Source organism: Mya arenaria, chromosome 6, assembly GCF_026914265.1.
Source record: "Mya arenaria isolate MELC-2E11 chromosome 6, ASM2691426v1".
Lineage (NCBI taxonomy): Eukaryota > Metazoa > Mollusca > Bivalvia > Myida > Myidae > Mya > Mya arenaria.
Genome location: NC_069127.1, coordinates 40,396,970 through 40,469,058, shown reverse-complemented (window position 1 = coordinate 40,469,058; position 72,089 = coordinate 40,396,970). Strand labels below are relative to the sequence as shown.

General features: G+C 36.7%; 2 protein-coding genes across 5 annotated transcripts; one reads left to right on the top strand and one right to left on the bottom strand.

Annotated features, from left to right (window-relative positions):
- Positions 1 to 22,911: 22,911 nt before the first annotated feature.
- On the top strand, positions 22,912 to 33,914 carry LOC128238335 (mucin-4-like). The gene is made up of 7 exons (XM_052954161.1): positions 22,912 to 23,215; positions 23,729 to 23,856; positions 25,907 to 26,266; positions 26,464 to 26,646; positions 27,763 to 28,533; positions 29,353 to 29,428; positions 30,897 to 33,914. Exons 2-7 carry the CDS (start codon positions 23,817 to 23,819, stop codon positions 32,140 to 32,142), a joined length of 2,676 nt encoding a protein of 891 aa, XP_052810121.1. The 5' UTR covers positions 22,912 to 23,215; positions 23,729 to 23,816; the 3' UTR covers positions 32,143 to 33,914.
- Positions 33,915 to 36,477: 2,563 nt separating this feature from the next.
- LOC128238338 (synaptic vesicle glycoprotein 2A-like) lies at positions 36,478 to 65,834 on the bottom strand. Of its 4 annotated transcripts, XM_052954172.1 has the most exons (13): positions 65,745 to 65,834; positions 65,346 to 65,456; positions 51,153 to 51,215; positions 49,640 to 49,801; positions 48,801 to 48,963; positions 47,874 to 47,995; positions 46,825 to 46,985; positions 46,339 to 46,413; positions 43,263 to 43,349; positions 42,689 to 42,777; positions 40,577 to 40,812; positions 39,455 to 39,614; positions 36,478 to 39,131 (listed from the first exon to the last, which is right to left on the bottom strand). In XM_052954172.1, exons 2-13 carry the CDS (start codon positions 65,425 to 65,427, stop codon positions 38,948 to 38,950), a joined length of 1,584 nt encoding a protein of 527 aa, XP_052810132.1. In that variant the 5' UTR covers positions 65,428 to 65,456; positions 65,745 to 65,834; the 3' UTR covers positions 36,478 to 38,947. The 4 variants fall into 4 exon arrangements, with proteins under 4 accessions (XP_052810132.1, XP_052810134.1, XP_052810131.1 ...); XM_052954174.1 differs by lacking the exon at positions 65,346 to 65,456 and having other exon boundaries at positions 65,745 to 65,828; XM_052954171.1 differs by having other exon boundaries at positions 65,346 to 65,826.
- Positions 65,835 to 72,089: the final 6,255 nt, after the last annotated feature.

Below are 72,089 nucleotides of genomic sequence, written 5' to 3'. Positions count from 1 at the left end.
CTGCAGTCAGTTCGTCACGTGATCGCGAATTCGGACTTCTTTTCTATTCTGAAATGTCAGAGAAAATGCAAAAATATTGCTCTAGAATCTTATCCATACTCCGCCAGCCACTCTTATGACTCAATGTCTGTATCTATGTAACTTTTTTCCACGTTACATCATTGTGTGATGTTTTTCTATGAATTGTGTGTTTATTCTGTCGTTGCTGCTTTTTGTAGCCATTGGATAATTATGTTCATGTTTTGCCAGAACGGTTTTTAACCTTCTTTGAAATAAAGGTTCTGTTCTGTTACGATAATTGAAAACAATGAATATTGTAAATAAAAGCCAATAGTTTGCGTAAAAAAATGTAAACATCATATTGATATAGTTATTATAAATATTCCCGAAGGTAAATTTCGCCATATAAACGTGACATAAAACGATTGTGTTGATACTGGCGACGATTGTGTTGATACTGGCAACATACTGGCGACGATTGTGTTGATACTGGCGACACACTGGTACTGGCGACGATTGTGTTGATACTGGCGACGGTTGTGTTGATACTGGCGACGATTGTGTTGATACTGGCGACGTTTAAGTTGATACTGGCGACGTTTAAGTTGATACTGGCGACGATTGTGTTGATACTAGAAACGATGATAAAGACATTGATGATATAACAAAACTCGGGCTCATTACAATGTGCTTAAATTCGGCAATAATATTAATTGACAAGGGTTATTTTTTCTAAAGGTAACACTAAAGAAGGAAATAGTTCATGTGGCCTATGTCTTTCGGGCTTATGTGTAAACATGATACAAGGTTATTATTAACTTCCTGATTAGGAACTAAAGCGTATGTTTATCTTTTTTCGTGTTTGTTTATCTCTACTTGTTTCTGAAATAACATAACTTGATGTGCTTGTGTAAATATATAATTAGTTCCGCTTGAATTATCCAAGACAGAATTAGCAAAAGTATATTCAAATTCAAATACTTATTACATTTTGATATAATCCGTATTAGTTTCAAAATTACTTATTTTACAATTATGGTAAAAAAAACAGTTAACATTTTATGAATCACGTTTGTAAGCATGATATACACGTACATGTAAAAGTGGTTGGGGGTGGGGTGTGACCGAATTACCCTGAGGGAAACCCGCTTGTCCGGTTTGGTGACCTCTGACTAACCAAACAATGTCCGCCGTGACCAGCGATTGGTCTATCTTCAGAAAAAGCATGACTCCGACGCACTCACAATCTAATGTGAAACCAACCTGGTAGTTTTACATATAAAATAATAACTTATATAGATCCTATTACTGCATGTTTGCGTGTTTCTCACGCCTCTGACAATGTATGAAAGAAAAAGTCATGCAACAGGTACCCAACGTACAAGTCATTCAACGCGACCTAACCTCAAGTTAAGGTACCCAACGTACAAGTCATGCAACACGACCTAACCTCAAGTTAAGGTACCCAACGTACAAGTCATGCAACACGACCTAACCTCAAGTTAAGATACCAAACGTACAAGTCATGCAACACGACCTAACCTCAAGTTAAGGCACCCAACGTACAAGTCATGTAACACGACCTAACCTCAAGTTAAGGTACCCAACGTACAAGTCATGCAACACGACCTAACCTCAAGTTGAGGTACCCAACGTACAAGTCATGCAACACGACCTAACCTCAAGTTCAGGTACCCAACGTACAAGTCATGCAACACGACCTAACCTCAAGTTGAGGTACCCAACGTACAAGTCATGCAACACGACCTAACCTCAAGTTGAGGTACCCAACGTACAAGTCATGCCACCCGACCTAACCTCAAGTTAAGGTACCCAACGTACAAGTCATGCCACCCGACCTAACCTCAAGTTAAGGTACCCAACGTACAAGTCATGCAACACGACCTAACCTCAAGTTAAGGTACCCAACGTACAAGTCATGCAACACGACCTAACCTCAAGTTAAGGTACCCAACGTACAAGTCATGCAACACGACCTAACCTCAAGTTGAGGTACCCAACATACAAGTCATACATCCCGACCTAACCTCAAGTTGAGGTACCCAACGTACAAGTCATGCCACCCGACCTAACCTCAAGTTCAGGTATCCAATATACAAGTCATGCATCCCGACCTAACCTCAAGTTGAGGTACCCAACGTCCAAGTCATGCAACACGACCTAACCTCAAGTTAAGGTATCTAATTTACAAGTCATGCAACGCAACCTTACCTCAAGTTAAGGTATCCAATATACAAGTCATGCAACCCGACCATACCTCAAGCTAAGGTATCCAATTTGCAAGTCATGCAACGCGACCTTATTCAGGTTAACGTATACAATGTAAAAGTCATGCAACCCGACCTTACCTCAAGTTTAGGTACCAAACGTCCAAGTCATGTAACGCGACCTTACCTCAAGTTGAGGTATACAATGAACAAGTCTTGCAACCAGACCTTACTTCAAGTTAAGGTTTCCAATGTACAAGTCTTGCAATCCGACCTTACCTCAAGTTAAGGTGTCCAATGAACAAGTCTTGCAACCCGACCTTACCTCAAGTTCAGGTATCCAATGTACAAGTCATGCAACCCGACCTTACCTCAAGTTAATGTATCTAATGAACAAGTCATGCAACCCGACCTTACCTCAAGTTAAGGTCTCCAATGTACAAGTCTTGCAACCAGACCTTACCTCAAGTTCAGGTATCCAATGTACAAGTCATGCAACCCGACCTTACCTCAAGTTAATGTGTCCAATGTACAAGTCTTGCAACCCGACCTTACCTCAAGTTAATGTGTCTAATGTACAAGTCATGCAACCCGACCTTACCTCAAGTTAATGTGTCTAATGTACAAGTCTTGCAACCCGACCTTACCTCAAGTTAATGTGTCTAATGTACAAGTCATGCAACCTGACCTTACCTCAAGTTAAGGTATCCAATGTACAAGTCATGCAACCTGACCTTACCTCAAGTTCAGGTATCCAATGTACAAGTCATGCAACCCGACCTTACCTCAAGTTAATGTGTCTAATGTACAAGTCATGCAACCTGACCTTACCTCAAGTTAATGTGTCTAATGTACAAGTCTTGCAACCTGACCTTACCTCAAGTTAAAGTATAAAATGTACAAGTCTTGCAGCCCGACCTTTCCTCGAGTTAAGGTGTCAAATGTACAAGTCATGCAACACGACCTTACCTCAAGTTAAGGTCTCCAATGTACAAGTCTTGCAACCAGACCTTACCTCAAGTTAAGGTTTCCAATGTACAAGTCATGCAACCCGACCTTACCTCAAGTTCAGGTATCCAATGTACAAGTCATGCAACCCGACCTTACCTCAAGTTCAGGTATCCAATGTACAAGTCATGCAACCCGACCTTACCTCAAGTTAATGTGTCTAATGAACAAGTCATGCAACCTGACCTTACCTTAAGTCAATGTGTCTAATGAACAAGTCATGCAACCCGACCTTACCTCAAGTTAAGGTCTCCAATGTACAAGTCTTGCAACCAGACCTTACCTCAAGTTAAGGTTTCCAATGTACAAGTCATGCAACCCGACCTTACCTCAAGTTAATGTGTCTAATGAACAAGTCATGCAACCTGACCTTACCTCAAGTCAATGTGTCTAATGAACAAGTCATGCAGCCCGACCTTACCTCAAGTCAATGTGTCTAATGAACAAGTCATGCAACCCGACCTTACCTCAAGTTAATGTGTCTAATGAACAAGTCATGCAACCTGACCTTACCTCAAGTTAATGTGTCTAATGAACAAGTCATGCAACCCGACCTTACCTCAAGTTAATGTGTCTAATGAACAAGTCATGCAACCCGACCTTACCTCAAGTTAATGTGTCTAATGAACAAGTCATGCAACCTGACCTTACCTCAAGTTAATGTGTCTAATGTACAAGTCATGCAACCTGACCTTACCTCAAGTTAATGTGTCTAATGAACAAGTCATGCAACCCGACCTTACCTCAAGTTAATGTGTCTAATGAACAAGTCATGCAACCCGACCTTACCTCAAGTTTAGGTATCCAATGTACAAGTCATGCAACCCGACCTTACCTCAAGTTCAGGTATCCAATGTACAAGTCATGCAACCCGACCTTACCTCAAGTTAAGGTATCCAATGTACAAGTCATGCAACCAGACCTTACCTCAAGTTCAGGTATCCAATGTACAAATCATGCAACCAGACCTTACCTCAAGTTCAGGTATCCAATGTACAAGTCATGCAACCAGACCTTACCTCAAGTTAAGGTATCAAATGTACAAGTCATGCAACCCGACCTTACCTCAAGTTAAGGTATCCAATGTACAAGTCATGCAACCAGACCTTACCTCAAGTTAAGGTATCCAATGTACAAGTCATGCAACCAGACCTTACCTCAAGTTAATGTATCCAATGTACAAGTCATGCAACCCGACCTTACCTCAAGTTAATGTATCCAATGTACAAGTCATGCAACCCGACCTTACCTCAAGTTCAGGTATCCAATGTACAAGTCATGCAACCCGACCTTACCTCAAGTTAAGGTATCCAATGTACAAGTCATGCAACCCGACCTTACCTCAAGTTCAGGTATCCAATGTACAAGTCATGCAACCTGACCTTACCTCAAGTTCAGGTATCCAATGTACAAGTCATGCAACCAGACCTTACCTCAAGTTCAGGTATCCAATGTACAAGTCATGCAGCCCGACCTTACCTCAAGTTCAGGTATCCAATGTACAAGTCATGCAGCCTGAACTTGAGGTGCAACCCGACCTTACCTCAAGTTCAGGTATCCAATGTACAAGTCATGCAGCCCGACCTTACCTCAAGTTCAGGTATCCAATGTACAAGTCATGCAGCCCGACCTTACCTCAAGTTCAGGTATCCAATGTACAAGTCATGCAACCTGACCTTACCTCAAGTTAAGGTATCCAATGTACAAGTCATGCAACCTGACCTTACCTCAAGTTAAGGTATCCAATGTACAAGTCATGCAACCCGACCTTACCTCAAGTTAATGTATCAAATGTACAAGTCATGCAACCCGACCTTACCTCAAGTTAAGGTATCCAATGTACAAGTCATGCAGCCCGACCTTACCTCAAGTTAAGGTATCCAAAGTACAAGTCATGCAACCAGACCTTACCTCAAGTTAAGGTATCCAATGTACAAGTCATGCAACCTGACCTTACCTCAAGTTAAGGTATCCAATGTACAAGTCATGCAGCCTGACCTTACCTCAAGTTCAGGTATCCAATGTACAAGTCATGCAACCTGACCTTACCTCAAGTTGAGGTACCCAATGTACAAGTCATGCAACCTGACCTTACCTCAAGTTAAGGTATCCAATGTACAAGTCATGCAACCTGACCTTACCTCAAGTTCAGGTATCCAATGTACAAGTCATGCAGCCTGACCTTACCTCAAGTTCAGGTATCCAATGTACAAGTCATGCAACCTGACCTAACCTCAAGTTGAGGTATCCAATGTACAAGTCATGCAACCTGACCTTACCTCAAGTTCAGGTATCCAAAGTACAAGTCATGCAGCCCGACCTTACCTCAAGTTCAGGTATCCAATGTACAAGTCATGCAACCCGACCTTACCTCAAGTTGAGGTATCCAATGTACAAGTCATGCAACCCGACCTTACCTCAAGTTCAGGTATCCAATGTACAAGTCATGCAGCCCGACCTTACCTCAAGTTCAGGTATCCAATGTACAAGTCATGCAGCCCGACCTTACCTCAAGTTCAGGTATCCAATGTACAAGTCATGCAGCCCGACCTTACCTCAAGTTCAGGTATCCAATGTACAAGTCATGCAGCCCGACCTTACCTCAAGTTCAGGTATCCAATGTACAAGTCATGCAACCCGACCTTACCTCAAGTTCAGGTATCCAATGTACAAGTCATGCAGCCCGACCTTACCTCAAGTTCAGGTATCCAATGTACAAGTCATGCAGCCCGACCTTACCTCAAGTTCTGGTATCCAATGTACAAGTCATGCAACCCGACCTTACCTCAAGTTCAGGTATCAAATGTACAAGTCATGCAGCCCGACCTTACCTCACGTTCAGGTATCCAATGTACAAGTCATGCAACCCGACCTTACCTCAAGTTCAGGTATCCAATGTACAAGTCATGCAACCTGACCTTACCTCAAGTTCAGGTATCCAATGTACAAGTCATGCAACCTGACCTTACCTCAAGTTCAGGTATCCAATGTACAAGTCATGCAACCCGACCTTACCTCAAGTTCAGGTATCCAATGTACAAGTCATGCAACCCGACCTTACCTCAAGTTCAGGTATCCAATGTACAAGTCATGCAACCCGACCTTACCTCAAGTTCAGGTATCCAATGTACAAGTCATGCAACCTGACCTAACCTCAAGTTCAGGTATCCAATGTACAAGTCATGCAACCTGACCTTACCTCAAGTTCAGGTATCCAAAGTACAAGTCATGCAACCCGACCTTACCTCAAGTTCAGGTATCCAATGTACAAGTCATGCAACCCGACCTTACCTCAAGTTCAGGTATCCAATGTACAAGTCATGCAACCCGACCTTACCTCAAGTTCAGGTATCCAATGTACAAGTCATGCAACCAGACCTTACCTCAAGTTCAGGTATCCAATGTACAAGTCATGCAACCAGACCTTACCTCAAGTTCAGGTATCAAATGTACAAGTCATGCAACCCGACCTTACCTCAAGTTCAGGTATCAAATGTACAAGTCATGCAACCCGACCTTACCTCAAGTTCAGGTATCCAATGTACAAGTCATGCAACCCGACCTTACCTCAAGTTCAGGTATCCAATGTACAAGTCATGCAACCTGACCTTACCTCAAGTTCAGGTATCAAATGTACAAGTCATGCAACCCGACCTTACCTCAAGTTCAGGTATCAAATGTACAAGTCATGCAACCAGACCTTACCTCAAGTTCAGGTATCAAATGTACAAGTCATGCAACCAGACCTTACCTCAAGTTAAGGTATCCAATGTACAAGTCATGCAACCAGACCTTACCTCAAGTTAAGGTATCCAATGTACAAGTCATGCAACCCGACCTTACCTCAAGTTCAGGTATCCAATGTACAAGTCATGCAACCTGACCTTACCTCAAGTTAATGTATCCAATGTACAAGTCATGCAACCCGACCTTACCTCAAGTTAAGGTATCCAATGTACAAGTCATGCAACCCGACCTTACCTCAAGTTAAGGTATCCAATGTACAAGTCTTGCAACCTGACCTTACCTCAAGTTAATGTATCCAATGTACAAGTCTTGCAACCTGACCTTACCTCAAGTTAATGTATCCAATGTACAAGTCTTGCAACCTGACCTTACCTCAAGTTAAGGTATCCAATGTACAAGTCATGCAACCCGACCTTACCTCAAGTTAAGGTATCCAATGTACAAGTCATGCAACCCGACCTTACCTCAAGTTAAGGTATCCAAAGTACAAGTCATGCAACCAGACCTTACCTCAAGTTAAGGTATCCAAAGTACAAGTCATGCAACCAGACCTTACCTCAAGTTAAGGTATCCAAAGTACAAGTCATGCAACCAGACCTTACCTCAAGTTAAGGTATCCAATGTACAAGTCATGCAACCAGACCTTACCTCAAGTTAAGGTATCCAATGTACAAGTCATGCAACCCGACCTTACCTCAAGTTAATGTATCCAAAGTACAAGTCATGCAACCAGACCTTACCTCAAGTTAAGGTATCAAATGTACAAGTCATGCAGCCCGACCTTACCTCAAGTTAAGGTATCCAATGTACAAGTCATGCAACCCGACCTTACCTCAAGTTAAGGTATCCAATGTACAAGTCATGCAACCAGACCTTACCTCAAGTTAAGGTATCCAATGTACAAGTCATGCAACCAGACCTTACCTCAAGTTAAGGTATCCAAAGTACAAGTCATGCAACCAGACCTTACCTCAAGTTAAGGTATCCAATGTACAAGTCATGCAACCCGACCTTACCTCAAGTTAATGTATCCAAAGTACAAGTCATGCAGCCAGACCTTACCTCAAGTTAAGGTATCAAATGTACAAGTCATGCAGCCCGACCTTACCTCAAGTTAATGTATCCAATGTACAAGTCATGCAACCCGACCTTACCTCAAGTTAAGGTATCCAATGTACAAGTCATGCAACCCGACCTTACCTCAAGTTAAGGTATCCAATGTACAAGTCATGCAACCCGACCTTACCTCAAGTTAATGTGTCTAATGTACAAGTCATGCAACCTGACCTTACCTCAAGTTAAGGAATCCAATGTACAAGTCATGCAACCCGACCTTACCTCAAGTTAATGTGTCTAATGAACAAGTCATGCAACCCGACCTTACCTCAAGTTAAGGTATCAAATGTACAAGTCATGCAGCCCGACCTTACCTCAAGTTAATGTATCAAATGTACAAGTCATGCAACCCGACCTTACCTCAAGTTAAGGTATCCAATGTACAAGTCATGCAACCCGACCTTACCTCAAGTTAATGTGTCTAATGTACAAGTCATGCAACCCGACCTTACCTCAAGTTAAGGTCTCCAATGTACAAGTCATGCAACCTGACCTTACCTCAAGTTCAGGTATCCAATGTACAAGTCATGCAACCTGACCTTACCTCAAGTTCAGGTATCCAAAGTACAAGTCATGCAACCTGACCTTACCTCAAGTTCAGGTATCCAATGTACAAGTCATGCAGCCCGACCTTACCTCAAGTTCAGGTATCCAATGTACAAGTCATGCAACCTGACCTTACCTCAAGTTAATGTGTCTAATGTACAAGTCATGCAACCTGACCTTACCTCAAGTTCAGGTATCCAATGTACAAGTCATGCAACCCGACCTTACCTCAAGTTAAGGTATCCAATGTACAAGTCATGCAACCCGACCTAACCTCAAGTTAATGTGTCTAATGTACAAGTCTTGCAACCCGACCTTACCTCAAGTTAAGGTATCAAATGTACAAGTCTTGCAACCCGACCTTACCTCAAGTTAATGTATCCAATGTACAAGTCATGCAACCCGACCTTACCTCAAGTTAAGGTATCCAATGTACAAGTCATGCAACCTGACCTTACCTCAAGTTAAGGTATCCAATGTACAAGTCATGCAACCTGACCTTACCTCAAGTTAAGGTATCCAATGTACAAGTCATGCAACCTGACCTTACCTCAAGTTAATGTGTCTAATGAACAAGTCATGCAACCTGACCTTACCTCAAGTTAAGGTATCCAATGTACAAGTCATGCAACCCGACCTTACCTCAAGTTAATGTGTCTAATGTACAAGTCATGCAACCTGACCTTACCTCAAGTTAAGGTCTCCAATGTACAAGTCATGCAACCCGACCTTACCTCAAGTTAATGTGTCTAATGTACAAGTCTTGCAACCCGACCTTACCTCAAGTTAAGGTATCCAATGTACAAGTCATGCAACCTGACCTTACCTCAAGTTCAGGTATCCAATGTACAAGTCATGCAACCAGACATTACCTCAAGTTAATGTGTCTAATGTACAAGTCATGCAACCCGACCTTACCTCAAGTTAAGGTAACCAATGTACAAGTCATGCAACCTGACCTTACCTCAAGTTAATGTGTCTAATGAACAAGTCATGCAACCTGACCTTACCTCAAGTTAAGGTATCCAATGTACAAGTCATGCAACCCGACCTTACCTCAAGTTAATGTGTCTAAAGTACAAGTCATGCAACCCGACCTTACCTCAAGTTAAGGTATCCAATGTACAAGTCATGCAACCTGACCTTACCTCAAGTTAATGTGTCTAATGTACAAGTCATGCAACCCGACCTTACCTCAAGTTAATGTGTCTAAAGTACAAGTCATGCAACCCGACCTTACCTCAAGTTAAGGTATCCAATGTACAAGTCATGCAGCCCGACCTTACCTCAAGTTAATGTGTCTAATGTACAAGTCATGCAACCCGACCTTACCTCAAGTTAATGTGTCTAAAGTACAAGTCATGCAACCCGACCTTACCTCAAGTTAAGGTATCCAATGTACAAGTCATGCAACCTGACCTTACCTCAAGTTAATGTGTCTAAAGTACAAGTCATGCAACCCGACCTTACCTCAAGTTAAGGTATCCAATGTACAAGTCATGCAACCTGACCTTACCTCAAGTTCAGGTATCCAATGTACAAGTCATGCAACCTGACCTTACCTCAAGTTAAGGTATCCAATGTACAAGTCATGCAACCTGACCTTACCTCAAGTTAATGTGTCTAATGTACAAGTCATGCAACCCGACCTTACCTCAAGTTAATGTATCTAATGTACAAGTCATGCAACCCGACCTTACCTCAAGTTAATGTATCCAATGTACAAGTCATGCAACCCGACCTTACCTCAAGTTAATGTGTCTAATGTACAAGTCATGCAACCCGACCTTACCTCAAGTTAAGGTATCCAATGTACAAGTCATGCAACCAGACCTTACCTCAAGTTAATGTGTCTAATGTACAAGTCATGCAACCCGACCTTACCTCAAGTTAATGTGTCTAATGTACAAGTCATGCAACCCGACCTTACCTCAAGTTAAGGTATCCAATGTACAAGTCATGCAACCCGACCTTACCTCAAGTTAATGTATCCAATGTACAAGTCATGCAACCAGACCTTACCTCAAGTTAAGGTATCCAATGTACAAGTCATGCAACCTGACCTTACCTCAAGTTAATGTGTCTAAAGTACAAGTCATGCAACCCGACCTTACCTCAAGTTAAGGTATCCAATGTACAAGTCATGCACCCTGACCTTACCTCAAGTTAATGTGTCTAATGTACAAGTCATGCAACCTGACCTTACCTCAAGTTAAGGTATCCAATGTACAAGTCATGCAACCTGACCTTACCTCAAGTTAATGTGTCTAATGTACAAGTCATGCAACCCGACCTTACCTCAAGTTAATGTGTCTAATGTACAAGTCATGCAACCTGACCTTACCTCAAGTTAATGTGTCTAATGTACAAGTCATGCAACCCGACCTTACCTCAAGTTAATGTGTCTAATGTACAAGTCATGCAACCTGACCTTACCTCAAGTTAATGTGTCTAATGTACAAGTCATGCAACCTGACCTTACCTCAAGTTAAGGTATCAAATGTACAAGTCATGCAACCCGACCTTACCTCAAGTTAATGTGTCTAATGTACAAGTCATGCAACCTGACCTTACCTCAAGTTAAGGTATCAAATGTACAAGTCATGCAACCCGACCTTACCTCAAGTTAATGTGTCTAATGTACAAGTCATGCAACCTGACCTTACCTCAAGTTAAGGTATCCAATGTACAAGTCATGCAACCCGACCTTACCTCAAGTTAATGTGTCTAATGTACAAGTCATGCAACCTGACCTTACCTCAAGTTAAGGTATCAAATGTACAAGTCATGCAACCCGACCTTACCTCAAGTTAATGTGTCTAATGTACAAGTCATGCAACCCGACCTTACCTCAAGTTAAGGTATCCAATGTACAAGTCTTGCAACCTGACCTTACCTCAAGTTAAGGTCTCCAATGTACAAGTCATGCAACCTGACCTTACCTCAAGTTAATGTGTCTAATGTACAAGTCATGCAACCCGACCTTACCTCAAGTTAAGGTATCCAATGTACAAGTCATGCAACCCGACCTTACCTCAAGTTAATGTGTCTAATGTACAAGTCATGCAACCTGACCTTACCTCAAGTTAAGGTATCCAATGTACAAGTCATGCAACCTGACCTTACCTCAAGTTAATGTGTCTAATGTACAAGTCTTGCAACCTGACCTTACCTCAAGTTAAGGTATCCAATGTACAAGTCATGCAGCCTGACCTTACCTCAAGTTAATGTGTCTAATGTACAAGTCTTGCAACCTGACCTTACCTCAAGTTCAGGTATCCAATGTACAAGTCATGCAACCAGACCTTACCTCAAGTTAATGTGTCTAATGTACAAGTCATGCAACCCGACCTTACCTCAAGTTAAGGTATCCAATGTACAAGTCATGCAACCTGACCTTACCTCAAGTTAATGTGTCTAATGTACAAGTCATGCAACCTGACCTTACCTCAAGTTCAGGTATCCAATGTACAAGTCATGCAACCCGACCTTACCTCAAGTTAATGTGTCTAATGTACAAGTCATGCAACCCGACCTTACCTCAAGTTAAGGTATCCAATGTACAAGTCATGCAACCTGACCTTACCTCAAGTTCAGGTATCCAATGTACAAGTCATGCAACCAGACCTTACCTCAAGTTAATGTGTCTAATGAACAAGTCATGCAACCTGACCTTACCTCAAGTTAAGGTATCAAATGTACAAGTCATGCAACCAGACCTTACCTCAAGTTAATGTGTCTAATGAACAAGTCATGCAACCAGACCTTACCTCAAGTTCATGTATCCAATGTACAAGTCATGCAACCAGACCTTACCTCAAGTTAAGGTATCCAATGTACAAGTCATGCAACCTGACCTTACCTCAAGTTCAGGTATCCAATGTACAAGTCATGCAACCTGACCTTACCTCAAGTTCAGGTATCCAATGTACAAGTCATGCAACCAGACCTTACCTCAAGTTAAGGTATCCAATGTACAAGTCATGCAACCTGACCTTACCTCAAGTTAAGGTATCCAATGTACAAGTCATGCAACCTGACCTTACCTCAAGTTCAGGTATCCAATGTACAAGTCATGCAACCTGACCTTACCTCAAGTTAAGGTATCCAATGTACAAGTCATGCAGCCCGACCTTACCTCAAGTTAAGGTATCAAATGTACAAGTCATGCAACCCGACCTTACCTCAAGTTAATGTATCAAATGTACAAGTCATGCAACCCGACCTTACCTCAAGTTAAGGTATCCAATGTACAAGTCATGCAACCTGACCTTACCTCAAGTTAAGGTATCCAATGTACAAGTCATGCAACCCGACCTTACCTCAAGTTAAGGTATCCAATGTACAAGTCATGCAACCCGACCTTACCTCAAGTTAATGTGTCTAATGAACAAGTCATGCAACCCGACCTTACCTCAAGTTAAGGTATCAAATGTACAAGTCATGCAACCCGACCTTACCTCAAGTTAAGGTATCCAATGTACAAGTCATGCAACCTGACCTTACCTCAAGTTAAGGTATCCAATGTACAAGTCATGCAACCTGACCTTACCTCAAGTTAAGGTATCCAATGTACAAGTCATGCAACCTGACCTTACCTCAAGTTAAGGTATCCAATGTACAAGTCATGCAACCCGACCTTACCTCAAGTTAATGTATCAAATGTACAAGTCATGCAACCCGACCTTACCTCAAGTTAATGTATCAAATGTACAAGTCATGCAACCCGACCTTACCTCAAGTTAAGGTATCCAATGTACAAGTCATGCAACCCGACCTTACCTCAAGTTAAGGTATCAAATGTACAAGTCATGCAACCTGACCTTACCTCAAGTTAAGGTATCCAATGTACAAGTCATGCAACCTGACCTTACCTCAAGTTAATGTGTCTAATGTACAAGTCATGCAACCCGACCTTACCTCAAGTTAATGTGTCTAATGAACAAGTCATGCAACCCGACCTTACCTCAAGTTAAGGTATCAAATGTACAAGTCATGCAACCCGACCTTACCTCAAGTTAAGGTATCCAATGTACAAGTCATGCAACCCGACCTTACCTCAAGTTAAGGTATCCAATGTACAAGTCATGCAACCCGACCTTACCTCAAGTTAAGGTATCAAATGTACAAGTCATGCAACCCGACCTTACCTCAAGTTAATGTGTCTAATGAACAAGTCATGCAGCCCGACCTTACCTCAAGTTAAGGTATCCAATGTACAAGTCATGCAACCCGACCTTACCTCAAGTTAATGTGTCTAATGAACAAGTCATGCAACCCGACCTTACCTCAAGTTAAGGTATCCAATGTACAAGTCATGCAACCCGACCTTACCTCAATTTAAGGTATCCAATGTACAAGTCATGCAACCCGACCTTACCTCAAGTTAAGGTATCCAATGTACAAGTCATGCAACCTGACCTTACCTCAAGTTAAGGTATCAAATGTACAAGTCATGCAACCCGACCTTACCTCAAGTTAAGGTATCAAATGTACAAGTCATGCAACCCGACCTTACCTCAAGTTAAGGTATCCAATGTACAAGTCATGCAACCCGACCTTACCTCAAGTTAATGTGTCTAATGTACAAGTCATGCAACCCGACCTTACCTCAAGTCAATGTGTCTAATGTACAAGTCATGCAACCCGACCTTTCCTCTAGTTAATGTGTCTAATGTACAAGTCATGCAACCCGACCTTACCTCAAGTTAATGTGTCTAATGAACAAGTCATGCAACCCGACCTTACCTCAAGTTAAGGTATCCAATGTACAAGTCATGCAACCCGACCTTACCTCAAGTTAAGGTATCCAATGTACAAGTCATGCAACCTGACCTTACCTCAAGTTAATGTATCAAATGTACAAGTCATGCAACCCGACCTTACCTCAAGTTAAGGTATCCAATGTACAAGTCATGCAACCCGACCTTACCTCAAGTTAATGTGTCTAATGTACAAGTCATGCAACCCGACCTTACCTCAAGTTAAGGTATCCAATGTACAAGTCATGCAGCCCGACCTTACCTCAAGTTAATGTGTCTAATGTACAAGTCATGCAACCCGACCTTACCTCAAGTTAAGGTATCCAATGTACAAGTCATGCAACCTGACCTTACCTCAAGTTCAGGTATCCAATGTACAAGTCATGCAACCAGACCTTACCTCAAGTTAATGTGTCTAATGAACAAGTCATGCAACCTGACCTTACCTCAAGTTAAGGTATCCAATGTACAAGTCATGCAACCAGACCTTACCTCAAGTTAATGTGTCTAATGAACAAGTCATGCAACCAGACCTTACCTCAAGTTCATGTATCCAATGTACAAGTCATGCAACCAGACCTTACCTCAAGTTAAGGTATCCAATGTACAAGTCATGCAACCTGACCTTACCTCAAGTTAAGGTATCCAATGTACAAGTCATGCAACCTGACCTTACCTCAAGTTCAGGTATCCAATGTACAAGTCATGCAACCAGACCTTACCTCAAGTTAAGGTATCCAATGTACAAGTCATGCAACCTGACCTTACCTCAAGTTAAGGTATCCAATGTACAAGTCATGCAACCCGACCTTACCTCAAGTTCAGGTATCCAATGTACAAGTCATGCAACCTGACCTTACCTCAAGTTAAGGTATCCAATGTACAAGTCATGCAGCCCGACCTTACCTCAAGTTAAGGTATCCAATGTACAAGTCATGCAACCCGACCTTACCTCAAGTTAATGTATCAAATGTACAAGTCATGCAACCCGACCTTACCTCAAGTTAAGGTATCCAATGTACAAGTCATGCAACCTGACCTTACCTCAAGTTAAGGTATCAAATGTACAAGTCATGCAACCCGACCTTACCTCAAGTTCAGGTATCCAATGTACAAGTCATGCAACCCGACCTTACCTCAAGTTAATGTGTCTAATGAACAAGTCATGCAACCCGACCTTACCTCAAGTTAAGGTATCAAATGTACAAGTCATGCAACCCGACCTTACCTCAAGTTAAGGTATCCAATGTACAAGTCATGCAACCTGACCTTACCTCAAGTTAAGGTATCCAATGTACAAGTCATGCAACCTGACCTTACCTCAAGTTAAGGTATCCAATGTACAAGTCATGCAACCTGACCTTACCTCAAGTTAAGGTATCCAATGTACAAGTCATGCAACCCGACCTTACCTCAAGTTAAGGTATCAAATGTACAAGTCATGCAACCCGACCTTACCTCAAGTTAATGTATCAAATGTACAAGTCATGCAACCCGACCTTACCTCAAGTTAAGGTATCCAATGTACAAGTCATGCAACCCGACCTTACCTCAAGTTAAGGTATCAAATGTACAAGTCATGCAACCTGACCTTACCTCAAGTTAAGGTATCCAATGTACAAGTCATGCAACCTGACCTTACCTCAAGTTAATGTGTCTAATGTACAAGTCATGCAACCCGACCTTACCTCAAGTTAATGTGTCTAATGAACAAGTCATGCAACCCGACCTTACCTCAAGTTAAGGTATCCAATGTACAAGTCATGCAACCCGACCTTACCTCAAGTTAAGGTATCCAATGTACAAGTCATGCAACCCGACCTTACCTCAAGTTAAGGTATCCAATGTACAAGTCATGCAACCCGACCTTACCTCAAGTTAAGGTATCAAATGTACAAGTCATGCAACCCGACCTTACCTCAAGTTAATGTGTCTAATGAACAAGTCATGCAGCCCGACCTTACCTCAAGTTAAGGTATCCAATGTACAAGTCATGCAACCCGACCTTACCTCAAGTTAATGTGTCTAATGAACAAGTCATGCAACCCGACCTTACCTCAAGTTAAGGTATCCAATGTACAAGTCATGCAACCCGACCTTACCTCAAGTTAAGGTATCCAATGTACAAGTCATGCAACCTGACCTTACCTCAAGTTAAGGTATCCAATGTACAAGTCATGCAACCCGACCTTACCTCAAGTTAAGGTATCCAATGTACAAGTCATGCAACCCGACCTTACCTCAAGTTAATGTGTCTAATGAACAAGTCATGCAACCCGACCTTACCTCAAGTTAATGTGTCTAATGTACAAGTCATGCAACCCGACCTTACCTCAAGTTAAGGTATCCAATGTACAAGTCATGCAACCCGACCTTACCTCAAGTTAAGGTATCCAATGTACAAGTCATGCAACCTGACCTTACCTCAAGTTAATGTATCAAATGTACAAGTCATGCAACCCGACCTTACCTCAAGTTAAGGTATCCAATGTACAAGTCATGCAACCCGACCTTACCTCAAGTTAATGTGTCTAATGAACAAGTCATGCAACCCGACCTTACCTCAAGTTAAGGTATCCAATGTACAAGTCATGCAGCCCGACCTTACCTCAAGTTCAGGTATCCAATGTACAAGTCATGCAACCTGACCTTACCTCAAGTTCAGGTATCCAATGTACAAGTCATGCAACCTGACCTTACCTCAAGTTCAGGTATCCAATGTACAAGTCATGCAACCAGACCTTACTTCAAGTTAAGGTTTCCAATGTACAAGTCTTGCAATCCGACCTTACCTCAAGTTAAGGTGTCCAATGAACAAGTCTTGCAATCCGACCTTACCTCAAGTTAAGGTCTCCAATGTACAAGTCATGCAACCAGACCTTACCTCAAGTTCAGGTATCCAATGTACAAGTCATGCAACCCGACCTTACCTCAAGTTAAGGTACTCAATGCACAAGTCATGCAACCCGACCTTACCTCAAGTTAAGGTATCCAATGTACAAGTCATGCAACCCGACCTTACCTCAAGTTCAGGTATCCAATGTACAAGTCATGCAACCTGACCTTACCTCAAGTTAAGGTATCCAATGTACAAGTCATGCAGCCCGACCTTACCTCAAGTTAAGGTATCCAATGTACAAGTCATGCAACCTGACCTTACCTCAAGTTCAGGTATCCAATGTACAAGTCATGCAACCCGACCTTACCTCAAGTTAAGGTATCCAATGTACAAGTCATGCAACCCGACCTTACCTCAAGTTAAGGTATCCAATGTACAAGTCATGCAACCTGACCTTACCTCAAGTTCAGGTATCCAATGTACAAGTCATGCAACCCGACCTTACCTCAAGTTAAGGTACTCAATGCACAAGTCATGCAATTAGACCTTACCTCAAGTATTGGCATCGAATATACATGTCATGCAATCCGACTTTATATCCTTAATGTAATGATATTTTTCCAATGAAATTCTTATAATTGTTTTGAAATGTTATATTATTACTTTTTAGCCCCGGCTGTTACTTTAGCGAATGATAATAATGGTTTACTACAACTCCTAAAAGATGTAGTTTGGTAATCGAATATTCGATCGAAAAAATTACCGAATATTTGAATATCAATTTTGCCATTCATTTGCATCCTTACTTTTTATACAATATCAAAGGACAGAAGGGCCATATTCTAATGTCCAAGCTGTCATGATCACCTTTGGTTCTAAGACAGTTAGTAAGTAATAAATATCACACTTAATAATTTAGAATTACAGTTCCACAACCTAACATATGTGATGCCATAATTTGGTTCCCCGCCTTGTTTACGTTTGTTGCTAGTTATAAAGGGCAAGTAAATATTGTTGTGGTTTTTTTTTGTTGTTGTTTTTAAGGGGAAAATTTTCTAATATCGCCAATAAGAACAAGATTGCTTGGCTTTGAGCGCATATTTACTATTAATAAAGGTCAAACCCTATCATGACCTTAAAATTCTTATCTACCAGTATGTACATGTATTTAAAATGATAATGGTAATAATATCTATATACTCACAGCATTTAAACGCGTTTCTCGTATGTTTTGAAGAAAAACATGAGGTTAATAAATATTAAAGGGACATAACAGAGGTTGATACCAAAAAAAATTAATGCGCAGTTGATAAAAAGGAAGTGTATGATATCCGGTGCTGATAAGGAGAGCATAGCCCTAATCAGTAATTCACGTCATCGATACCTAAACGGGCAAAATTGAGTTGAGTTGAGTAGAGTTATGCTTGCATTAAAGCTGCACTCTCACAGATTGACCGTGTTGATAACTTTTTTATTTTTCATCTTGAAATGTATTCCAATTTTTGCGTAATTGTCTGTAAACAGGTAATGTAAGAATGCTGACAAAAGATCAGATTGCTGTTTTTCATATTTACGTTCGAAAATTGATGCGTTATGGCTAAAAGCGTTCCTAACGCTTGAAGAAAAAACGAGTTTTTCGGCAGTTTTTCAAACAGTTGAGATCTGTTCTATTGTGAGTTATATTATATGATTAAATTGAAAGCATTAATGTCATATAAGCTGATTCTGAGACAAAAAAATAATGAAATTTAAAACTGTCAATCTGTGAGAGTGCAGCTTTAAGCCACTGCGTTTATTACAGCATACGCGCTTGACAGTTTCTGGCTAGGCGCAAGACAAATTGATGGCCATGGCCCATTAATGTGGATTAATGGAAACCCTGTGGACCTTAACTCCCAATGTTGGGGCCGCAATTCGCCAGATGACAACCACCACGCATGCTTGGACCTTGACAGACAGGACCATTATTGGCATGACCATCCATGCCGAAATGACTACAGATCTATTTGTGAAATACCTGTTACCATTTCTTAATTATCAATTCATTTTTTGATTAAAAACAACAAATATTAAAAGAATTCGCTCATGTTTTCGGACCAAACATTAGTTTCACTGTAAATGCATCTGACAACACTTTTTTTTATAATTATTTTACTCTATGATATAAAAGAAAATACATGATTATAGTATGAAGAAAGCATTTTGGTTTAAGTGGGGTTTTGGTTTTCATGTGACCCTCTGTCAATTATGTATTTTATTTATGGTACGTTGTCTGATCAATAACTTTAGAACCCGTTGTTCAATCAGGTGAGCGATATTATAAGTTACGGGGTTAGTAGGTGACCCGATATGAGATAAACGGGGCAATGGAAACCATATCGGGTGAGAACGAAGCCCTACGGCCCGTATATCCCATATCGGGTCACCTAGGCGATTTTTTATTAATTGGTTAACGGATTATTTTTTGAAAAAAATGTTGGACGGGTGGTGCGAAAGAAAGGATTTCATACTCTTACTAATTTTTTTACATGTACATGTATTTTTCATAGCGTTTGTGGCGAAACCCAAAACCAAAATATCAAAATAAGAACAAACAGGAAAGACATGTTCATAAATACATATGAATGACATTTAAAATACTTTTAAAAGTATGTTTTGATTTCTATGCAACACAATGTCTTCAATGCCTCAATATTATAATGAATATTAATATGTTCAAATGCTCACTTTGTCATACTCATATGTTTGGCTTTACAGTCAAATTTTCTCTCCTACCAATTTCAAATTCAAATTAATGTAATCATGATATGAGCATTATATATACTTCCACCTTAAATAATGTCACATTTTAAGTCAATATTATTACAAACTTTCAGTTTTACTGTCACTTTTTGTTGATGTTTTTTTGAAGCACATCCTGACTGCAAGAGTTTTCCTATTTGCAACACTATTTCCATATATCAACCTTACTATGAATATGCCTGTGTCTCCTCATTGCTGGGCACTACTTCTTCTCAACAGAAAAAGCACAATGTAACAAATTTCACTGACTCAATTATTTATTAAATGGAATAAGGAAATGTAAATAATAAAAATGACTTTATATTCAGTAATGAATTCTTTGAAGGTAAGATATATCTCTGCAGCTTTAACAAAATTTAAGTTACCCCTGGCCAGATTTTGATTACTTGAGTAGTTGTTTCCATATATTTTTTTAACAATTAATGCCCCCTGGGACAAACACAGGACAATATATTTTATCAATTACTCTGGTTTATATGTGATTTGTTACCATTGATACAGACATCAGACTTGATGTCAGTTATGCCAAAAAAATACTTTAAATGCAGATGGTATGTTGAAAATGAGGGTTTATTTTTTGTATGATCTCAGCTCAATTGAGGCCGCCATTTTGAAAACAATTTTTAAAACTGCATCCTTATGTTGCAAAGGAACAGACAACAGGTTTAACATCATTTCATGTGCGGAAAAAAAAACTGATTTACTTTTTTCAATATTTAAAAAAAAAATACCAAAAGAAAAAAAAATCTGGTTTTTGTTGTTGTTTTTTTGGAGTTTTCGAAATAATTGGGCGGCGGATCCGTTAACCAATTATTAAAAAAGGCCCTTCTAACCCCCGTAACGTATATATCACGTCAACAACATGTTAAAACTTTTAAATGTTTCATTTATTCATCGGAATCGGAGAATAAACGCCATTTTGGTACGATATAAATTTGGTGACCCAATATGGAAAAATATGGGGTCACCGCGTGACCAGTCCTGGACCAATGGCGTTGCGTCATTTATGTTGGAGGCGTGATATAGAGCCATCTTGGCCCTCTTGTTATACTACTGTTTACAAATGAACTTAGCATAAGAAGGTTTTGGAGCATTGAATTAACTTGAACTTTTGCTCTGTTCAAATACAATAAGTCAATATTTCATCAAATGCAAAATCGAAAGACTGAAAGCCAACTGCCACCCTTAGGGAGTCAGTGTTCTCTGGTGGTACTCCAACAACAAAATGTTGACCATTGGGTATGAAATGGTCTAAATAATTTCCGTCATTTATTTAGTTTATTCACAATTTTACCCGATTTTGACATAATAAAGTTCAATTGAACACTTTTAGGGCAGGTGGTAGGGTGTGCTTGGGGTGGAGGTCTCAGGTTCCAACCCCGCACTCTTAATCCTCTACTAGTGTTACAGCTTACAGTTATGGCAGGAGCCGCATAGTGTTTAATACCACCAAGAATCCATATGTAAGCTAACTGTTATCAATTTCAATGTATTGAACCAAACATGAATTATTTGAAAAACTATAGATATGATCATGGAATATTTTTGGGGAAAATCGGGGTTTTCAGTAAGTGTTTTAAATTATCAAAATTATTGCGTGAAAAAAATTGTTTCGCTCAGGGTATGTATTCAATATAATTTCTTATTCTTATCCTTATAAATGCCTCCGTGATTCGGTTCAATATCTTTGCCAATTAAATTTACAGTCAAATCAAAACCCTCGGAACCTACTTCTATGTTCAAGTTAAATTTAAGTTGATTATTGAATACGGCCCCTTGAGCCCCAGTCTCACCGACCTCCCGGGCTGTCCCGGATCATCCCGGACTGAAGTTTGGCCGATTCGCGATCAGATCCGTGTTGGATCCCCATTGGGTCTGGACTTATCCGGGACAGTCCGGAATGGTCCTGGGTGGTCCGGGATACCACCAATTTTAAACTGTTAAAAAAACATCCGTGTTCATCCGGGACCATCCGGGAGGATTTTCAATCCGGGGTAGTCCGGTACAGTCTGAGTTGGTTCCGGAAAGGTCCGTAGTGGCACCGTGTTGATCATGGGCGATCCGTCATGTCGCGTTGGACAATGATCACCTCGGGGCGGTTCATTTTGGGTCTGGGTCAGTCCGTAGCTGATACGGGATGGTCCGGGATGGTCCAGGATGTCATCCATGTTAACACCTAGATGTTCTGGGTCTTTCCGGGACGGTCCGTGCCGCTGCCGTGGTGTTACCGGTGTAATCCGTGTTTGCTTCGTGTTCATCCCTTGTGGTACCGTGGTGGGTCCGGGCTAGTTCGATCATTTTGCGACCGTCTAGGGCGGGATCATCCGGAAACCCGAATCAATATATCTCTATATCGTGTTATTCCGGGCTGGTCCGTGTTGGGTCCGGCTTTGGTGTGACTTAAAAATAACGGGTTGGTCTGATTCATATTATTTTCATACGTTTATAGGGGCACACTGTGGGTTGGCGCCGCTTTAAGTAACAGTCTAATATCTTATTTCACATTTACTATTGTTCTAACTCAGAATTCCATTATTTACATATATATAAATATATGTTCGTTTTACGTCAATACACAGCTTTAAGCTGAATTATCGTAAACTTTCCCAACTGGTGACTTAAAGGCAAATAGAGCCGGGTGTTATCTGTTCGATTCTTTATACTTTTTAATATTTTCTGTTCTGTATACAGACATTTCACATTGATAAACAATTCCTTACTTACTTACTATATGAAATTCTCTGATGACCCAAAACTATTTCAGCCATTCATATCGAATGCCGATATAATCTCATTGACATGAGTATAGAGTTCATGTATTGATCTTAAATATATAGCGGGTAGGGATCGATACGTACACAAAGATCGGGTGTGAACATGTTAGGTTTGTTTATAACAGGGTGGAAAAGAAACTAGTAGTTTATGTGAAATCTGAACATTTTGATTGATTTGTGAAAAACTACAAATATGTCAATAAATAGTTATTCTAAATTAGGTTATTGAAAAGTTTAACACTTTAGGACGGTTAATCCATGCTAAGATAAAACCATTGCAGTGTTTTAAGCAGCCGTTTTAGTTTTCAAGTGTGGATATATGAAAAGGGATTATTCAAAACAGAAGAAGAGTGGAATTTATACCATTTGCGGAAAATGTTTATAAAAGTTAAGGCAAGTACAATTGGGTTAAATTTGAGGATACATTTTACATAACACACTATTAAGAACGTGCAAATTTAGCTCGTAATTTGATATATGTTATTTTAATTTTCATAAAAGTCACATAATTCCGGTTCAAATACAACGTGTTATGGATAGAAAATTTGAATGAATATAATAAATGTCCCTCCTACAGATATGCTCGAATAAAAAAGATGTATACTTAACGCATACATTTTATAGAATTTAAATATAAAAATGCATAAATCTTATGTAATTTAAATAATTATTATCATAATATACATTTAGATGTCTACTTTTGATACAATTCAGATTCCACTGATGCATTGAAGTTGTTGAATTGAATTGAATTGGATTAGTAGATATAAATATACTAAGTACATATGCACCAGGACGTGGTTTAAGTCTTTATCAGTTTCAAAATACATTGTAAACTTCATACACGTATAAAATACTGTCCTTTCACCGTACTTTATTTTAATGTGATGTTTGTTATATTTTCAGGTATAAACTTAAATGAAAATTATTCCGATACAGTATAACGATCGCGGAAGGGGATTATGAGAGAAATCTACTTAATATCAGTGAGAAAATGTGGTCAATATGGTTCATTGTAGCCCAAGCCATCCCAGGTATATGAACATCTAATACATTGAAAGGTTAAGATTTGTTTAAGGGTAGGTGAATCATAAAGAAGGCTTAAATGTACTCGCTCATGTTTTTGGACCGGTAATGCATCTAAAAACACCTTTTTATCATTATTCTAATCCATACTATCGATAATATGGTAGCGTGCGATACCATCAAGGCCAACAGATCCCTTCAGAGAAGAGCATGCTCAACCTTGAACGGGTCGGTTGGCCTTGATGGTCTTGCACGTTACACATGGTGGCAGCGGTGGGAAGACAACTGCCGGACCGGAGTTGCCTCACCCATGAGTTTCTCAGACCAAGACTTGGGACGAGTCCCCTCGGAGGGGATAGTAATGTAACGGTCCGCTGCAGGCGTACGTGCGTTCATAGTATAACATTCCGTTATAGACGGAAGTACGTTCATAGTACGTTGATGTATTTGGTTGGTAATATGCAAATTATCAAAGCCCGTGCTCCGTGTGGATTGAGAATTTACTGTATATAAAGACCAGTCGACCCCTTATTGGTTGAGCATGCTTTTCTCTGAAGGGATCAGTCGGCCTTGTTGGCCTCGCGCGTTATAATATTGTTGAAGTGGGGTTCGAACTCACGCCGGTTAAGAAAAGAATTCAATCTAAGCCGTAACCACCGGACCAACATTACTGAAACAAAAGTGATGCATATTTTGACGATTTAAAATTACAGATAACATCACGTGATAATGTCAATCAACCAATCACGTAATAACAAAGCCGTAATTAGCCTTAATAACGCTAGTAAAAAGTGTCCTCTTCAAAGATGTCATTTAAGCAAATATCAATAAATATTTGTTGAATGGTTCCAGCTTATGGTATCTTAGTTTCTTAACTTCTCATTACACTTTATTTCGTACAAAAAGTGCATTTTACAAAAAAACAAGAGCGAGAACCTTTAAAATGTAACTATATATCTGTGAGACCCTCACAATGAATGATAACACAAGCAACTTCTAAGGTTTTAGCCTAAGATTTATGAAAGGGTGCCGCACCCTGCCCTTTTGTGGTAGCACCCTGCACCCATGGAGACCAACATGTGACCCATGCACTTGCCTTTACAGAATTAAATGCTTCAGATTGTCAACTATTTATTTCGTTTTGATTAAAACTTATAATGTGATTATTTATACATAAAAACCTAACAAATTTTGAAGATGAAAACCTATATTACTTTAATTTAACACAAACATTTTTGGTCAATTTCATAATCATATGTTCGAAATGTTGACAGTCCGACACAATGTGCCCTTTTTCTCCCTAATGCACCAGTCAATTGTAACCACGCCCCCCCCCCCCCCCAGGTCCGGGGAATAGCCGGGACTTTGATTTTTGGTCCAGCCAACCCGGGTAAAATCCCCGCTCTGCGGGGACGAACTGATGGTTAAACCCTGGCCGCACCCCAGAGACTCTATATAAGGCCCAATCTCCGCTAAATTTGGCACTATGACAAAACCACCGCGGTCACCCGGCCCTGCGGTGGCACCTGGAAAGTAAAAACACGGCCCTTTTCCCCGGCTATCCCCGGTATACCACCGGACCTGGGAGGCCGTTGTTACAATTGACTGATGCATAAGCATACTGTCCATATTTTGCAGTACTATGTCCTTTCAAAACCAGGCTAAAACCCTTCAACTTCTGATATCTAAGAAATATTTTTTATCGAATTAATCTTAAAAACATCAATAAAACACGGCATTGTTTGTATATTATTTATAGGATGTCACATCTTTTTTATAAAGGTATATATATATATTTATACTACATAGCTTATATTAATGTGTTCATATGTGTTTATATTTTATGTTTGTAAGGACGAGAAACTACGTATAGTTAAAGTAAATAAGTGTTCTGTTCTGTTCTGTTCTGTTCTGTTCTCTTTTGTATTCACAAAGGCAAACTGAATACCGACACTCAAGTAAATTAAAAACAACCTGGTACTTTTCTAAGCGGATTAAAATGCATTGTTTCTAAGCAGATATGTGTTCACTTACTATCCACGTCTTTTCTATTGACAGGCATCATTTTGGGCCAGGTATGTCCTCCCGAGCTTCCGGTCGCCTCTATGTGCGTAGCTGGGACGGTCCGAGGCTCGTCCGTGGCCCTGGACATCTCAGGCGCTGCCGGAAATGGCGCCGAAACTTGCACGTGTGCGGCGCTTGCCACCTCCAGCGGCGTCACGGTTGACATCATTGCCGCACTGAAAGACGTTAACTGTGGAACCACGTTGTCGATTCTGTTCAAAGAAAAGAGCATTAAAACCATTTGTGGTGGTTCAGCCACTCACGTCAGCACGGGAAACTCGGCTTTCATCACTTACACGAGAAACCTGTTGATCGAAAACCCCAACTCCAACTACTGTATCACGTTTGCCTCTGGTAAGAATTTACACTTTTTTAAAGATATCCACATACTTAAACCGTACTTACAATATAACCAATTCGGATTAAATTGTATGTAATGATGATAATGCAGAATTAAGAATCATTTCTGAATAATTCGTTGACCAATTAGTCATTGTCATATTTCTTATATTCATATGCATCAATACAACGAACCCATTCTTCTGTTTCAGATCGTAACGACACCACTTTTACACTTACATGTACAACGCCGCCAACCACAACTACCAAACTGCCAACCCAACCTCAAAACACTACTATCTCGGCTCAACCAGAGACGACCATTAGCCCTGGACATCAAAACATTACAACCACGTTAGGTTCCCTTACTACTCTTTCGCCACCATCAACATCAGGTGAGAATATAACTCAATCCACAGCAAAACCAGTCACAACAATTACAACACAGCCTACCATAACATTAGCCACAACGGAACCGCAGTCTACATTTAGGTCTATCACAGACAACACCACGTTGCCATTAAACACCCACACTTCTACACTACAGATCAATAACGCAACATTAACGACACGTCAAGCGCATCACCAATCATCAATAACACGAGCCAGTAACGAAACAGTCACACCCTTGCCGGTAACTCATGAAACGTCAACCATCTCATCTGTCAGTACTATAAAGACTACATTTCCCATAAGTTATGAAACTACTACCTCACACATTAAACACGAAACACTCACAGCGTCATTCAATAACGAAACTACTACCACAAATGTTGAGAGCGATACTACTACCACAAGTATTCATAACGATACTACTACCTCAAGTATTTATAACGATACTACTACCTCAAGTATTGATAACGATACTACTACCACAAGTATTGATGTCGATACTACTACCTCAAGTATTGATAACGATACTACTACCACAAGTATTGATAACGATACTACTACCACAAGTATTGATAACGATACTACTACCTCAAGTATTGATAACGATACTACTACCTCAAGTATTGATAACGATACTACTACCTCAAGTATTCATAACGAAACAACTACCACAAGTATTGATAACGATACTACTACCTCAAGTATTGATAACGATACTACTACCACAAGTATTGATGTCGATACTACTACCACAAGTATTGATAACGATACTACTACCACAAGTATTGATGTCGATACTACTACCACAAGTATTGATGTCGATACTACTACCACAAGTATTGATAACGATACTACTACCACAAGTATTGATAGCAAAACTACTACCACAAGTATTGATAACGATACTACTTCAACAAGTATTCATAACGATACTACTACCACAAGTATTGATAACGATACTACTATCACAAGTATTCATAACGATACTACTACCACAAGTATTGATAGCAAAACTACTACCACAAGTATTGATAAAGACACAGAGGATACTGTAGCCACTCACTTGCTTACAAAGACAACAACACCTACCTCAAATAACACGGATATCATTGTTTCAGTATCAATGTCTAGCACTTTTCCTGGGAATTTAACAACCTTGCCTTCTTCGCGTTTGTCGACGTCAGTTACATCTGTCAGTTTTGTGAACACAACTGCTGCACCAGTGGCTACCACATCTGGAACTGGCAATGCTACCACAATGAAATCAAACACAACAAACAAGTTTTCAACAACGCCTGGTTACAACTCAACAGGAGATTTCAACACCACTTCTACGCCATTTACCAAGTCTTCGACTGGAAGCAATTTGAATATCACATCCGAACCAGGTAATTCAACACAAACTACAGAAGGACAACTATCAACAATTGCCAGCACGAAGATACATAATGGTAACACAACTGAACAAAGTACAGTAGCCAATGAAAACGTTACATCCTCATTTGGAAATGGTACTACAACAATTCCTGCCAATGTGACTGATTCTGATTTTAACATTACCACTATCAAACCGGAAAATGTGACAGATATTGATTTTAACAGTACCACTATCAACCCGGAAAATGTGACGGATATTGATTTTAACAGTACCACTGTGAATCCGGAAAATGTGACGGATATTTATGTAAATACAACAGTCACCCCAGAAAATGTAACTGATATAGATGTGAATGCAACAACAAGTAATGATAATAGTACTGAACACATTGTGGATCAGACTACACAACCATCAAAGGACACAACTAAAACACCAGGAAAGGGAACGACATCAAGCGGTTTCTGGGAGCCCCCTGTCCAGAAATATGATCCACCAAAACAGTCCAATTTAGGTAAGCTTAATTGTATTCTATGGGCCGATTGTTCTGAGCTGTGTTTAAGTTAACAACGTGATAAGCGACATCGTTGTTAACGTTTTAAAGTATTTGATGATAAGCCCACATATTAAAATATAAGTACCGCTGAAATAAATGTAGTTGTCTCAAATCTTGTCTTAAATCTTCATATAAATACAGCAGATCAAAAGTTTATCCGTTTCATGTTCCAAGGCAGCAACGTTTTATAAGTTAACAACGAGGACGTTAACAACTTTGTTAACTTAAACAAAATTCTGAACAATCGTCCAAATCATATTTAAGTAAACAATTAGTGTTTGCTTTATGTATATAGTATTTATTTGTCTGTAGATTTATAAATGCAGCCAAGATGGCTTATCACGATAAGAAAAAAGATAAGACAGTCTGATACGATTTTTTGGCAAATACATTGACGATTTATTTACAAATTTAATTCATTTTGATTTCAGTATTGAGTGTTTATAATACACATAGATGTTTGGACGCATGATTAAGGTTACAGAAATCATCTTCAATGTTCTTATTTAATAAAATAGTATTGTGAAATAGAAAAAAAGACACTGTTTTTGAAAGTAGTGTATATTTCAACGGATTAAGGAAAACTTATGACAAATCAGCGTATGTTTGAGTTCTATTGAAATATGATGATGGGTGTATTATAATATGTTAAAATAAAAATAAACGTGTTTTTTTCAATTATCGAGTTAAATCCGGTTTAAATTGTTATACGACCTTTTAAGAAACAGCGAAAATAGATGTGAAAGTTTATTATTCTCAAGTGACATTCTTTTCCAGTGGTTATCCTGGTTCCGCTTCTAGCCGTGGTTTTGATTGGCTTCGTCGCTGTTGCCACCTACATCATGTGCAAAAGGTAATAACCGCGGCCTTGTTCAATGTATTATGTATCAAGTATTATGTGTCATAATTGCATTGTACAATACGAGGCGTTATCAGTCTTAGTGGGGGCAACAATAGTGTTCTTACATTATATGCAGTTAATATGATAAATTATTCAGATGATACGATAAAGAGACAACCTTTTACCTGGGTACTGCTGTACTAGGTGTTTACTTTTTTACCTGGGTATTGCTGTACTAGGTGTTTACTTTTACCTGGGTACTTCTGTACAAGGTGTACCCTTTTACCTGGGTACTGCTGTACTAGGTGTTTACTTTTTTACCTGGGTATTGCTGTACTAGGTGTTTACTTTTACCTGGGTACTTCTGTACAAGGTGTACCCTTTTACCTGGGTACTGCTTTACTAGGTGCATCCTTTTACCTGGGTACTACTGTACTAGGTGCACAATTTTCCCGGGGTACTTCTGTACTAGGTGCACCATTTTTCCGGAGTAATGCTGTACTAGGTGCACTATTTCCCCGGGTAACTGATGTACTAGGTGCACCATTTTCCCGGTTACTGTTGTACTAGGTGCACCATTTCCCCTGGGTACTGATGTACTAGGTGCACCATTTTCCCGGGGTAATGCTGTACTAGGTGCACCATTTCCCCGGGGTACTGTTGAACTAGGTGCACCATTTCCCCGGGGTACTACTGTACTTTTTAGTTTAAGTAATTTTAAACTTTACTTATTTCTGCAACAAATTAATCGCTAGTTTTCATTGAATATCCCACAGTTATAAAGAAGGCCCCTTATCAATAAACCCATTTACATGAACTTGTTTAACAATATCGACCTTAACGTTTTGCTTATTTATTCAATCGTACATTTATAGTTATACGGTATTCAAATTATGTGTGCTGAATCTATTTCAGTATGTTATTCATGAAAAGTGTTATCGTAGCAATTGATATCATTCAATCATATTTTCATTTCAAATTATTTTGTATGTTACTCGTTTTATAATGGTTATATAAAGATAATTTCCAAACAAGTTGGCAAACAATGGATTTTGGCTTGATTTAGATCAAACAGATATTGATTCAAGAACAAACACTTTTATATGACACGCTAAAAAAGTTTCTAACAAAGCATTTTGTTATTTTGTTGTCTGGTTAGCGCAATGGTTAGCGTACTCGCTTCTCGACTATGCGACCTAGGTTCGATTCTCGGCCTCGTGCATGTTAATTTGGTTTTTTGGTCGCCAAGCCGGACAAATAGATTTTTTCCGGGTACTCCGATATTCCACACAGCGTTTTAAAGTCGTTGTAAAAATAAGTTTAAACTAAACCAAAACCTTGAACGGGATCATGAATTTAGAAATGGTGTAACAGAAAACACTGTCGTTGTTTATTGTCGTAAATGGCAGTGAAACAGAAAATATCAACATTGCATCACCAAGCTCACGAAACTAGTTCATGTAATACAATTATTTTCCAGGTCAAGGAAACATGCGAGACAAACAATGGTACCAAATGAGGAAAAGAAGTCTGATCAAAATGGCAATGTTCAAAACACAGGGTTCGCACCATCGAAAGAAAACTGTGATGCAAAGTCCGGTCATTTGGCAGGCCACTTTTCAGCTCAGAGCAACGGACACAGTTATGCGGATTATGACGTTGAGCGTCAAGACAATGTTAAAGCTCACTACGCGAAACATACAGATGATAGTCTCAATGAAAGACGAAATGATTCTCTCCTGAACACGACTCAGAACGGAAAACCGAAAGCATACGAGCCGAATGATAGAGAAAGGGATTTGATGGCCAGTTTAGAACTGTCTACAATAAACTTTGAAAGTGACCCATCAGATACTAACCGATATTTCAAAAAAGAAGATCCAGGAGACTGGTACAGAGTTGTCATGAAAGGCAAGAAACCAAAATCGTCTAAGAGTGCTCGTAAGTATAAATCAAATGATAAAGACCATGGGAAGGGTAAACACAGGCATAGATCTAGAACCAAGGAGTCGTCTGGACACAGGAGCAAACGGCGAAGTAAAAGCAGAAGTGACTCAGATGGAGATTATCTTGCAAGTGATTCGTCGAATGCAAAAAAGTCTAAATCTAGTACTGCGACAAGTGATTCATTAAAAGACAGCTATTCTTCAAAGTTTGGTGGTACACAGAGTAATGAAGACAGGACAGAATCCCAAGCAGAGAACAGGAAAGATTCCAAATCAATGAGTTCAAATCCGAGACTTATTCAGAGTCAACCAGTGCCAGTGATTCATAGCAAACCGGTCAGCGAGCCAAAGTTTGTACAGAGTCAGTCAGCGAATAAGACACGAACTTTACCGCAGCAAAGACCTACTACATTAGAAAGTAAACCAAAGGAGCCGGAGCCACCTAAGGCTAGAGTTATATTGAGCAGCTCCGGTCCAACAAACGTTCCAACCGCTGTGCCTGGTGGCAATAGTATAAGAGAAATGACCGAGGATGTTAACAATATTCCAACAATCACTGCAACAAAACAACCTCGTACTGATATTACCAGCTCAGTTAGTTCATCTTCAAAACCTTCACCGGTGCCACAAAGAAGCAATCTGTTTAATAATAATGGTTCTAGTGCTCCCGCCATATCGGCTTCGAGGCCAGATATTGTTCCTCCACTGAACCTGACAGGCACCGGGGATCAGTTGGTAATAGACGATGATGGTTTTGAAGGTTTTGTATTGCACAATTAGTCAGATACACCAGATATACTACTACGCTGTGCCTTGTTGTGAACCGTGGGCAATTTAGTTTGGAAAATCTCGTCATCATGCATAATTAATGAGGCAGTTTCATTTGGAACCGCAAGGTGTAGAAATTTATTCTGACGGAAGCCGGTTCCGGCTTTTCAGTACAATAATATTAGACAGTAGCTTAGACCACTTGGCAATCGAGGCTACTTGGAGTTCAGGGTAATTGAAGAATATTTTAAAATATTTATTGGAAAAGTTGTCTCCCCTGTCTCGTGCATGGTCTTTTGTCAATCAGTTGTCCCACGATATTAATTAACGAAGTGTAACGGAATTAAGTACCGTGGTTACCGACGATGAATTAGTCCAGAGTGGTAAATAAACTGTTGCTATTTTCATTGGCATCGAGACACATACGAGAATGAAACTTACAACTTTCAGGGCAATGAAGCATTATGAAAAAGTGAAAGTCATCAGTATCAATATATACATGTACTAATATTAGGTAAATATGAAACATTGATCCGTTCATCCATTTATGGTATTAGACTTCATACATTAGTCTGTGATAATTGTGTTTTCTCTCTGAAGTGCCTTTTAAATGATTAGTTTTTGTTATTTTAACCAGAACTTTCAAATGCTGTACTAATGATACTATTTGTTAAAGTATACTTTTTATAGAATACAAATGAAAATCTGATTGAAAACAATAGTTTCATCGATCGAAAATGCTATTTGATAATGGATACCATAGATTTAAAACTGTCTAAAAGTAGTCGGTACATATTAACAATGTGTGTATACCACATGATATATTACGTCATACATGCTACGTTCGAAGGCAACATTTTGCTTCGAATATAAATGACCTAAAACAAAGATAACTTTTCTTTTTCTGTACAATTTTAAATGAAACAAAGGAAGATCTAAACCGCTTAAAAAGCTCCGCCTTCGTGTGATTACCATAGATTTATTAAGTGATTAGTTTCCTTAAACACTTTGACAAACCTGTTTCCGAAATAAAGTGTTGAAAGCGATCCATCAGGCGGCGATTATAATTGTGCAAAGGTTTGTCGAAGTATTTTAAGAAACTAAACTCTCAATCAAACTCTAGTAAAGACCGAAGGCGGGGCTAAGTAAGCGGCGTAGACTGCGTCTTGTTTCATTGAAAATGATGAATAAAATAAAGTTATCTTTGTTTTAAGGCTTCATTTGAAGCAGAGTATTGTCTTCCAAAGTAGCATTTATGACGTCATTTATCACGTGGTATACACACACTGATTAATAAAAATAACATGTTTATTAAGACAGTCAGCATTACTTTAGTACATTACGGTATTTTTATCTAAGGGAATTTCAGTGATGATTACGTGTCGTAACTAGCCATTAGAAGTAGGTCAAAGTAGGATATTGGCTGGAAAAAGGGTAGCGTTCTAGTAGCACCGGGTTGTCACTGTATTGCACAACTGCCTTTTAGCCGTACATTAAAATTGTGTTGAATACATATATGGATCCACGCTAGATTTGAATTGTGTTCAGCTTCAAACGTGTTGTGATCGTTCTATATGTTTTATAGTGTCAATGCAATGAGGTGCCAACAAGGAAACTGTGACGTCATATTTACATATACATTACGTCATATTAATGTAATATATTTTACCATGTCTACAGCTGTTCGTGTTGAGTCTTTTCTGAAATTAATTTTTATTTATTCACAATTTGAGTGTTTGTTTTTTATGCGTTTGTTACTTATAAATGTGTATTAAAAGGGTATCTGAAAGAGAATTTTATTTTGTTATCAATTCGATAAACTTTTTACAGTGTGAGTTTTTTTTAACGTAATCTTGAATACTCTTATCGTCTGATCTTCTTATTTATTTTTTCACAGATTTCTAGAAAAATATTTTTGTATTCGCCGAATTCATGGTAATTTCGACAATCAAACAGTCTTTATAACGTGATCCACACCCCACCAACATATCTCAGTGTGTGTGTATACCACGTCATAAATTACGTCATAAATACTACGTCGGAAGGCAATATTTTGCTTCGAATGAAGACTTTACTTTAAACAAAGATAACTTCAATATTTCTTCACCATTTTGAATGAAACATAGCGCAGTATACGCCGCTTACGAAGCCTCGCCTTTGGTCTTAAAATTACCAGAGTTTTATCAAGAGTATAGTTTCTTAAAACACTTCGACAAAGCTTTTGATAAAACGACCGTTTGACGGAGCACTGTCAAAACATTTTTGAAATAGGTTTGTCGAAGTGTTTGATGAAACTTATCAACTTATCGAACTCCGGTAATAAAAAGAAGGCGGGGCTCTTTAAGCGGCATATACTATCCTTTGTTTAATTTAAAATGGTGTAGTTAAAGAAATTATTATTTTTAAAGTAATCTTTGTTTTAAGTATTCATTTGAGCAAAATGTTGCCTTTCGACGTAGCATATATGACGTAATTTATCACGTGGTAAACACACACTGGATCTATTATATGGCACAAAGTAGTGCGGAGTAGAATGGTTTTAAAACAGCTGAACATAAAATGGCCATACATAAGCTTGTGTGAACAAACAGTGGTTTATATCTCTGAACTATTGTTTGTTGAACCAATATTACAATCTCCTTGTAACATAACAGGCTAATCAGGTACATCATGTGCATCTCATTAAATACTAAAACAGAAAACTTTGCGTGCAAGAATTTACTAGTTTGATAGCTGGGAAGATTTGTGTAAACTAGATGTTTGCCAATCATTATGCCAAGTCATGTTTGAGGACCATAAAAATTATGTCTAGGCATTATCTAGTTGATTTCAGACAAGCTTTGGTCTACTGAACTACCGACCGACTGACATACCGAACTACCTACCGATGGACTGACATGTGCTAAGTAATACACATGTATACCCCCTCTTCTTCGAATGGGGTGGGGGCATAATTATCAATCAAATACATCTGTTTTCAGATACATACACTTAAAAAGTACCTACATGCAAAATGAAACCAAAAATATCTAGGAAAAGCAAGGGAGATAATTTGCATTATATTCAACTAAAGTTGTCCTACCTGATGTTCTGATTAGGAAAAAAGAATAGCTCTCCTTATTCTGGAAAAGTCGAGCTAAAATTGTAAATGATGCTTGACTGACAACATGTTGCCACAAAAGATCACCATTAGCATAGTATATAAATAATATAAAACATAATAACTAATTTCTAAATGGCGTTTTAAACAATTAAGTATAATTTCATACTTTTTATAACAATGACTGTAATACAGTGCCATTACATAACTTCTACATACTTAAAGTTCATGAGCACAAACCGCAATGGTATTCAAGTGTTTTCTATTGTATTATGGTGTCCATAAGCAGAAACCATTACGGTATTTATGTACAGTGACCTTGACCTTGATACCTATTATTTTATGTTGTTCATGAGCAGAAACAAATAATGATATATAAGAACAATGACCTTGACCTTGATATTTATCATATTATGTTTGTTCATGAGCACAAACCATTATGGTATTTGAGTATAACAAACATGGCCTTGTTACCTATAATATGATTATGTTCGTGAGTAGGAACCATCATGGAATTCATGTATAGTGATCTTTACCTTGATACCTATTGTATTATCTTGTTCATATGGTAATCAAGTAGAATGACCTTGACATTCTAAACCTATTGTATTATGTCTGTTTATGAGCACAAACCATTATGGTATTCAAATACAAAGACATTGACCTTGATACCTATTGCTTAATTGTGTTCATGAGTAGAAACCATAATGGTATTCAAGTACAATGACCCTGACCTTGATACCTATTGTATTATCTTGTTCATGGGCAGAAACCGTTATGTTATACAAATTCAATGACCTTGATCTGGATACCTTTTGTATTATCTTGTTCACGAGCAGAAACCATTATGGTATTCACGTACAATGACATTGACCTTGATACCTATTGTACTATCTTGTTCACGAGCAGAAACCATTATGGTATTCACGTACAATGACATTGACCTTGATACCTATTGTACTATCTTGTTCACGAGCAGAAACCATTATGGTATTCACGTACAATGACATTGACCTTGATACCTATTGTACTATCTTGTTCACGAGCAGAAACCATTATGGTATTCAATGCCCTTGACCTTGATACCTATTGTACTATCTTGTTCACGAGCAGAAACCATTATGGTATTCAATGCCCTTGACCTTGATACCTATTATATTATGTTGTTCATACAATAATAGTGACAAGATTCTTAAAGAAAATGGCACAAACATCCAAATTCAAAACACAATAATGACATCTTATATTTCCCATTTTTTATTCTTATATTGAATTTTGATTTCAGCACTGTACTGGTCTTTGAATGAACCTGTGCAAATAATAAAGGTTTTGTGTGCATTTAAAATGCATGAGAATACACCAAGAACATCTGTCTAAAGGATAGATACATAGTTATAATATACATCCATTAATTACCCCATACAATTAATATTTACTATCAAAAACTTTTTTAGGAAAATATTTTATTAATATAGGATATTATAATGTAGATTTTAAAGCAACCCAGCTGCTTTCATAACAAAACTAAAAGAATATACCAAAATTAACAAGAAATATCATAATTATCACAATTACATATAAGATCATCGTGAACACATACTATCCATTTTTCTATGTTTACATAACAACAATTACAATCCAAAAAACCAATCTACCATGACACTGATATAGTTTTCATAAACGAAGGGGTGAAAGTAGTTTCAGTAGTTCAATTATTTCTCAGTGAAACAGTGGTTTTTTATTAAAACATTGATGCTTCTACGTTTCGGCCTCAAAAAGGGTGTAAAAAGGATGAAACAATTGTTAGTAAACAATTGTAAAAACCATACATACATTTGACATTGTTTTGTACAACAAATCGAATCTTACTTACTGATGTATCACATTGCTTACGACATATCTTCCACATTTTTTGCGCATTTTTCCAATTCGAAATTTACTACGGTTGTCTATCATGTTAATCTGAGTAAGTTTATAAATAGCCTTGGTTAGTTTATCTGCACTTATACACAGATATGATATAAACTGGGAAACCATTATGCACTATTTAACCATTATGCACTATTTTAAACAGAGAAACACAGATGAGACAGCAAAATGATCGTTGTGTTTATTATTTTAACCATGTGAATTGGTTTATCAGCCTCCTACTAGCTGGAATTGACAATTCTAGGCTTGTTTTGAGGAAATACTGTATTCGCCGATATTTAAAGATCATCTGGTGTCTAGCATCTTTAAGTTCATGGCCAGTATTCATGAAACCTCTGACCTTTAGTAATTTTCCTAAGTTAAGTATTTTACTGGTCATTTGATTTAATAACTTTATAATATCTGAAATACTTTATTTCAATTGACGATATTGAATATACATTCTAAAATAACTCCTACTTTTCTTTTAATTTAACTATGAAAATCTTAGGAAATTAAGTCCAGTTAAGAAATGATTTCAGATATTATATGAATACCAGCCCAGCGATCCATAAAAAATAATCAATATGCAAGTATAAAATAAAGTCCATAATTCATTTGACAACATAAAAAATCTTACATATGTCATTTTCGTAAACATATTAACAATTAAAGTACAAATAATATCGTGTAACATCAAAGTTAACAATAAAGAGCCACAAATAGTATGAAATACATGTACTTATACAAATACAATCCTAAATCCTGAAAAATACGTAGGGGCCTGTGTGTGTATCATGAGGGAATCATGTTCAAAGTAGAGTTAAGGGGCTAAGATGCCCAATTTAGACAACATTGGGTCAATTGTTCAGAAGTTAACAACGTTGTTAACGTCATATCGTTGTTAACTTTTAAATCGGTATTGCTCTGGAAGTTTCACGGGTACACTTATGAACTGCAGTTTTGCTTACTAATATGAAACAACAGATTCTGCAGAACTTGTCTTTTTTAATATATACCATATGTGCACATCATAAAAAAGATCAGCTTTAAAAGTTAACAATGTCGCTTATCACTTCTGAACAATCTGGCCATTGTTTCTAAAGCCATTTTGCTTCATTTCAAGGCTCTTTCAACTGTTTTTAATTCAAATGTCTGAGCAAAAAGCAATCTTTAAAACTGTACAATTAAGTCTGAAGTTAAAAGCAACCAATTCTAATATTAGGATTAATCGTGAACTTAAGAACCACTAAATAATGTAAATAGTATACATATGTGTACAATTGTGTTTCTCTGATTAATACAAATCAATTCCAAGCATATTCTTTTACTATCACACATGTTTAAAAACAAAGATAATGAATATGATTGTCTTTCTTATGTGTGTGTGTCTGACATCAACATCACAATTTTAAACAATAAAGCCTACATCCTTATATTACTGCTTCATTTTAAAAATGTAACCAGTGACAGTATGGTTTTATAAAACAAATATTTTGAATATGTTGTGCAAACAATTTAGCAGGGCCGGAGTTTAACAAGCATGTGCTTATTTCACACTAGTTATTCTGTGTGATATATCTTTCTGATAAAACTGCATGTAATGCATTAAAAAGAGCAAGCATATACAATTATTTCATACATTTTCACTATATTCATCACAGCGTTAGAAATATATTAAACATCCTTTCCAATTGTTTAGTGCAATATATTTATCTGTATAACATTTATAAAAAAATAGTATTTCCGAATTCGCAGGGCATAAAACAAATGATAGGTCCACCACAATATCACAGAAATAGCACAGTGTTAGTGAATATCTTTTCCCGTTGTGTTCGGCAGTTTTATTGCACTGAGACCCCCGATAGTGAGCAGGACAGCCACCATTATCATGGGTATTGCGCAATGAATGTCCACTAGTGCCCCAAACACCATGTTCCCCGTGATGGCTGCGATTCTTCCCACGCCTGATTGGAGTCCAAAAGCTGTTGACCTGTAAAGAGGCAAGAAAAATATACAAGCAATGTTACGCCATTCTATTCTACACTGGCCCCAATGTCTCACAATTAAGCTCACTATTTGTGCTTTTCTGTTGTGTTATGATTTTTTGTAATGTCTTTAAAAGTATAACGTCTTAATGTTGGACTTATCTCTATCATTATCACAACAAACCATTCTTCAATTATTAAAATTAAATTTAAGTACCGTAATGGCATGGTTCTTGGCTAATTGAGATAAGCTACTGTCTGTAAAGCTTAAGAAATATCTGGAAGTTGGTGCCAGTGCTTTGTGAACGACCAATGATAAAACTCATACCTGACAGCTGTGGGAAACAGCTCAGCCTGGAGTACATCCAGGGAGTTCCAGCCGACGGTGGAGATGGCTCCAAATGCACATGATATAAGCAGGTTCCCGATCTTGGTCTTTACGACCGGCAGTAGGAAAACTGTGACTCCGGACAGCACCATACTTGTAGCTGTAATTGAAGGAATTTAAAATTCAGGGCACAATACAATAGGTCTTTACTTGATAGATGCATAAAAGAACACAAAAGCAAAAAAAGCATACAGATAAAAATATAAGCCAAAAATATAAGCCTTTAAAAATGTGGTTTTCATTTCATAGCTCTGTGGCTTCTAAACCCACAATTTAAAAAACAGCGCCAATTTAACGCTAATATTTTTATATCTGTACACAAACATACGCTGTTTTTTGTTTTGATAATATAAGTCAAATGAGGTTAACAATATATTGCATTAAAGTTAATATGTCTTGTTTGCGCATATATCATGTGTAAAACTATATTGTGCTCCTTTAAATGTATGTACCAGAACAGGGGCGAGGCAAACAGAGACCCAAGTTTGTCTGAGTTTCTAAAACGATAAATGCTACTCTGAGTTTCTAAAAAAGCTTTTTAGATATTCTCAATCGATGAATGCCTCTCTGAGTTTCAAAAAACGCTTTTTAGAGATTCTCAATCGATGAATGATTCTCTGCGTTTCTAAATCAATAAACGCTTGTCAGAGTTTCTAAATCGATAATGCTTGTCTGAGTTTCTATTATAAAATCAATAAACGCTTGTCTGAATTTCTAAATTTGTCGGAGTTTCTAATTCGATAAATGCTTGTCTGAATTTTTTCGATCGAAAAACCCTTGTCAGAGTTTCTAAATCAATAAACGATTGTCTGAGTTTCTAAATCAATAAATGATTCAGGCCATAAGAAGCGTTTAAGGGCTTAGACCCCTGTTGAAAGGTTTTCAAAGCTATTTATATCCATTTTAAGGGTACTTCTTTCTATTTTTAATGCAAGTGTCCATCAAAAAGTGTCCATCAAAAACTAACTAAATACAACTGTACGATAGTCTGAAACCGAAAGCTTTCAATCCAGGTTTTAGGGTTAATCCTGAACTTTATCATACCAGTCTGTTAAACCATACCTAATAGAGGTTTCCTGCCAAGTTTATCCATAAGGAATATTGTGAAAAGGTTGCCAGGGAGATTAGAGAGTGCTGTCATGAAGCCTTCAAAAAACACCCAGTCGTTCGGGATGGGGTTACACACTTCAGTTTCATTTGTCCCTGTGGTGTTGACAACCGTGTGGTCACATGGTGATCCACCGTACTTCTCAACACGAGCAAATATCTCCGGGAACCACATCCACAGGCCATAGTACCTGAAATGAATTCAATATCAACATATAAGGTGAGGTGGCACTTTGGTTTATGTGTCAGCCCCTTCAATTAAAGCTGCACTCTCACAGATTGAGTTTTGACACTTTTTAACTTTTGGATTCAGAATCAGCTGATTTTGGCATCATGCCTTTAAATCAGTCATAAAAGATAACTCACAATAGAACAGACCTCAATTGTTTAAAAACGGCCTAAAAAAATCCTAAAGCGTCAGTGACTCCTTCCTCTAGCCATGAAACATTTTCGACCATAAATATGAACAACTGTGATTTAATCTTAAAGCCTTCTTGTTTCACTGGTTTCCCGACATTTACACTAAAATTGACTCATTCCAAGACAAAAAATAAAAGTTAAGTAGTCAAAAAGGGCAATTTGTGAGAGTGCAGTTTACGGAGTTGGAAAACATTTTACTATTGATTACTCAAGATTAAAAACAGTTACTGATTGATGATCAATAAATTATAAGTATCTTCCATGGCCGCTCGTGCAAGATAGGTTCATTCTGACCTGAGCGTAGGGTGTTTTGCGGAAACGAGGTTTACCGAGTTTCCGCAAAACACCCTACGCAAGGGTCGGGATGAACCTATCTTACACAAGCGGCTATGGTAGATGCTTTTTCTCCCATCTCAGTTAAACAAAATTAATTAAAAATGTATTTTTTGCTAGAACTCTTTTGTGCTTAGTGGAAATAATTGCGTACGGATATGCGATAATTCGTGGTTGTCATGGATATTCGCGCAGTGATTCAGAGTATGTAAATGGTCTGATTGGTCTTTAAATAGTTCTAAGAAGAGTGAAGCATTATTTCTTGAAAGGTGCTTGAAAACTGTTTGCTGGTGACATTTAAAGCGAGAAATAATGAACTAGCATTCTAAATATTGCCACAAGACAAGGTTTCCATGATGCCCTACAGACGACAGTCTTCAACAAGGGAGGTAATTACACTGTGGTGACCATTAAAAGAAGTTCCATCCGGGCATTTTATCTTCGCCCGTGGGCAAGATAAGAATTTCTAGCATGGTTAAATTAATGGATCTACTTATCTGAGGTGGGAGAAAAAAATTCTTAGGCTTGTACTTATACAAACACTTATCTTTGCAATTTAGCTTCAATATTTTATAACTACAATTTATTTATGCATTTGCTCACTTGTTTGATTTGTTATTTCTATTTATCCAGCACTGATGTATTTAAATAAAAACAAATTGATTAACCCATTAATTTTTTCAAAATGAGAAAAAAAGGGAAAAATTGATGGAACTTTCTGTTTGACAAATAATAACAAAAATGAAAATATAATAATAGGTCGTCAGTTTGTGTCTTATGCGGTACTTGACACATCAAAAAGGAGACAATTGGTTTCTTACTAGGAAACATACTAGAGCAACTAACAGTTATCTTCACAATAAGGAAAACAAGAGCACCTCAGAGTCTTACCATATACAGATGATCTTAGTCTTTCAAAGCACTCTCACAGATTGAACATTTTGACAATTCTTTTATTTGTTTGTCTTAGAATGAGCCAATTTTGCAAAAATGTCTGAGAACCAGTGATTTAAGACTGCTGACAAAGGATCAGATCACAATTTTTCATATTTATGATTGAAAATTGATGTTTTATGCCGAAATACTCATTTTTCTTAGAGCATTAGTAACTCTTTTAGCCACAAAACTTCGATTTTTGAACGTAAATATAAAATCTGTGATCGGATATTTTGTCACCAGTCTTATATCATTGGTTTCCAGTCATTTACGCAAAGATTGGTTCAATCCAAAACAAAAAATAAAAAAGTTATCAAAACGGTCAATCTAAGTGAGTGCAGCTTTATCTGCCAGCTATCTTTAGCTGTATAGACTTACCCGAAACTGAGAGTAAAGTTGATGATAATCATGATGATAGTTGTCCTTCGTAAAGACTTTCCAAACAGTTCTTTAGTTTGATGAAACAGCTGTAAAAGAGGCAAACTATGTTTAATAGATGTTAAACACATATTTTGTAATGCTTTAAAGAGACTCGATGACACAGACCTCATGTCAGGAACAGTTTTCATTCAATACTTATTCAAATTGAGTTATGGTAAAATAAATATTTATTAATTTGAAGAAACAATTAAGCACAGCTGACATCTATTCATTTGATCAGTATTTTGTAAAATGAAAGCCTACAATGGCCAGTCGCAAGGCCAACAGTCATAAATAATTTGTTTGGTGTTTTCCACTAGTCAGCAATCGAAAGTGTTTATGGACCAAGGCCTTAGCCAGACCAGCCCAAAAATTATATGGACTGCTGATGTCATATTACTGGGGTTTTTTAAAGTAAAATTCAGTGATATAAAGGCCGATCAACATTAGATATACAAGGAAGGGACACATTTATGTATGGTTTAATATTACACTATATACTTGCATCAGCTTCATGTAAGTATGTACTTACATTTTGCATATTGGCGACACAAGACGAAGTGTTCACATCTTCAGCCACCACCTCTTCTTTCTCTGTGGTCAGGATAAGTCCCGGAACCTTGTGAGTATGAAGGGAAATGGTTATGAACATTTGTACCAAGTTTCATATCAACATTTTTTAACCACTTTCAAACCTTTTTAAATTTATTCATTTTTGATTGCATTCGGATATATATTAATACACTTCAATAAAGAAAAAGCATGTTTTACTTTTTTAATTCTATTATTTGACAAAAATGGAACAAAGATTGTGGCAATTCCTTAAAAAAAAATTATAAAAAACTGGAAAAGGCAGTTTGAGTCATTTTTTTCCATACTGGCAACCAAATTTTTAATGCTAGGTTGTCCTGGGACCAGTCATTGAAATTCGACGTTTGGATGAACAAGCCCAAATTATTATACTATTGTTTGGCATCAAGTTTTTTAACAAGCCCTGCTATATAAAATTTAAAATTTTAGCAAGCCCGGATGACATTTTACCAGTGCAGGGCTTGCAGGCTTGTGTTAATTTCCACCACCGTGGGACAAGTGCAATTTTCAACTATAGCTGTATATAATGTTTAAAGCAGTCAACACGTCATTGAGAAAGGCCATTCATAATGCAGAATACATAAAGATCAAATATTAACATCTTTTGATCGTGGTGGAAAAATGCAACAAGAGGCACATCAGTGCCTGTGCTCCACTGGCCAAAAGGTTCAAGCAAAGACCACCTAACGAACATTTTCGTCAAGTTTCATAGAAATACAATCATCAATTTTTGAGGAGAAGTTATTTAAAAAAAATTTTTACTTTAATAGCTCTGGCTGCCATGTTGTGCAGTGGACCGAAATGATTTGGGCAATTTGAGTAAAGGAGCACCAAACAAAAATTTCTGTCAAGTTTTATCGAAAAAAGGTCATCGGTTTCGACGACAAGTCGTATAAAGTTTTTTTTATTTTTTAGCTCTGGCAGCCATGGTGTGCAGTGGACTGGAACCATTTAACAAATTTTGGTTAATGACCACCCAAGGAACATTTCTGTCAAGTTTCATCAAAATCTGATAATCGGTTTCTGAGGAGAAGTGGTGTAAAGGTTTTTCCTATTTTTAGCTCTGGCTGCCATGTTGTGCAGCGGAATGGAACCATTTGGGCCATTTTGTCAAAGATTTTGTTGAGATGACCCTTGTTATTAAGTCTCATTAAGATTATGTCAAAATTGTGACGCAGGCAATTTGTGGACTGACGATTGACTAACATGTAATCTTGTCTTGTCATATGACAGGCGAGCTAAAAATTACAAACCATTGTTTTCCAAATGGAAATGGAGACGTCGTTTGCTTTGTACAAAGGATCAGAAGATCGCAAAACAAGCAAAGAAATAAACCTTGGAATTGTTCTTTTTTGTTATCACTTTTGATTTATCAGAACTGCTATATAATCATAATTGTGGTAAATCAGTTTCAGACTGGTTGTCAGGTGTACCCACACAGCACATGTCATGTGATACCTAGCAGGAAAGATGGCTTTGGTTTATTATTGTTTAAAAATTATTTAAAGATTCTATACGTGAAAAATTAAGACATTATTTTTTTTTCTATTAAAGGGAGGTAATTCAGTAGTAAAATGTAATCAAAGCTATTAAAGCATGGCATTTCTTTTCTAACCATGTTGATATTATTACAGTCTATTCAAGCAAGATGCCTTTTGTTTTTGTTTTTACATAGTACCCATAGGTTCTGAAAAACAAGGAGCACTATTCCCAACAGAAGGATATCACTGCATGAGCATCATAATAAAGAAATGTTTACTCAAACTGCAAGCTACTCAATTGAAATAGGTATTTACCTCAAGCATACAGTTTTATAATGTGGCAAAATAGTCGGACTACTAGATTGTCATTCGGACTGGTAAAATATGCCATGCTAGTCCAACTGGCTAGTAGGTTAAAATGTTTTTCGTGAAGACTGCGGACGAGAAGTCCTTAAAGGTTTTTCTATTTTTAACTCTCGCAGCCATGTTGTGCAGCGGACCGGAACCATTTGGGCAATTTTGGTTAAAGGGCATCCCGATGAACATTTATGTAAAGTTTCATCAAAATCTGATAATCGGTTTCTGAGAAGATGTAGTTTAACGTTTTTTTTCTATTCTTAGCTCTGGTGCCCATGTTGTGCAGCAGACCAGAACTGTTTGGGCTATTTTGGTTAAGGACTACCCAAGTAACATTTCTGTCAAGTTTCATTGCAATACGATCATCGGTTTCTGAGGAGAAGTCGTTTAAAGGTTTTTCTATTTTTACCTCTGGGGGCCATCTTGTGCAGTAGACCGAAACCATTGAAGCAAATTTGATAAAGGACCATCCAAGGAACATTTCTGTTAAGTTTCATCAAAATCTGATCATCGGTTTCTGAGATGTTCTTTAAAGGTTTTTCTATTTTTTGCCCTGGCAGCCATGTTGTGCAGCGGACCGGAACCATTTGAGCAATTTTGGTTAAGGACCACCCAAGGAACAATTCTGTCAAGTTTCATCAAAATCTGCCTATCCATTTCAGAGGAGATGTCGTTTAAAGATTTTGCTATTTTTAGCTGTGGCGGCCATATTGTGCAATGGACCAGAACCATTTGAGCAATTTTAATAAAGGACCACCCAAGGAACATTACTGTCAAGTTTCATCAAAATCTGCCGAACCATTTCAGAGGAGATGTCGTTTAAAGATTTTGCTATCTTTAGCTCTGGCGGCCATATTGTGCAATGGACCGGAACCATTTGAGCAATTTTGGTAAAGGACCACCAAAGGAACATTCCTGTGAAGTTTTGTCAAAATCCGTTTCAGTTTCAGAGGAGATGTCCTTTAAAGTAAAAGTTTACGCACGCACGCACGAACACACGCACGAACTCACGACGGACAATCTGTGACGACATAAGCTCCATGGCCTTCGGCCAGTGGAGCTAAAAACCAGGATGGTTTTGATTTCTTTAAGAAAGAAGGGCTTTCAATCTAGCTAGATCTCTGTCTAGTTTAAAATCCAACAATATAAGTACCGTATCCGAGTTTTAAAACTTCTCACCTGGAATGGTTTGTTCCCATGGTTAATTTTATGCACTGTCATCAGACTGTCTACAGCTAGAGCCTCTTTATGGTGCTGGAAAGGAAAGACAAACATATAAATAATAGGCCATACAAAAGCTTATAATTATTGTCCCTTAAATTCAAGATTTATTATACACACATTTTTGCTTTCATTTTATTTGGTCTAAACGAAAACTTATATCTAATGCTATGGACATAATTGCCTGAATGCATTAAAAATTGTTGTTGTTCTTGTTGTTGTTAAAAACTAATGGCAAATCTAAAAATATAGATATCTCTTTTTGAACAATGCTCAAAAGACTGAGGACAGAGTAATACGGGTCAGGTAACCTGAACCAGAATCTTATATTTTTTAGGCCTGATCGGTCTTGAAAATTCACAAAAATTAAATCCACATTAAATTGAAACAATCTACAATCTACAAAACATAAAAAAAATGTAAGTTGTGTATATTAATCCTTACTGTAAGGTAAAATTTGGGACTCTCTGGCATGAACATGAAAAAGAATGCTGATGATAGACTCGGGAATGTACAGATTGCAATGAATATACGCCAGCTATTGTACTTGAAATCAGGAGAGAAATACCCAAGCGTCGAGTGGGGAATGACCAGCCATGCCAGACCTGAAACGGGAATATTAATTTAAAATGATAAGATAAAATGTAATCCATTATCTATGACAAGGTTTATCGGCATTTATCAAGGCAACAATCAACAAATTCAAACTCAACAAGATATGAAACTTCAGGGTGTGGAATCACTATTTTAGATTTGCTTGTATTTTAATGATGCAATCCTTAGCCAAATTTTCAACTTGACATAAATTTGACAGATGCAATGCTGAACTTTTAGCCAAGGATTATATAATTAAAATACAAGCAAATCTAATATAGTTCACCCGTGTAGGAGAAGAAAATAGATTAGTTTGTTATAGCCTAAGTAATATTTTCATATCTTTCCTGTTAAAAAATTATTTAGAAATTAACATAACATAATTGTATGTTTACATTGGTTGTGACCCGTGATGACCCATGGGAGAACCCCTGAACTGTCACATGATTCCTCACCCTGAACTTTTTATGCCAGTTCATCCAACCAATAAGTAAGCTAGTTCTCTATTAGCTCCATCTTACTCCCAAACAGCATGTACCACAATTAATACAATTGTTTTAATTTACCAAAAAGGATGAATAAATATCGAAAACCATGGTTCTTATGAAGGATACCAGGTCTAATTTGAAAGAAGGTGTAGGGAACACGGTATTTCTACCTTATGAGATGATAGTTGATCACTGTAAATCTTTTAGGACCCACCAGTCATTTAATATCTGTGCATTTTCAGATATTAAATACACCTTTACAATTTTTTTATCATTAATTAATATTTTTTAGTAAGTAGTTAAAGGTTTATCACTCAAAATTTATGTTTGTTATACATGTGTATGTATTGATTTTAAATACAAGTGTCACTTTAAACATATCTACATGTATGTTAAATTTGAAATCCGTACCTGCGGCTATGATATTTCCCATCATCCAGAACGTGGCTAGTGCACTGATCATAGCCCCTCGTCGAAACTTTGGCAGGAATTCCGTAAAGTAGGAAAATATCACAGGAATGCTACCACCAACTCTGAAATTCATATATCATAAGTAAGTGTGAAATTTAATATGGCCTGAAAATAAATAATTCTGGTTCCCGTTAATTCACCCTACCTACGAAATAAGCGCTTCTCCTAGTGTTTGAACTTTCTATAGTCTGTTTGTTAAATAAAAAATGTTTTAAATACCTGCTGATAGGCAAAAGTCTCTAAGTACACAAAAAACATATTTCTCGAACATTAATGTATCCTGCACTGTTGAAAATAGATTAACGTCTTCACGGATTCAAAATTATATGAACCAAGAAATTAAAAGAAAAGTTTGATTAGGTTTGTTAAGATTGTATACATAACTACAAACAATTTTTTAAAGATATAGAGGATAATTATTTCAGTGTAAGATTGAAATATATTTCACGGAGTGAGCGCCAAAAGCTATATTTCAGGAGTAGCTGGCCACGAGTGAAATAAATACTTCTGGTGTTCACAAGATGAAATCTACTGCAATCATACACTGAAACCAACAATTTGTCTTTATGTTTTATGCCTAAGAAGGATATAAATTGTCCTTTAAATGTAGTTTTTGAGAAAATCATGACAAATTGTATGGGAATGTTATGTCCTTTCAGTAATGACATTGTTTGAACTGGTGTCCCAGCCCTGTTCACGCTGACATTAGATTTTAAAGTAAGAGCTGGCTAAATTGTCAAAAGAATGAAAAATATCAAAATGTTATTTCACTGTTTGAAACAGTGAAATATCATTTTTATTTCACAGATAAATCTATATAACTTCTACATAGCAAAAAGTATCATCATTAAATATTAATATTATTACCCAACACCACTGATGAATCTCATAATTAGAAAGAGCCAGAAAACTTGAGATGTGCTGGAGACAAGCCCTCCAAGCCCATTCACCGTCAGCGAGCCCATCAGAACCGTCCGTCGCCCTATCTTGTCTGCCAACGAGCCCCAGAAGTAACCTCCCACCATCATACCTGCAGACAGAATTGATGTGATTTGTATCTCAATGTAGAGCATGGACATGTTGTAACGGTTGTAGTAACATGTTATGTAAATATAAACGTTCTGAACATGTGTGATTTATATAAGCAAAATATTGATGAAAAAAAACTAATGAAAGATTACAGGCAACAATCATTCAATATAGCTCCTCATAAACACACTGACAAAGATGACAGCATTGAGCTTACTCACAGACAAAGATGATAATGTTGAGCTTACTAACCAACAAAATGATAACATTGTGCTTACTCACAGACAAAGATGATAATGTTGAGCTTACTAACCAACAAAATGATAACATTGTGCTTACTCACAGACAAAGAGGATAATGTTGGGCTTACTAACCAACAAAATGATAACATTGTGCTTACTCACAGACAAAGATGATAATGTTGAGCTTACTAACCAACAAAATGATAACATTGTGCTTACTCACAGACAAAGATGATAATGTTGAGCTTACTAACCAACAAAATGATAACATTGTGCTTACTCACAGACAAAGATGATAATGTTGAGCTTACTAACCAACAAAATGATAACATTGTGCTTACTCACAGACAAAGATGATAATGTTGAGCTTACTAACCAACAAAATGATAACATTGTGCTTACTCACAAAGAGGATATTATGTTGAGCTAACTTACCAACAAAGATGATAGCGTTGAGCAAGCCCTTGTCAGCAGAGGTAAGGTGAAGATCGCACTGGGCGCTAGGCAGCATAAAGGAGACAGATAGAACCTCGATGGCATCACTGGACACTGCCCACCCACACAGGGCCAACAGTAGCACATGGAACTTTCCATAGCCTGAAAGGAGGGGGCGGGAATACATTTAAAACAAATACAGAACCATTTTCTTACCTTAACTTCAGTTATTAAAACATCTTTTTTATCCCCCGCCTTGAAAAGGCGAGGGGATATAGTAATGGTAGGCGCGCTTCCGTGCGTGCGTGAGTGTTTGCATGCGTGTGTGCATCTGTCCGTCCCACATTAATTTCTTTGCATCTCCTCTAACATTTCTCATGCGATTTCTACCAAACTTTCACAGATCAATGATCATAAAGTGAAGCAGCGCATCTAGTCGGGCTTTCCCGATTCAACCATTTTTGAAAGAGTTATTGCCCTTTGCTTATTTTACATTTAAAATTGGTTTCTTCACAACTACTGTTACGTTTTTCATGCAATTTCTACCAAACTTTCGCAGATTGATGACTATATAGTGACGCAGCGCATATTGTTGGGCTTTCGCGATTCGGCCATTTTTGAAAGAGATATTGCCCTTTTTTAATTTTACATTTAAAATTGGTTTCTTCGCAACTTACGTTTATGACTATATAGTGACGCAGCGCATATTGTCAGGCTTTTGCAATTTGACCTTTTTTGAAAGATGTAATGCCCTTTCTTAATTTTACGCATTTCTTATGTTCCTGGGAAACTACCCTTACCATTGATTGGCTTTCGTTACAAAAAATGTCCCCATGAGGCGGGGAATGTAGCTGTCTGTGACCGCTCTTGTTTGACTAATGGTGCATTTAAAAAACCTAGAACAAAAAAATCTAGAAAATTATTGTCAAGCTCAGAAATTGATGCAAATTGTTTTTCAATGCACTAAATTAAGAAATGCAGATGATGATAGTTTGTTTCAATGAGATATTGCCTTTATTTAAAAATTTTAGCACCAAAAATTATTTTCACAAGTGGCACACCCACAACTGAAAATATGAATTTTAGCTAAACACAAGATGATTTAAAATTGATATCTCTCCAAAACAAACACTTGTTTTTATATAACAAATAGTGATTTAAAGCTAGCTGCACTCTCGCATATTGACAGTTTTGATCTTTTTTTAAAAACATTGTCCTAGAATCAGCTGATTTTGGCATCAATGCCTTCAATTCAGTCATATAAGATAATCCATAACAGAACATATAACAATTATTTGGAAATCTGCTGAATTCTCTTTTATCCATTTAACATAAATTTTTAACATAAATATGAATACTGCAATCTGCTATTTTGTCAGCATTTTTATATCACTGGTTTCCAGGCACGCGAAAATTAGCTCATTGCAAGACCAAAATAAAAAAGATGTCAAAACAATCATCAGTGAGATTGCAGCTCTAAAATGTTATCCCAATAATAATTAAAAAAACTTACCTATTGTCTTCAATGCATCTTCGTACGATATTTTATCAGGCTGTCTGGGGCCGTCATCACCACCTGGAATTTTTTTTTCAGACATATTGGCTGACGTTTATTCATCCAACAGTAAAATGCAAGCTTTGAATTTGTGTACAAAACTCTGCCCAAAATTCTAATGTCAAATTTAAGACAAAACTCAACTAAACTACCATCATATTGGACTTTGTTCTCAAAACTTCCTCAATAAAATTAATGCAAACATTTACCAATTAAATATAAGGCATATTAATCCCCAAAAAATAGGTCTTTAAAGATTCATTTTGGGTGGAATCATTTCGTGTTTGATCTTTGAAAGACAACGGAAATCAAACCAATTATTACACAATTTTTCGAAATAAGAGTTTTGTATGAGCAAGCCCAGTTCTCACATTCCTATTTTGCATACAAAGAACTTTTACGGTACATGAAATTCAGAATTTGAACAAGCCCTTCAAACATTTTGCAAACGCAGGGCTTGAGGAAATGCCCTAATTTAGACCACTTTATTTAGGCAATAAAACCTATAACATGATACTGGGTAAGCAAGATTATTCACATCCAACTGTGATATGCCCAGTTTTTGACTGTCAATGCCCAGCTTCGAAGGAATGTCGTCCCTATCAATCTGATAACATAGTTCTTGTTGGCAAGTTTGCTCCAATTTGTTTTGGTGTCATGACCTAAAAGCACTCAGTATTACCCAAAACCACTACTCATGATGTAGAAACTGAACAAAACTTCCATACAGCTATTTTTCAGAAAAAAAATACAGCCAAATTCCATTTCTCATATTTTGAAAAAAAATATATGCATATTTTGTAATGTTCAACACAAACATAACAGGATCATGTTTATTATTGCTTGATGAAAAATCATGAAGTTCTATACTTTAAAGTACTTTTTTCATTATTTGTACACAATTTTATTTATTTGGTAGAAGTAGCACATGTATACATGTGCATCACGTGTATACTGGTAATGACTATAAATAGTCTCATCTGAGATGTTTTGAGCAGGTTTTAAATAATACTCTCTTGAAAAAAATCCTGTCCAAAATGACATTCATTTCAGTGCCAACAACTTGCACATATAGGTTACACACCACCATTGTCATTTCCTCTATAATTCAATGTGAAATGATTATTTTTAGACAACATTTAAAGGCATTTCGAGCGAATGCAGACTATGATAAATATATATATTCTTAAAGTACAAGCTTAAAATTACCTTTTAAGCCAATAAAAAAGGGGGGTCAAGTTATTCCTAAGAAAAATCTCTCCAAATGAAAAACAAACTCTTTATAATTGCACAGTCCCCCATGACAGTTCTTCCAAAATGACCTTTCAACTATAGGGCAGCAGTTTATGCTTAATTCTCTATTCTAAATGATAAATCAAGCAATAATATATACTCAAGGTATAAAAGTTTCAGGAATAATGATATTTTTGATTTACAGTGTATTGAGCATGTGAAAACATGTCTATCAGTCATAAAAACATTATTTTTTTATTGAGAATTTTCCACACAACGGAAGTACATATGACGCATTGGTGACGTCATACCTATAACTTTATATTTACATGATATTTCAAAGGTGTACCTGTAAAATACATGAAATGTAGAAAGAAAGAAAATATATCTTTATACTTAGTTGTCACCATTTAATATTGTCCAATGAGGAGGGAGTATTTCTCACATTTTCTCAAACATTTGTTTCAGTAAATCAGCAGTTATTATTTTAAATCAGGAGAAGCAATATATATAAGCAGTGGCTGGCCTATTAAATGAGTAGGTAGTTTACAAAAGAAAATGTAGACCACTAAAAGGTTAAAAAATATAAGTAACTGTGTCGTATCAAACCATTTATCTTTGTAAGTACATACTTTCTAACAACCTTGAACTTTACAAAATGTAGGTTTTTTAAAATATGCATTGAATTTACCTTTAATCTTTTGGTAGTTCAATAAAAGTGGATCGTGTTCCATTTTGTTCTGAATAATAATGAAGTCTTTAACTTAAATATATTTTGCAGGTTCTCTGAATCATTATCTCACAATTTTTTTTAATCCAATCCTTTCTGCTGATAATAACAATACTTTACATGAGTCAAGTTAAAGTTTGTTGCACTTCAAACACTAGATTGTATATAATATACAAGTTATGAAACACAACAGTATAATCTCTGTAGTTTATTTTCTTGTAATGAAAACCAATACGACTATCAATGGCCTATCATGATAAAGGTCAATGATTGTTTAAGTACAATGACTTAAATGGGTAACACTTATTCAAACTCATAAGCAGTCAGCCACAGTAGAAGTGTTAACAGGCCACTTATGTAAAAGTGCTCATTTTTGTTCTATTTAGTAAACTTTGAAAATGCAAAAAATGGAAGTGCCTATAACATTATTATGAGTGGTTATTTTAAAAATTTGTATGCAAATTAGACATTGCATTTATAAGGCCATAAAAAATATTTGTTTGCTAAGGATTATCTTGTCCAAAAGTGGTAATGTTAAAAGGAATAAGATAGCATTTTTTTATTATTCGGCTTTATGTTAGAACTGTTTTGTCATCATTGGGGAATGGTGTAAATGATTATTATTGGGGAATGGTGTAAATGATTATCATTGGGGAATGGTGAAAATGATTATCATTGGGGAATGGTGTAAATGATTATCGTTGGGGAATGGTGTAAATGATTATTATTGGGGAATGGTGTAAATGATTATCATTGGGGAATGGTGTAAATGATTATTATTGGGGAATGGTGTAAATGATTATCGTTGGGGAATGGTGTAAATGATTATTATTGGGGAATGGTGTAAATGATTATCATTGGGGAATGGCGTTAATGATTATCATTGGGTAATGGTGTAAATGATTATCATTGGGGAATGGCGTTAATGATTATGATTGGAGAATGGTGTAAATGATTATCATTGGGGAATGGTGTAAATGATTATTTTTGGGGAATGGTGTAAATGATTATTATTGGGGAATGGTGTAAATGATTATCGTTGGGGAATGGTGTAAATGATTATCATTGGGGAATGGTGTAAATGATTATTTTTGGGGAATGGTGTAAATTATTATTATTGGGGAATGGTGTAAATGATTATTTTTGGGGAATGGTGTAAATGATTATTTTTGGGGAATGGTGTAAATGATTATTATTGGGGAATGGTGTAAATGATTATGATTGGGGAATGGTGTAAATGATTATATTGGGGAATGGTGTAAATGATTATTATTGGGGAATGGTGTAAATGATTATCATTGGGGAATGGTATAAAAGTTAAATGTTTGCGAATGGCATGAAAGTTGATCATTAGGAAAAGGCGTAAAATAAGATATTGGGAAATAGCATAAAAGTTACTTATTGGGGAATGCCATAAAAGTTAATTGTTAGAGATTGGCATAAAGGTTAATTGATGGAGAATGGCATAAAGTTTAATTGTTGGAGAATGGCATAAATGTTAATTGTAAGGAAAGGCATAATGGTTAATTGTTGGGGAATGACATAAAGGTTAATTGTTGGAGAATGGCATAAAGGTTAATTGTTGGGAGAATGGCATAAAGGTTTATTGTTGGGGGCATAAAGGTTAATTGTTGGAGAATGGCATAAAGGTTAATTGTAAGGAAAGGCATAATGGTTAATTGTTGGGGAATGACATCAAGGTTAATTGTTGTAGAATGGCATAAAGGTTAATTGTTGTAGAATGGCATAAAGGTTAATTGTTGGAGAAAGGCATGAAGGTTAATTGTTGGACAAAGGCATAAAGGTTAATTGTTGGAGAATGGCATAAAGGTTAATTGTTGGAGAATGCCATAAAGGTTAATTGTAAGGAAAGGCATAATGGTTAATTGTTGGGGAATGGCATAAAGGTTAATTGTTGGAGAATGGCATAAAGGTTAATTGTTGGGAGAATGGCATAAAGGTTTATTGTTGGGGGCATAAAGGTTAATTGTTGGGGAATGACATAAAGGTTAATTGTTGGGGAAAGGCATAAAAGGTTAATTGTTGGGGAATGGCATAAAGTTCAATTGTTTGAGAATGGCATAAAGGTAAATTGTTTGAGAATGGCATAAAGGTAAATTGTTGGAGATTCGCATAAAAGTTTATTGTTGGAGAATGGCATAAAGGTTAATTGTTGGAGAATGGCATAAAAGTTTATTGTTGGGGAATGGCGTAAATGTTAATTGTTGGAGAATGGCATGAAGGTTAATTGTTGTAGAATGGCATAAAGGTTAATTGTTGGAGAAAGGCATGAAGGTTAATTGTTGGAGAATGGCATAAAGGTTAATTGTTGGAGGATGGCATAAAGGTTAATTGTTGGAGAATGGCATAAAGGTTAATTGTTGGAGAATGGCATAAAGGTTAATTGTTGGAGAATGGCATAAAGGTTAATTGTTGGAGAATGGCATAAAGGTTAATTGTTGGAGAATGGCATAAAGGTTAATTGTTGGAGAAAGGCATAAAAGTTTATTGTTGGGGAATGGCGTGAATGTTAATTGTTGGAGAATGGCATAAAGGTTAATTGTTGTAGAATGGCATAAAAGTATATTGTTGGAGAATGGCATAAAGGTTAATTGTTGGAGAATGGCATAAAGGTTAATTGTTGGAGAATGGCATAAAGGTAAATTGTTGGGGAATGGCATAAAGGTAAATTGTTGGGGAATGGCATAAAGGTTAATTGTAAGGGAATTGCATAAAGGTTAATTGTTGGGGAATGGCATAAAGGTTAATTGTTGGGGAATGGCATAAGGTTAATTGTTGGGGAATGGCATGAAGGTTATTTGTTGGACAATGGCATAAAGGTTAATTGTAAGGGAAAGGCAAAAAGGTTAATTGTTGGGGAATGGCATAAAGGTTAATTGTTGGAGAATGGCATAAAGGTAAATTGTTGGAGAATGGCATAAATGTAAATTGTTGGAGAAAGGCATAAAGGTTAATTGTTGGAGAATGGCATAAAGGTTAATTGTTGGGGAATGGCATAAATGTTAATTGTTGGGGAATGGCATAAAGGTTAATTGTTGGAGAATGGCATAAAGTTTAATTGTTGGGGAATGGCATAAATGTTAATTGTTGGGGAATGGCATAAAGGTTAATTGTTGGAGAATAGCATAAAGGTTAATTGTTGGAGAATGGCATAAAAGGTTAATTGTTGGGGAATGACATAAAGGTTAATTGTTGGAGAATGGCATAAAGGTAAATTGTTGGAGAATGGCATAAAGGTTAATTGTTGGAGAATGGCATAAAGGTAAATTGTTGGAGAATGGCATAAAGGTAAATTGTTGGGGAATGGCATCAAGGTTAATTGTTGGGGAATGGCATAAAGGTTAATTGTTGGGGAATGGTATAAAGGTAAATTGTAAGGGAATGGCATAAAGGTTAATTGAAAGGGAATGGCATAAAGGTTAATTGTTGGGGAATGGCATAAAGGTTAATTGTTGGGTATGGCATAAAGATAAATTGTTGGAGAATGGCATTAAGGTTAATTGTTGGAGAATGGCATCAAGGTTAATTGTTGGGGAATGACATAAAGGTTAATTGTTGGAGAATAGCATAAAGGTTAATTGTTGGAGAATGGCATAAAGGTTAATTGTTGGGGAATGACATAAAGGTTAATTGTTGGAGAATGGCATAAAAGTAAATTGTTGGAGAATGGCATAAAGGTTAATTGTTGGAGAATGGCATAAAGGTAAATTGTTGGAGAATGGCATAAAGGTAAATTGTTGGGGAATGGCATAAAGGTTAATTGTTGGGGAATGGCATAAAGGTTAATTGTTGGGGAATGGCATAAAGGTAAATTGTAAGGGAATGGCATAAAGGTTAATTGTAAGGGAATGGCATAAAGGTTAATTGTTGGGGAATGGCATAAAGGTTAATTGTTGGGTATGGCGATAAATTGTTGGGGAATGGCATAAAGGTAAATTGTAAGGGAATGGCATAAAGGTAAATTGTTGGGGAATGGCATAAAGGTAAATTGTTGGGGAATGGCATAAAGGTTAATTGTTGGGGAATGGCATAAAGGTTAATTGTAAGGGAATGGCATAAAGGTAAATTGTTGGGGAATGGCATAAAGGTAAATTGTTGGGGAATGGCATAAAGGTTAATTGTTGGGGAATGGCATAAAGGTTAATTGTTGGGGAATGGCATAAAGGTTAATTGTAAGGGAATGGCATAAAGATAAATTGTAAGGGAATGGCATAAAGGTTAATTGTAAGGGAATGGCATAAAGGTTAATTGTAAGGGAATGGCATAAAGGTAAATTGTAAGGGAATGGCATGAAGGTTAATTGTTGGAGATTGGCATAAAGGTTAATTGTTGGAGAATGGCATAAAGGTTAATTGTAAGGGAATGGCATAAAGGTAAATTGTTGGGGAATGGCATAAAGGTAAATTGTAAGGGAATGGCATAAAGGTTAATTGTTGGAGATTGGCATAAAGGTTAATTGTTGGGGAATGGCATAAAGGTAAATTGTTGGAGAATGGCATAAAGGTTAATTGTTGGAGAATGGCATAAAGGTAAATTGTTGGGGAATGGCATTAAGGTTAATTGTTGGGGAATGGCATAAAGGTAAATTGTTGGGGAATGGCATCAAGGTTAATTGTTGGGGATTGGCATAAAGGTAAATTGTTGGAGAATGGCATAAAGGTTAATTGTTGGAGAATGGCATAAAGGTAAATTGTTGGAGAATGGCATAAAGGTTAATTGTTGGAGAATGGCATAAAGGTAAATTGTTGGGGAATGGCATAAAGGTTAATTGTTGGGGAATGGCATAAAGGTAAATTGTTGGAGAAAGGCATAAAGGTTAATTGTTGGAGAATGGCATAAATGTTAATTGTTGGGGAATGGCATAAAGGTAAATTGTTAGGGAATGGCATAAAGGTTTATTGTAAGGGAATGGCATAAAGGTAAATTGTAAGGGAATGGCATAAAGGTTAATTGTAAGGGAATGGCATAAAGGTAAATTGTTAGGGAATGGCATAAAGGTTAATTGTAAGGGAATGGCATAAAGGTTAATTGTTGGGGAATGGCATAAAGGTTAATTGTTGGAGAATGGCATAAATGTTAATTGTTGGGGAATGGCATAAAGGTTAATTGTAAGGGAATGGCATAAAGGTAAATTGTTGGGGAATGGCATAAAGGTTAATTGTTGGGGAATGGCATAAAGGTTAATTGTTGGAGAATGGCATAAAGGTAAATTGTTGGGGAATGGCATAAAGGTTAATTGTTGGGGAATGGCATAAAGGTTAATTGTTGGGGAATGGCATAAAGGTAAATTGTAAGGGAATGGCATAAAGGTTAATTGTAAGGGAATGGCATAAAGGTTAATTGTTGGGGAATGGCATAAAGGTTAATTGTTGGGTATGGCATAAAGATAAATTGTTGGGGAATGGCATAAAGGTAAATTGTAAGGGAATGGCATAAAGGTAAATTGTTGGGGAATGGCATAAAGGTAAATTGTTGGGGAATGGCATAAAGGTTAATTGTTGGGGAATGGCATAAAGGTTAATTGTAAGGGAATGGCATAAAGGTAAATTGTTTGGGAATGGCATAAAGGTAAATTGTTGGGGAATGGCATAAAGGTTAATTGTTGGGGAATGGCATAAAGGTAAATTGTTGGGGAATGGCATAAAGGTTAATTGTAAGGGAATGGCATAAAGGTAAATTGTAAGGGAATGGCATAAAGGTTAATTGTAAGGGAATGGCATAAAGGTTAATTGTAAGGGAATGGCATAAAGGTAAATTGTAAGGGAATGGCATAAAGGTTAATTGTTGGAGATTGGCATAAAGGTTAATTGTTGGAGAATGGCATAAAGGTTAATTGTAAGGGAATGGCATAAAGGTAAATTGTTGGGGAATAGCATAAAGGTAAATTGTAAGGGAATGGCATAAAGGTTAATTGTTGGAGATTGGCATAAAGGTTAATTGTTGGGGAATGGCATAAAGGTAAATTGTTGGAGAATGGCATAAAGGTTAATTGTTGGAGAATGGCATAAAGGTAAATTGTTGGGGAATGGCATAAAGGTTAATTGTTGGGGAATGGCATAAAGGTTAATTGTTGGGGAATGGCATAAAGGTTAATTGTTGGGGAATGGCATAAAGGTAAATTGTTGGAGAATGGCATAAAGGTTAATTGTTGGAGAATGGCATAAAGGTAAATTGTTGGAGAATGGCATAAAGGTTAATTGTTGGAGAATGGCATAAAGGTAAATTGTTGGGGAATGGCATAAAGGTTAATTGTAAGGGAATGGCATAAAGGTAAATTGTTAGGGAATGGCATAAAGGTTAATTGTAAGGGAATGGCATAAAGGTTAATTATTGGGGAATGGCATAAAGGTTAATTGTTGGAGAATGGCATAAATATTAATTGTTGGGGAATGGCATAAAGGTTAATTGTAAGGGAATAGCATAAAGGTAAATTGTTGGGGAATGGCATAAAGGTCAATTGTAAGGGAATAGCATAAAGGTAAATTGTTGGGGAATGGCATAAAGGTTAATTGTTGGAGAATGGCATAAAGGTTAATTGTTGGAGAATGGCATAAATGTTAATTGTTGGGGAATGGCATAAAGGTAAATTGTAAGGGAATGGCATAAAGATAAATTGTTGGGGAATGGCATAAAGGTTAATTGTAAGGGAATGGCATAAAGGTAAATTGTAAGGGAATGGCATAAAGGTTAATTGTTGGAGAATGGCATAAATGTTAATTGTTGGGGAATGGCATAAAGGTAAATTGTAAGGGAATGGCATAAAGGTAAATTGTTAGGGAATGGCATAAAGGTTAATTGTTGGGGAATGGCATAAAGGTTAATTGTAAGGGAATGGCATAAAGGTTAATTGTTGGGGAATGGCATAAATGTTAATTGTTGGGGAATGGCATAAAGGTTAATTGTTGGAGAATGGCATAAAGGTAAATTGTTGGGGAATGGCATAAAGGTTAATTGTTGGGGAATGGCATAAAGATAAATTGTTGGAGAAAGGCATAAAGGTTAATTGTTGGAGAATGGCATAAATGTTAATTGTTGGGGAATGGCATAAAGGTTAATTGTAAGGGAATGGCATAAAGGTTAATTGTAAGGGAATGGCATAAAGGTAAATTGTAAGGGAATGGCATAAAGGTTAATTGTAAGGGAATGGCATAAAGGTAAATTGTAAGGGAATGGCATAAAGGTTAATTGTTGGGGAATGGCATAAAGGTAAATTGTAAGGGAATGGCATAAAGGTTAATTGTTGGGGAATGGCATAAAGGTAAATTGTAAGGGAATGGCATAAAGGTTAATTGTTGGGGAATGGCATAAAGGTAAATTGTAAGGGAATGGCATAAAGGTTAATTGTTGGGGAATGGCATAAAGGTAAATTGTAAGGGAATGGCATAAAGGTTAATTGTAAGGGAATGGCATAAAGGTTAATTGTAAGGGAATGGCATAAAGGTTAATTGTTGGGGAATGGCATAAAGGTAAATTGTAAGGGAATGGCATAAAGGTAAATTGTAAGGGAATGGCATAAAGGTTAATTGTTGGAGAATGGCATAAAGGTTAATTGTTGGGGAATGGCATAAAGGTTAATTGTAAGGGAATGGCATAAAGGTTAATTGTAAGGGAATGGCATAAAGGTAAATTGTTGGGGAATGGCATAAAGGTTAATTGTTGGGGAATGGCATAAATGTTAATTGTTGGGGAATGGCATAAAGGTTAATTGTTGGAGAATGGCATAAAGGTTAATTGTTGGAGAATGGCATAAAGGTTAATTGTTGGAGATTGGCATTAAGGTTAATTGTTGGAAAATGGCATAAAGGTTAATTGTTGGAGAATGGCATAAAGGTTAATTGTAAGGGAAGGCATAATGGTTAATTATTGGGGAATGGCATAGTGGACTGTTAGTTGTTGGGGAATGGCATAAAGGTTAATTGTTGGGGAATGGCATGAAAGTTAATCCTTGGGGAATGGCATAAAAGTAAAACTGGCATAACTGGACAAATATTAAGTCAAAGTTATTAGCCTTGCATAACACATACAAGTCTATACTTCTTGTCTCCGGCGTCATGTGTACCAAGTCTAATAAGATTATCTGAATGTTTTTTGGTTTATGGCCAAGTTTCAAGTTTTTGCACAATGCTGATTATGACGAAAAAAGGAAGGCTATCACGTAAATGTTACATGGCTTTAATTATTTAAGGGGCTATACACCGTATGATGAAATAGCAAAAAAAGAGAAAATTGTCGAAAACTGACATAAACTAGGTATCGATGTGTACAATGCATTGATACTCACTAACTAAAGTACCATGTAGTTTACAATTAATTTATTTTTCGAAGTTTTTACATATTTTTCCATTAAAAAAGATTACCTACGTATGTATACCTAGTAGAATGTATTCTTATGCGTGATTGGTAGTCGATGTTATCACATGATATTACCAAGTTAGGTATACAGCTTAAATATTCCAATTGTTTAGGGTAAACCTTCGTAGCATAGTGGATACAACATTGGACTGCAATTTTGGCGACACCGGTTCGAACCCAGTCTCCGACTTGATTGTATTTTACATTTTGGCATATCAAAGAGTAAAACATTATATTAAATATTTTTTCTGAGATTCGTTACAGAAAAAAACACTTTTTTTAGTGCAAATCTGGTGAACAGTCCCTTTAAAGGTACATCATAGTACATTGTCCAAATTGTACATGTAAAAGCGTTACTAATGCTTTAAAAAAAATGAAAATTTGGGCAATTTTCTAAATTATTGAAATCTGTTCTATTGTGTGTTATCTTGTATGACTGATTTGAAGGCATTGCTACTGAAATTAGCTGATTCTGAGACCAAAAAAAAAAAAATGTCAATCAGTCAATCTGTGAGAGTGCAGTTTTAACATAGAATCAATTTTGTATGACATCAAATATTAAAATGTACTAAACAACTTATTCTGTTATATTATTTCCTTGTTTCAGTTTTAGCAAAAGCTTGGAGGGGCATCTATTTTAAACTTAAACACAAAACCTCAAGCTTGTAGGTCATGAATGACTTAAGTTAATACACCATCTTGAACAATTTTGATATCAAGATTTTACTTCCGTCTTAACTTGTTTAACCACTATGTGTCACATATGTTGCATTAATATATGATGAGATTTACCCTTGAGGGCAAATTGACCAAGGGGCAAATATGTGGATATAAATGCAAATACCCACTGTGGTAGATTAAATCTCAAACACTCAGTCTGGAGGTGGGGTCAAGAAATACCCATGACTATTTAAAATTTAGAGGTTAATACATGGCGTAGCCGGCCGTTGAGTGATAATTGGCCCGAGTGACTCATAATGGCCTGAGACGCAGTCGAGGGACATCATGAGCACGAGGGCTACGCCATGTATTAACCACTTTAATACATATGTTTGTTTTTAATTTTGCAAGTTTAAAGTTTGCTTTTTAAAGTGTACCTGCAATCCAGTTGTGCATTCTCATTTCGCTCTGGCTTGACTACGACGAGTTAACTCACTCTCAAATTAAATTTATTTTTTATTGTTTAGTTTTTAAGAGTGAGCCAAACAGACAAACAACATTTGTTGTCTTTTTAATGTTCCCATTCCAATTTCAATTGATCACCTTGAAAATTTCACAATGTCTATCCGAATGTTTCTGTACGAATCACTGACATCTGTCTGTTCATGTCCTGAATAACTGAATTCAATTCAATTAACATGAACACTTCGTTAGCAAGTAGAACAACTGTCTGTACTTAAATTAACCAATACCTTGTATAAATGATGTCAACATGTATGAACAGTTGCTGTTTTTCAAGTTAATTCAATTTTGCCGCTTCCTTTGTTTTGTTTTTGAATGTTGACGCAGAATAAAAATGCCGCCGTAACGGTCGAAACTGGCTATCAAACACTAGAATATCTTCCAAAACTGCGTTCGTTTTTGCCCGCCTTTAGGATTTTAATAATAAATATGTTCAAGCAGATCAATAAAATTTATTTATTTGGTCATGACGTTACTTTACAGTCTCCAAAATTGATTTTAAAGCGAAAATTGAATTCACGTACGAACGTTTTACACGTAGAACGTAAAATGAGTTGAGATTGAGTTTGAAATTGAACTCAAGTATTTTCATGATATTGAGGGAATTTGGGCCCTGATCTCACTCCTATTTTATTACTTTGAAAGTTATCAACTTTCAACACATTCTTGATTCTTTTCTTTTTTTAATTAAACAGACATGAATAGGCTCAGTTTAACTGTTTTCTGACGGTATGGCAGTTTTATTTCTTTTGAAAGATCGATTTCATTATTATTTTTCTGAAAATACTGCAACATAATATCGGGAAGTGAATAAGAATGGCATTAAATACAGATATTGATAATATCATACATCTGTAATATTAGCTTGAACATAATGTTTATGTACTTTTCAAAACAAACTACTGGCATTTTATTAATTAAAATATTCAATTTTCTTAATTGCCATATGAACATGTCCAAAAGATACCCTTGGGAACAAATTTATCCCATGGGCAAATGTTTTGACATATAAATGCACATTTATATCAAAAATTAACTTTTAGTTTTACAATTATACACTGTATACAATATGTTCTTGTCAAATGATTGAAAATTAACACTAAAAAATAGACTAACTTTAAGAATTGTACATTGTTCCGGAAGATATAATAGATTATGATGTTGTATATGAATCAGTCTTTTTTTATAAAAGTTAACATTGTTTACCCCTTTGCATCAAGAAAAGCTTTTGCATAAAGGTGTTTATATAAAAATACATATTTTGTGAAATGTTTTGTTGATGCAAGAGGAGGAAAGATACTTTTAATCTGTAAAACCTCCCACAGTCATGCACCCAGTATATCTCTACAAAGTTGCATAAACCCAATAGCTGAGCAAATGAAAATCGAGATTTAGTACAGTTTCAACACATTGAGAATACTCTTTAATGAAGTTCCATGGAATACATGACTGACCACTGTTACTCATGTAGAAGGTTTTAAGTTATTTCATTGGAAGTTAGGCAACTGAAAGTCATAACTATTTCAATTCATGCAGATTTGTGTTTGTTTCATAAACTTTAGTAAGGCTAAGAAAACTTTAATATACCATAAATAAAACCGACCCTTTTTAGATACCTGAAATATGCAACATTGTGATAATATTAAATACAAAACAAGGTTGTTCTTGACTTACAAGAACTCTAAATTTGCACTTGTGTATAGCCGGAACATAGATAAAGCTAAATGTTTTATTTAACTCATTTAAGCTTAACTATTGGACTATTGAGCACTGAAAATAGGCATATATAGAAAGGAACCGAGGTCCTTTAGATCATTGATGATAAAATAACAGAGCAACCACAAAAACATGTGAATAGTCTGCAGTGGGTTCTTTTGCCCTTTTTGGGGCCGAAATTCAGCCCCCCTTTACCCACTGAAAAAAACTGAAAAAGCATATATTTTCCCCTACCTAAAGTAATTTAATAACACTTATTTTTTTAAAAAGGGCCAAATTTGTATGCGAAACTAATGTCTATGAAAAGACGTTGATGAAATTGTGTCCTTGCCCTGTCTGAAATGACATTTGATTTGGAACCGAGAACAGACTTAAATTCAAAACTTTGAAAAATATCAAATCGACATCTTCACTGTTTGAAACAGTGAAATATCAATTTAATTTCACTATTAAATCTCTATAAACCACCAGAAAGGATAACATAAATATTATTATACATCATGTATTTTCCCCCTTTTCCCGACCAATATTATTTTTCCCCTATTAAAGGGCCATGCCACCATTCCCTTCGAAGTGGAATAAAGTGGAATAAACACTGGACTGACCAAGAGACTGAACCAAGCAAACTGTAAGTCGCTAAAACCTAAACCAGGTGCCGTATTCAATAAGCATCTTAGTAACAATTTTCAGCTCATTTGAATTTTAAGAAAACAAACAATGTTTGTACACCAAAAGTATGGAAAAAAAAACAAGAAAATGGTACTTATGAATAAATCTGATGAAAATTAGCAGTTTTTAAAAATGATCGACGTCGAAAATTACGAAATTCTCACTAAATAACGAAATTCTCACTAAGTTGAAAATATTCACTAAGATGCTTAAAGATAAATGAGAACTTCAGTAGTCAATCACCTTACCAGAATTTTCAATGAGCAGTGGTTCTGCCTCATAATCATGATTAAATCTTGACTCTGCCATCAGAGGTCTTCTGTCTACCATTGCGTTCTAACTCGGTCTGTTGCTGAATTCTGATGGTGGAATCTGGTGGATGTCATTTCTGATTGCTTTTGAATTATTTGTATTTCTTTATCACTCTTAATAGAACTAAGTTATCGTTAATAAATGAAAATAAGATAAGTTCACTGCATACGCGCCTAATATATTTCACGACACAAATTAATTCTGAACCTGTCCGATTTAGACAATCCGAATATTTCTCTGAAAGCTAATATGGCGATTCTACGATCAATAGCATTAAATATTCTGAAGGTTTTGTATTAAATAAGTTTGAAATTAATTGAGCCAATTAATAATACCGTTTAGCGCTGAATGACAGAACATACATCGCTGGCCTTTTATTGTGTTTATGCCCGTATTTTTGTTTACGTAAACAAAGACGTCAAAACAGTCCAAAACAGTCAAAACACCTCAAAGTCGCAAGTAAACAATTATTGGGTTCGGTATACAACAATTTGCGATTTGCGCGTTTTTAGGGTATAAACGCAGCGGCGAAGATTTGGTTAAAGTACATAGGTACTACTTAAAAGAAGTCATCATATCCTGCAATTGGCCCATTGTTTCTTAGTTACGACAACTAATGTCGGTCTAAATACATGTATTGTGTTGAAATTTGTATTGATATTGTCATTGTGAAATGTTTTCTCATGCAATAAAATATTATTAAACAAGAGATGTTTGTCAAACATTATGCCCCCACCCCCTGAGCGCCATGTTGTCAGGATTATATGGACAATTGAATGAAATATGCATGGACCGAAATGACAGCTGATTTGACACTGACATTGGATGCCGTTGAGGCACTTTTAAGATTATAACCGTTGAAAGTGTGAGGATAGAGTGTGTAATGACAATGACCTTTGTCTCTATGACCTCAAAATCCATAGGAGTCATCAGCTGGTCACCAAAAATCTAAATGTCAAATTTGAGGGCCATGGATGCAGGCATTGACAAGTTATCACACAGACAAGCTTTTTTGTCACTGTGACCTTGACCTTTGACCTGATGACCCCTAAAATCATAAGGGCATCTACAGGTCAGACACAAGTCAAGTTTGAGCGCCATACGTGCAGGCATTGTCGAGTTATCATTCGAAAAAAATTCGCATTCAGGTTCACTGTGAACTTGGCCTTGGACCCGATAAATCCTAAAATCAATACGGGTCATCTACTGGTCAGGCCCAACTTCCATGTCAAGTTTGATGATCATAGGTTCAGGCATAGTTGAGATATCACTGGGAGCAGATTTGTTAACTTTTATGCGTTAAAGGGCACTGTGACATTGACCTATGACCCGATGAGCCCTAAAATCAATAGGGGTCATTAACTGGTCTGGCCCAACTTCCATATCAAGTTTGATGATCATAGGTTCAGGCATAGTTGAGATATCACTAGGAGAAGATTTGTTATTTTTTTACGTTAAAGGTCACTGTGACCTTGACCTATGACCCGATGACCCCCCAAAACATCATTTACTGGTCAGGCCCAACCTCCAAGTCAAGTTTGAGGGCCATGGCTGCAGCCATTGTCGAGTTATCACAAGGACAACCTTTTATCATTCAAGGTCACTGTGACCTTGACCTTTGGCTCGATGACCTCCAAAAACAATAGGGTCATATACTGGTCAGGCTCAACCTCCAAGTCAAGTTTGAGGGCCATGGGTTTAAGTATTGTCAAGTTATCACACGGACAACCTTTTACCATTGAAGGTCACTGTAATCTTGATCTCTGATGACCCCCCAAAAAATAGGGGTCATCTACTGGTCAAGCCCAACTTCCATATCAAGTTTGTTGACCATAGGTCTAGGCATTGTTGAGTTATCACTCGGACAAGCTTTAAAATTATTTTAACATTAAAGGTCACTGTCACCTTGACCTTTGACCCGATAAGCCCTAAAATCAATAGGGGTCATCTACTGGTTAGGCTTAACCTTCCTGTCAAGTAGGATGACCATAAGTCCAGGAATTGTTGAGTTATCACTCGGACAAGCTTTGGTCTACCGACGGACAGACCGACCGACCGACCGACATGTGCAAAGCAATATACCCCTCTTCTTCGATGGGGGCATAATTAGTTACGACAACATTTTATAATTAATTTCACAGAATTGGAAAAGTGTGTCACAACCCGGGATCCCTCGCTTATAAGGTGGATGCTCTACCGACTGGGCTACTGCGCCGATTACACACCCTCTCAACATCTGTAAAGTGGTAACGATAACCTGACATTCTCTCCCGCCAAGTTGGAATTCGTCCTGAATTTTTAGGATGGAGGTGAACATGTACCCGTCGAAAATATGGATAGGATATGGACTGCAAATACTCAGTCTCGGTCCCTCGTTGGGCGCCATTCATCTGACGCACCAGACTGAGAAATATGTGGACCCCACGCTAACATGGCGAGCTCTACCGACTGGGCTACTGACCTGTATATAGTTTGTGATCTATTGACATAAATATTCCAAAGACATTTTTGAAATAATTGCTCATCATTTCTATCATGATAGAAAAAATGAAATGTACGTTATACTAATACTTTGAAAGTGTGTTATTGAGAACCGGAATTAATAAGTGGGAAAACAGTGTGAAATATTATAATATAACAACGTTTTTTACAGTAAGTGTTTAATTAATTTAGATACTGGATGGTGTTATCAATCTTTTAGAGAGCCTCTCAAAATGAGATAATAAATTGTAATTAAATATAAGAATTACAAAAACACCAATGTCGGTTTTATTTCTTGTTTCACTTTTTCAAATAACAAACGGGTAAATGTGAAGAAAATAGGATCTTCACTTTATGGCCATACCACACCGCATTAATATATATATATATATCGTGGTTTAAAAAGGTAACTAGAGATACCGCTTGCTTCATAAACAAGCAACACGACTAATTTTGATGCAAAGCATCAACGACGCCAATAATGTTTTTGAAACATGACTTAAAGAAAGCTGATGCAGTTCACCAGCATACAAAGTTTGAGGAGCCTGGATACAAGCATTCTTCACTTATTGAAACAGATTTTCAGCTCAAGGTCACCAGGACCTTAACCTTTTACCAACTGACGTCAAAATGGTCAGCGTTATGGTCATGTTTGAGGGACATCTACCAAGTTCGACGTCTCTATGCCTAAGCCTTTTTAACTTATTTGTAGGAAACTGCGTATTTTCAGCTTACGGTCACAACGACACTGACCTTTGACCTCAAAAGTAATAGGTTCATCTGCTGGCCATGACCAGTTTGCCTACAGCAGTTGAGGTCCCTTAGCCATTGCGTGATTCAGATATTGATCGGAAACCGATGATCAGCTTAAGATCACCACATTTTAACCTTTGAATCACTGACCTCAAAATTAATATGGTTAATCGGCTGGATACGTCCGATCAAACGACCAGGTTTGATGTCCCTGATCGAGCCTCTTCAGATATTGAATGTAAACCGATTTTCAACTGAAGGTCACCAGAACCTTGACCTTTGACACACTGACCTCAAAATCGAAAGGCTCTATATATGCTTGTCATGACCAACCTGCCTAAAAAGATTATGTCCCTGGGCCTAAGCGTTCTTCATATATTAATCGGAAACGGGTTTTCAGTTGAAGGTAATATTATGGTCACCACGACATTGGCCTTTGACAAACTGACATCAAAACCAAAAGGCTTTATAAGTTTATATGCTAGTCATGAACAAGCTGCCTTCAAAGTTAAAGAACCCTGGGTCAGGTGGTTCTTCAGATAATGATCGGAAACCGTCCGGACGGACGGATGGACGATCAGATAATTATTTGCCACCCTCTAGGGCATAAAAATCCAAGGTGCAATTTTAAACTTATCGTTTAATGTGTTTTGTTATACCATTGCCAACTTTGGAGAAATCCGCTGAGCGAAAGTGCCTATAGAGTTATATAGGGAAAATATGGTTAAACAGTTCTCACGACTAAGTCTTTCAACAGATCAACTTACTTCCTACATATATGTTAGGATCATTCTTGCCCATGAAGATGATGGTTTTGTATTAATTGTATGATTTTTACATTTTGGTCCTTTTAAAGAATTTTAAGAATTTTTTTTTCTTTCAAATGCACTTTTCGAAATAATGAATTTTTAAATATCTTTTGGTCCTTTTTGAACATTTATGTAAAATTTGTAGAAAATAGATGCCGAGAAATTGTGTATTTAACTGTACGATAATGGTTTTATGGCCCACCCCGCGGCGTATTCACAGCAGGATAGAAATAATCCATCGGCAAGGTTATGACACTGGGTAGACATGTGCAACGAAGTTTGTCATTTATAGCAATAATACTATTCCATAACTATTTCGGATTTTTTTCCCTTTTATCATTATTATATAATTGAAATTATATATGATACTCTATTATTCATTTACATGAGTAGTTGAGAAATGTCATATATTGTTTTTGTGTAGAACTTTAAGAAATGTCATACATTGTTTTTGTGTAAAAAAAAGAAAGTAATATATTTAGCAAAAATTATTCCCATTTTTAATCGTAATCACTATTACAGACAGTTAGAACGTAACACATTTCTTATAAAATATTAAAATTTCAAGTCTCAATAGCAGTTTGGGAAATACATATGGGCTATGAAACATAATAAATAAGGGTACTCAACGATAATAATTTACATATCTACATCGAGTCAACATGTTCATTAGTAATGCTTAAGTTCATAATGATAAACATTTTGGTCTACCATTTTACACTCAACAAACATGTTTATGAATTTAGCGTAAATATAATTATTTTGATTAGGCAAGAAATGTGTTACATGGCATTTTGTCAGCATAGTTTTAGTAACGAGTGCACCAGCTATAGGTTTTCATAACGTGTCAAAATGTTGTTATGAAATAAAAGGGTATACCTGTCTTATTATCAATACAACATTAATGACATTTTAACTTGTAACTTTAAAGACCGGTAGTAAATGATAGCAACTTCAGTTAATATTTCATTTTAGCTGTTCCTTTCCGAAATTTCACACCCAATTTTGTGTTACACTGATATTAGAAAAATTACCAAACAGTTAAAATAAAGGTGTGGAAATGGCCCCAATTAAATGTCTTGATAAACGATCTATTATAGACTTCAACAAATAGAAACGGAATATAATATGTAAATTATTATGTATGGTGTAATGATGAACAAATTAATGAAAATCATTTTATAACTATGTTTAAGCAACGCCTTGTTGATGAATATAAACAACAATGGTACGCAAGTATTAATGAAAATAATGTCCTTACTGTGTATAAGGTAATTAAAACTGCACATGAGTTTGAACCATATTTAGATATGATATTGTTAAGAAACCTTAGAATTGCTGTTACAAAATTACGTATATGTGCTCATAATCTAAGAGTTCAAACAGGTAGATATGAAGGTATACAGAGAAATTTACGTATTTGCCAGATGTGTAATTTAGATGAATTAGAAGATGAGTTTCATTTTGTGTTTAAGTGTTCTAGATTTAGTCAATTAAGACAGACGTATATAAAAAGATACTATAGGGTTAGACCTAGTATGTTTAAGTTTGTACAACTATTATGTACTCAAAATAAAAAAGAGCTATCCATGTTAGCCAAATACGCGTACGAGGCTTTTAAAATAAGATATGATATGTTGGTACATGTGTAGCTACATGTATTGTGATTATGTATGTAAACTTGTTGATATCATTATTATTTGTAAGATTCATATCGATGAATAATACAACATTTATATCGTTTGATATATGCAATTTTGAGTTGTTAATATGTCAAATATTCTGTAATAAAAAACAGTACAAAATATCATGCATCACATGTTTCCGTGACTATTATGTTTTTATATTGAACAATATTTAAGACAATATTATGTTCCAAAATAACTTTGTAACGAAATATGTCATATGTTATGTTAAACAACATTTCAAGTTTAGTTATATTAGTTCATCCATAGCTATCCGTTTATTATGTGTCTGCTTACTACATTGTATAATTGTACAATTCATGTATTTGTATACAATTTATGTATTTGTATGCAATATGTATGTTTATCACGAAAAACTGTATAAGTTTAAGTGAAAATAAAATCTGTTCTGTTCTGTTCTGTTCTGTAAAAGAAGTAAGTTTATCAGAGATGATTTGATATTTCAGTACTTTATCAACTAACGTTTTCCCTATAGAACAGCTCTACCTAATTGTGGCTAAATCTAAAAAAGTCAAAAACTGAAATTTTCTATCGCAACTTATAATAAAATGACGGGTCAACTTTATGACCCTCATAAATTCTGTATTTCTTATCTGCCTTAATCTTACACTGCGTCCAGTAGATAAATTAGTGCTAAACTAGCGTATCTTAACGCTACTATTGCACTGAGAGGGGGGAAATCGATAGAGACCGTAGTTACCATAATAAGCTCCAAAGTTGGCAATGGTTAAGTGTGACACAAAATTGCACAAATAATATTCTATACTCATCCAGTTTATAAGGGGTACGAGAGTAACACAGCAGCACATATGAGAACACAAATTCAAAGTAAGTATCACACGACGTTTAGTGGTACATGTGTGTAGTTATTATCAGAAATGAGCATTTATGATATTTAAGATAAAAATCACATTATTGTATACGCAACAAT

Coding starts and splice junctions, on each gene's coding strand:
- LOC128238335 (XM_052954161.1), top strand. CDS start 23,817: ATGTGGTCAATATGGTTCATTGTAGCCCAAGCCATCCCAG. Junction 26,647..27,762: donor TTCGCCACCATCAACATCAG/GTGAGAATATAA, acceptor TCATTGTTTCAG/TATCAATGTCTAGCACTTTT. Junction 28,534..29,352: donor ACCAAAACAGTCCAATTTAG/GTAAGCTTAATT, acceptor ATTCTTTTCCAG/TGGTTATCCTGGTTCCGCTT.
- LOC128238338 (XM_052954172.1), bottom strand. CDS start 65,427: ATGGTAGACAGAAGACCTCTGATGGCAGAGTCAAGATTTAATCATGAT. Junction 47,996..48,800: donor AGATTCATCAGTGGTGTTGG/GTAATAATATTA, acceptor TATGAATTTCAG/AGTTGGTGGTAGCATTCCTG. Junction 40,813..42,688: donor AACTTTACTCTCAGTTTCGG/GTAAGTCTATAC, acceptor AATTCATTTCAG/GTACTATGGCCTGTGGATGT.